This window comes from Gossypium arboreum, chromosome 10 (genome assembly GCF_025698485.1).
Source record: "Gossypium arboreum isolate Shixiya-1 chromosome 10, ASM2569848v2, whole genome shotgun sequence".
Taxonomy (NCBI): Eukaryota; Viridiplantae; Streptophyta; class Magnoliopsida; order Malvales; family Malvaceae; genus Gossypium; species Gossypium arboreum.
In genome coordinates, this window is record NC_069079.1 from 27,974,642 (window position 1) to 28,046,730 (window position 72,089).

General features: G+C 32.9%; 1 protein-coding gene across 2 annotated transcripts; it reads right to left on the bottom strand.

Moving 5' to 3' along the window:
* Positions 1–37,592: 37,592 nt before the first annotated feature.
* On the bottom strand, positions 37,593–40,278 carry LOC108469763 (protein trichome birefringence-like 39). 2 transcript variants are annotated; one of them, XM_053019628.1, is made up of 5 exons: positions 39,820–40,278; positions 39,572–39,743; positions 38,552–38,727; positions 38,207–38,330; positions 37,593–38,093 (listed from the first exon to the last, which is right to left on the bottom strand). In XM_053019628.1, exons 1-5 carry the CDS (start codon positions 40,122–40,124, stop codon positions 37,974–37,976), a joined length of 897 nt encoding a protein of 298 aa, XP_052875588.1. In that variant the 5' UTR covers positions 40,125–40,278; the 3' UTR covers positions 37,593–37,973. The 2 variants fall into 2 exon arrangements, with proteins under 2 accessions (XP_052875588.1, XP_017626276.1); XM_017770787.2 differs by having other exon boundaries at positions 38,172–38,330; positions 39,820–40,273.
* Between the last annotated feature and the right edge of the window lie 31,811 nt (positions 40,279–72,089).

Consider the following 72,089-nt stretch of genomic DNA (forward strand, 5'->3'; position numbering starts at 1 on the left):
CTAAGTCAAGAATTGATAATGTCGTTTAGGCTTATGATAAACATTGAGAATGGAATGGAAAGCAAGTAAATTGAAAGTTGTATAATCTTATAGAAAGGTTGATGATTATATATTACGTCCCATAAAATCCTATCATGTTATGAATGATAAATATATGCGACATTAATGAACTTACTCATTTGTGAGCCAGTGATCATATAGATTTATGAATCTTATGGCACTGGCATAGGTTTATGTTTATTCTATAAAGTTTATTATTGAAATGGGATTTTATCCTTAAAGTTTATACGAGCTTACTAACCATATATTGCCTACGTAGTTATTTTCCTCTACTTTACAGATTATCGGAAGCTCGATCGAGTTGGAAGCTCAATCGGGTTGGAAGCTAGTCGAAGATCTATCACACTATCCATCGATATTATCAATAGATTTTGATTCTTTGGTCATGGTTATAATGACATGTATAGGTGGACTTATGTCTAATGTTAAGTTAATGGTTTTTGCATGTAATGTTGCTTTGAATTTGTGAAACTTATATTATTTTGATGCCTTGACGGTTGGTGTGCTTTCGACAATTTGATGCTTAATGGTTGGTGTTTATGTGATCAAATTGATGCATAGTTTTATGGCCAAAGTGGTAAGTGTTGGCATGTTTGCAATGTGATCACTTAGAGCATGTTTTGATATGGAATTTAGTTAAGCATGTTAGCCGATGAATTAACCTCAACATGGTTAAGTTATGGTATGCTTTAGAAAGGTTTTGACAAAATGTGCATGTTGTAAATATGGTATATAAATGTTTGTTGTTTGGTACCATTTGGAAATTATATGGTTGATATGTATCAATTGTGATATGTTTTGGCATGGAAACAAATTATTTGATAAGTGGTAAATGTATAAAAATTTGGGTATGTTTGATTGTTGTGATTGAGGTGCCTTTTGGCATATTGGTTATATGGATAGATGCTATTTTGAATTAACCTTGTTATGCATATTTTAGTATGTTTGAAAGCTTGATTGTATGTGCAAATGTCTTATAGGTGTGAGCTTGAAATGGGTGAAAGGAATGGCTTGAAATTGGCCAATTTCTGGTCCACACGGCCTAAGACACGGGCGTGTGTCTCAGTTGTGTCTGACACACGGCCACACGACACGACCATGTGTCCCCTGTAGGTTTTAATGGCTGTTTTCTGAAGGTTACACGGCCTGGCACACGGATGTGTGGCTTGGCAGTGTGACCCAAGTCAGAGAGTTACATGAGCATGGACACGGGCTAGGACACGGTCGTGTGTCCCTACTTAGAATGTCCACACGGTTGAGATGCATGACACGCCTGAGACACGGGTATGTGTCTCAACCGTGTGAGTCACATGGCCGTGTAACCCTTGCAGTGTGAATTTTTCTATCTTTTTCCATTAAGTTTTTAAATGTTTTTGATTTAGTCCTAAATCATTACTAAAGTGTTTCTTAGGCATTGAGGGCTCGAATTAGAGACGTTATGCATGTGTTTGGTTGGATTTTTCAATGATTATGAAATGTTGGAAATGAAATATTTGAGTTAAGTATTCACGGTAATGCTCTGTAACCCTATTTCGGCGACAGATACGAGTTAGGGGTGTTACACCACCTCAAATAACAAAACTTACGAATTCATGCTGGATTAGCATCAACCATTCATGCCTTTACTAGAATCAAGCATACATGCCTCAAATAGCTACTTGACATAACAAAAATACAAGTACCTCAAGCTACCACATATGTGCTTAAGACCATCACAAAAAATCCACTATTACATTCCACATAATCCAACGTTATAGTCAAAGTCTACCAAAGATTCTCCGATAGTATGATTCTTCAAGTTGATCCGATCACTCGATTTCCACAAAAACGTAATCTACAAAGAAAAATGCAATGACACGAGTAAGCTTACATAAAGCTTAGTGAGGTCGTCAGTTAAACAATAAAGCTTTCTGAATTAAAATAATAATTCAATTAACAATGTTACTAATAGAGTTCATGTCAATCACAGCTCACAACAGGTGAGTAATGCTCAAACAATAATACAAATCAATTTCACAGTTCCTATCAACCACAGCTCACAATAGGTGAGTAAGCTCAAACAATAGTACAAATAAATTTCACAGTTCCTATCAATCAAAGTTCACAATAGGTGAGTAATGCTCAAATAATAGTACAAATCAATTTCACAATTCCTGTCAATCATAACTCACAACAGGTGAGTAATGCTCAAACAATAGTACAAATCAATTTCTCACATTTCAATAACATTCAATGATCAATAAAACATGGCCCGATGAATGATATATGGATACGAGTACATGGTTAACTATCTAGAACACACCAGATGCTCATATGAGTCAATCCAACCAATAACACACCTTGGTACTAAGTGCCTAGCCCATAGGTTATCATCCGTCCTCGTAACACACCAAAAAAACACTGTAATATAACATTATAGTCCGTAACATATGTAAGACCTCAACATATTCAGTTAATAGAGGATATACAGAAATCATCATCACATCTCATACCAATCTCGTACCATACAAAAAATAGCATATTGGCATGCCAATCGTACTCTATCCTACATTCATCGGCTCAAAATATTCTAATCAGTGTTAGATACCATATCTATTAACTATTTCCATTCCCAAATTCATGCATCAATATTATCCATCATTCTACAATTAAGTTCATATAATATACATTTAAAATGTATTAAAATTGAACTAAACGAACTTACCAAACTAAACTACAGTAATGACAAAGGTACATGTACTATTCAGAAACTTCTCTATGCCTCGATTTTCAACCCATTCTTGATGTAGAATAATAATTTCATTCAATTAACTAATTTCAACAGTATAGTTAACTCATTTTTTACAATTAAGTCCTTTTAGATATTTTTACAAAATTGCCCCTAATATTTTACTTTTATGCAATTTAGTCCCTAAGCTCAAACCTTACAATTTAACCAATTTTAACTAAAACTAAGGTCACCCAAATTGTATAGCACTCCACTACAACCAATATTTTCAGTTATTTCATATCAAGTTCTTGTTATTTTATCACTTTAATATTTTAGTCATTAAACATTAAAATTACTAAAAACTACTTTACAAACTAGTCCTATCTAACAACCAATCTCAACAATTTACCATAAAACCTTAGGAATATCCCAAAATCATCAATGGCATAATCCACAACATTTGACAATTTTAAAAATTAGTCCCCGGGTTAACTAGATCAAGTTAAAACAGACACAAAAACATAAAAATTACTAAAAATTGGCATCAAACACATACCATATATGAGATCCTAGCTAGGCCGAAGCTTGCTCTCCCCTTAGCAATGGTGTTTCAGCTTTTGAAAGAAAATTCAAGAAGATGATATCTTTTAGTTTTTTTTTATTTTTTTATTTACTTAATTTAGCAATTTACTAATTTAACCTTTAATATACATTAATAATTTACTAAATTAATGGCATCAAATGTCCAACACAATGAACAATGGGCTAATTTCCCTTTAAAACCCCCTTATTAACCTTCTTTAAACTAATAGCGATTGACTTTACAGTTTTTATGATTTAGCTCTTTTTCTTTAATTACTAGTTACTAAGGATCTAATAGCATTTAACCACAAAACTAGAGAATTCCCCATCATTCTTACCGTTTGGCAATTTAAGAAAAGTCCAATTGCACAATTGGACCTTCAATTATATTAAACTCCAATTAAACAAACTTTATTTCAATTTAACCTAAACAAATTAAGACTTAATAGGCAAAAGGCTCAAAAGCTAGAGAATTAATCATATCCACCACCGCATAGATTTTTTAACCATGGTTTTGTAACAGCCCGATTTTGGGGCTAGTCAGAATAGTGGTCTCGGGACTACAAATCTGAAGTTAGAGAAATTATTTTATTATTAAAATAGATTCAAAGAATGTCTATAATGGTGCATGAAAATTTTGGGGAGTTAATTTTGACGTTTGTGAGCCCAGTTGGTAAAAAAGACTAAATCGCATAAAATACAAAAGTCCTAAATTGATAGGTAAAGGTATCAAATAGTTACAGAACCAAATTGGCGGTATTTAAAAGGTAATTAAACCCCTAGAAATAGAGTGGCCGGCCATAGGAGACATATGTGGTCAAAATTTTCAAAATTTGTTGGGTTAGGTGACCAATTTTGACTAAAATAGAATAATAATAAAAAAGAAGGATGATATCATCCCTTACTCATCTATTTTCTCCACTGAATATTAGCCACTGAATGGGGTTTGAGAGCTTCAAAATTTTCAGCAACTTGAGGCACTCACAAGTAAGTGATTTCCATGTCTTTTGTTGATGATTTTTGTATTTTTGAGACCCTTGAAGCATGAGCTTTCAAATGAGGGGTATATCTTGCAAAATGGTTGAAGGTCTAGGGTTTTTCTATGAGAGCATTTAGAGTTTTTTCTAAAATTTTATGGAAGAATATGAGTCTTAGTTGTGTAATAGATAACTTTTGTGAAAGGTGTTACCATGAAAACACCTAAAGGGACTATTTTGCACAAGTTGTAAAATAGTTGATAAATGTGTGAAATATGATGAATTTTGAGTTTCTATAAGAGTAAAAAGTGTTCATATAAGCTTAAGATGCAAAGAAATTCGATAAAAATCAATTTTCGAGCATAGGGGTAAAATAGTTATTTTTGCCAAAGTTTAGGGGAAAAATGGTCATTTTACCGAAGATGTGAATTTTGATTTGCCTAATTGAATTTAGTGACAAAATGAGTGTATTTTGCTAATATAGATCAAGAATTGTCAAATCTAAACCTAGACCAGGGGAAAGCCAAGTAAATCGACTAAACCGACTAGTCGTATACGTTTTGTAATCAGAGGTAAGTTGTATGTAAATAATACAAATATGTTGTTAACATATGTATTGAATCATATTGAGTTAATATAGTATGAATTGTTTGGTTGTGAAATTGAGAATGTAAAATGATAACTGAGATAGTGGAAATTCTGTTGTAACCTTAAGAAGTAAATTGAATATTCATGCCATGACGTTTGGGTCATTTGTTTGTGAGCCAATGTAAGACATGTCTGGGACATGCATCGGCCACATTATGAGAGCCAGTGTAAGACCATGTCTGGGACATGGCACCGGCATTGAGATGAGAGCTAGTGTCAGACATGTTTGGGACATTCATCGGCCTCGAAACATAAGCCAGTGTAAGACATGTCTAGGACATGCATCGGTAATAAGATGATAGTCAGTGTAAGACAATGTATGGGACATGGCATCTACTTGAAATATGAGTCAGTGTAAGACCATGTCTGGGCCACGGCATCAGCACCTTACCCACATTAGAGGCTTAATGAATATCTGATAGTGTTTCAAATGGTTCAAAGGTGAACGTTATGTTCTTAAGCTAATGAGGAAAGTATAACCGTGTTGTGAATGGTACAAGTACCTAATTGGTATGTAAGAGATATGAGCTCTATATATATAACTTTTGATTTGTATGGACGGTAATAAGTATGTTATATGCCTACCTTGGTATTATGAGCATGTTGGTTATTGATATATTGTTGTTGTATATTTACTTATATGCAACTTACTAAGCTTTTATACTTACTCCCTTTCCTTTCCATTTCCTTACAGTGCCGCCTATTTAGCTCTAGGATTCACCGGAAGTCAGAGATATCGATCACACTGTCAACCGAAGCATTCGATATAGTTGGATTTATATTTTTTATTGTGGCATGTATAGGACTTATACTTTATATTCTGTGTTATTGAGGCTTGGCCATATGTGTTGGCTTGGGTTGGAAACCCTTCAATTTGTATTAAGCCTTGAGTGATGGCTAGCATTCATTTTGAATTTATAAAAAATGCATTCTCATGGTTGAATCAATGTCTATTGTGGCTGATTTAGTTATAGGAGTTATACTTGTTTCGATATTAGTTGGTATTTGAATAGAACTATATATGTAAGGGTGGCAATGAGGCTTGGTAAATAGCTTTATACTGTCCACACGGGTAGGCACACGGGTTTGTGTCTAGGCCGTGCCCCATGGGCGTGTAGTTTGACCGTGTGTCCCCTGACGTAAAAATTTCATGTCAGTATGCATGGTAATAAAAACACGAGCAAAGACACGACCATGTGTCTCAGCCGTATGAGGGACACAGCCCAGCACACGAGTGTGTGCCTTAACCCTGTGACATCTAGAGCATGCTGACGTCAGAAACAGAATGTTCATGTTTTTGCACACAGGCTAAGACACGGGCGTGTCGTGGCTGTGTGAGGGACACGGGCCATTGACACGGACGTGTGTCTGGCCGTGTGAAAACCCCTGCAGGTTTGAATTAGAAATTAATTCTACAAGGGCGTGTCCCAGGGTGCTTCGGTTGTGCGAGCAACATTGGCCATCAGCACAGCCATGTTGAAATGGTCACACGGGCATGTTATACTTCAACACGAGCATGTGCCCTATTTTAAAAGTAAATTTCTTAAGGTTAGTTTAACGACCCGAAATAGTTTCGAATAGTTTTCAACGGTTGATTTGAGGCTCGTAGGCCCATAATAAGAATATTAAAGTAGAAATTGAAAAAGTTTTAATTTGGACTGAGTCTCGGTAATTTGAGATGGGTTGTATGCATGAGATCAAGTTAGGGAATGCCTTGTACCCCGCCCCGAAATGGGTTACGGGTATAGGGTGTTACATTTAGTGGAATCAGAGCTATGGTTTAGTCGGTTTTAGGACTAACCTAGCGAGAGTACGAGTCTAGCTATACATGCCATAATTGTATATTGATAGTGTGACGATTTTTGACGATTATAAATTATGTTTTCATATAATAAATGGATCCTAATAGAGCCACGACGGATGATGTGAAAATTAATGCGTCGGCTCTCGTCGAAGGGACCATGCCAGTAGAGAGTGAGCCCGTACCTATGGGTCAAGGCGGAGGGCTAGAGAAGCCTACCTCCAGATGATGGATGCTTGGTATATGGAGTTTGTTCATGTAAACCCGAAAACTCCACCTCCCCCAACTCCTCCGATTCCTCAGTATGCCCCGGTAGCTTCACAAGGGGCAGACATGTTTAGAATAGAGAAACCTTTGGTAGACAAGATCCGGCAACAAGGGGCCAAGAAATTCCGGTCTAGCATAAATGATGACCCGGAAAGGGCAGAATTTTGGCTAGAAAATGCCATCAGGGTATTTGATGAATTGTTATGCACACCTGAAGAGTGCGTGAAGTGTGCAGTTTCGCTCTTGAAAGATTCAGCCTACCAGTGGTGGAACACTCTAGTGTCTGTGGTACCGAGAGAGAAGGTAACTTGGGAATTCTTCCAGGAAGAGTTCCGAAAGAAGTATATTAGTCAACAGTTTATAGACCAAAAGACAAAGGAATTCCTAGAGCTAAAGCAAAGCCGAATGTCAGTGACAAAATATGAGCGTGAATTTGTGAGGCTCAGTAAGTATGCGCGGGAGTGTATATCTACAGAGGCCAATATGTGTAAGAGATTTGAGGATAGGCTTAATGAAGACATCTGAGTGCTTGCTAGCATCCCAAAGCACGGGAATTTGTAGCACTTGTCAAAAGAGCCTGTAGAGCAGAGGAGTTGATTAAAGAAAGGAGAAAAGAAACTTTTGAGTCGCGAGATTCAAAGAAGAGACAGATGAGGAAATCACATTAATCTTCATCTAAAAGATCGAGAGAGTTCACTAGCCGATCGAATGCTTCGGTGGGGTATTTGAATAGGAACAAGAACCAACAGAACATAACTTCTAAAGCCCAGACCACGTCAGTCACAAGTGTTGGTAGCACTTGGCTAATTAGGCCGGAATGCTCGTAATGTGGTAGACGTCATTTTGGCGAGTACCGAGGGAATGAAAGAGGTTGTTTCAAGTGCGGATCATTGGAACATTTCATTCGTGATTGTCCTGAATTGGATGAGAGAGAGAGAAAACAAGATGTGAAAGTGAGTAGTGCCCCTTTGAGGGGTAAGCCACAGAAAAACCCCAGAAGTGGGGCTAGCAGTAAAAGCATGCCAAGAGATGCTGTGGTGAGGTCAGAGGGCAGAGCACCTGTAAGGACTTATGCTATACGAGCTCGGGAAGAGGCAGGGTCTCCCAACATGATAACAGGTACCTTTTCTATCCATAAAATATCTATTATTGCTTTAATTGACCCGGGATCTACCCAATCTTATGTTTGGATGAAATTGATACCTCGTATAAGTATGCTAGTAGAGTCCACTGAGTTTGTAATAAAAGTGTCCAATCCTTTAGGTAGACATGTACTAGTGGACCAAGTATGTAAGAATTGCCCTTTGACAATTAGAGGTCATTGTTTCCCGGCTAACTTGATGTTATTGCCATTTAATGAGTTTGATGTAATCCTTGGGATGGATTGGTTGGCTACTCATAGTGTTGTAGTGGACTGCAGGAAAAAGATAATTAAGTTGAAATGTGAAGACGGGAATGTTCTTCGAGTTGGATCAGATGAGTCAGATAATTTGCCTTTAGTAATATTGTCTTTGACTACTGAGAAATATTTGAAGAAAGGATATAAGCCTTACCTAGCTTTCGTGTTAAATACTCAAGTGTCTGAGTTGAAGATTGAATCGATACTAGTGGTTTGTGAGTTTATAGACGTGTTTTCGGAAGAATTACCCAGATTGCCTCCGGTGAGGGAAATAGAATTTGGAATTGAGTTAGTCCTCGGTACGACAACTATTTTTATTGCTCCATTAGAATGGCCCCGACAGAGTTGAAAGAGTTAAAGGCACATTTGCAAGAGCTAACAGAAAAGGGCTTTGCGAGACCTAGTTATTCATCGTGGGGCGCACCAGTGTTGTTTGTGAAAAAGAAAGACAGGTTGATGAGGTTATGTACCAACTATAGACAACTCAATAAGGTAACTGTGAAGAACAAGTATCCTTTACCAAGGATAGATGATTTATTCGATCATTTGAAGGGAGTCACTGTATTTTCCAAGATTGACCTGAGATCTGGATACTACCAATTAAGAGTGACAGAGCAAGATGTACCGGAGACTGCGTTTCGGACAAGATATGGGCATTATGAGTTCCTCGCCATGCCCTTTGGTTTGACTAATGCCCCAGCGGTGTTTATGGATTTGATGAATCGCATTTTTCGGCCGTATTTGGACAAGTTCGTAGTGGTTTTTATTGATGACATACTGATTTACTCACAAGATGAGAATGAGCACACGGAGCATTTGAGAACTGTGTTACAAACTTTGAGAGATAAGTAGCTTTACGCCAAGTTTAGTAAGAGTGAATTTTCGCTTAAAGAGGTCAAATTTTTAGGACACATTGTGTCGGGTGACGGGATTAGAGTTGACCCAAGCAAGATCTTGGCTATTGTTGAGTGGAAATCGCCAAGGAATGTAACTGAGGTTCGAAGCTTTTTGGGTTTAGCTGGATATTATAGACGGTTTGTAAATAGATTCTCTATGATAGCTAAGCTGATGACAAGGCTACTGCAAAAGGATGTCAAGTTTGAATGGACAGAAAAGTGCCAACAGAGTTTTGAGAAATTAAAGGCTTTGTTGACTGAAGCCCCAATGTTAGTACAACCAGAGTTGGGAAAGGATTTTGTAGTGTATAGCGACACCTATTTGAATAGTTTGGGATGTGTGCTTATGCAAGAAGGTAAGGTCAGAGCTTACGCTTCAATACAGTTAAATCCACATGAGAAAAATTACCCGACGCATGATTTAGAGTTGGCTGCCATAGTATTCACATTGAAAATTTGGAGACACCATCTATATAGCGAGAAGTGTCGGGTGTTCACTGATCATAAGAGCCTTAAGTACTTTATAACTCAAAAGGAGTTAAATCTAAGGCAACGTTAATGGTTAGAGCTAATAAAGGATTACGAGTTGATTATCGACTACCACTTGGGAACAGCGAACGTGGTTGCCAATGCATTGAGTAGAAAATCATCATTTGCACTGAGAGCAATAAATGTCAATATAGCTTTGTCTGATGATGGTTTAGTTCTAACAGAGTTGAGAGCTAGATCAACGTTTCTTCAAGAAATCCGAGAAGCTCAGAAATGTGATGAGAAATTGCAAGCCAAGAAAACTCAGTGTAAGTCGGGAGTTGAATCAGATTTTCGTATTAGTACTGATGGATGTATAATGTTCAAAGACAGAGTTTGTGTACCCAAAGACAATAAGCTTATTCAGAAGATTTTGAGAGAGGCACATAGTGGTTGTTTATCCATCCACCCGGGCAGTGTGAAAATGTACAAAGACCTTAAGAAAATGTATTGGTGGTCGGGTATGAAAAGAGACATTTTAGAGTTTGTGTCTAAATGCCTAGTGTATCAACAAGTGAATGCTGAACACCTAGTTCCTTCGGGTCTACTTCAGCCTATCATGGTCCCTGAATGGAAGTGGGATCAAATCACTATATATGTAATTTGTGACGAGTTTGCCAGTAACCCCGAAGAAAAAGGATGCAGTATGGGTTGTTGTGGATAGGCTAACTAAGTAGGCATATTTTATACCAGTACGTACCGATTACTCCCTTGAGAGATTAGCCGACTTGTACGTTTCCGAGATTATGAGAATTCATGCAGTGCCACTGTCGATTATCTCAGATCGAGACCTGAGATTTACCTTGAGGTTTTGGAAAAAGTTACAAGAGACATTGGGAACAAAGTTGAGTTTTAGCACAGCTTTCCATCTGCAAACCGACGGTCAGTCAGAGAGAGTAATACAGATATTAGAGGACATGTTACAGTGTTGCGGCCTTGAGTTCCAAGGCAATTGGGAAAAGTATCTACCGTTGGTTGAATTCACCTATAATAACAGTTATCAAACAAGTCTAAAAGTGGCACCTTATGAGGATTTGTATGGGCGACAGTGTCGAACGCTCTTATATTAGACTGGGCTCAGAGAGAGCCAGGTTCACGGGGTCGATTTAGTCAGAGAAACTGAAGAGAAAGTTAAAGTGATCCGTGATTGCTTGAAGGCCCCCTCAGATAGATAGAAATCCTACACGGGTTTGAAACGAAAGGAAATTGAATTTCAAGTCGGTGATAAGGTATTTCCAAAAGTTTCCCCGTGGAGGAAAGTCCTCAGATTTGGTAGAAAAGGCAAATTGAGTCCTCATTTTATAGGGCATTATGAGGTTACTGAGAGAGTAGGACCGGTTGCCTACTATTTAGATTTGCCATCGGAATTGAAAAAGATTCACGATGTGTTTCATGTGTCCATGCAACGTCGATATAGATCAGACCCTTCGCATGTGATTTCACCGTCAGAGGTTGAGATTCATCCGGACATGACTTATAGTGAAGAGCCGGTCAATATTTCACAAGTCAAACAGTTGAGAAATAAGAGTAGAGCACTTGTGAAAGTTTTGTGGCATAGACATGGATTCGAGGAAGCCACATGGGAACCCAAAGAGACTATGAGAGATCAGTACCCAAACTTGTTCACCGGTAAGATTTTCAAGGACGAAAATCCCTAATGGGGAGAAGTGTAACAGCCCGATTTTGGGGCTAGTCGGAATAGTGGTCTCAGGACCATAAATCCAAAGTTAGAGAAATTATTTTATTATTAAAATAGAGTCATAGCATGTCTATAATGGTGCATGAAAAATTTGGTGAGTCAATTTTGACGTTTGTGAGACCAATTGCAAAAAAGGACTAAATCGCATAAAATACAGAAGTCCTAAATTGATATCTAAAGGTATCAAATAGTTAGAGAACCAAATTGGGGGTCTCTAAAGGGCAATTAGACCCCTAGAAATAGAGTGGCCGGCCATAGGAGACATATGTGGTCAAAATTTTCAAAATTTGTTGGGTTAGGTGACCAATTTTGACTAAAATAGAATTAAAAAAATAAGGATGATATCATCCCTTACTCATCTCTTTTCTCCACTAAAAATTAGCCACTGAAGGGGTTTGAGAGCTTAAAAATTTTCAGCAACTTGAGGCACTCACAAGTAAGTGATTTCCATGTCCTTTGTTGAATATTTTTATATTTTTGAGACCCTTGAACCATGAGCTTTCAAATGAAGGGTATATCTTGCAAAATAGTTGAAGGTCTAGGGTTTTCCAATGAGAGAATTTAGGGTTTTCTAAAATTTTATGGAAGAATATGAATCTTAGTTGTGTAATAGACAACTTTTGTGAAAGGTGTTACCATGAAAACACTAAAGGGACTATTTTGCACAAGTAGTAAAATAGTTGATAAATGTGTGAAATATGATGAATTTGGAGTAGATATAAGATTAAAAATAGTTCATCTAAGCTTAATATGCAATTAAATTCGATAAAAAATAATTTTTGAGCATAGGGGTAAAATAGTCATTTTTACCAAAGTCTAGCGGCAAAATGGTCATTTTACTGAAGATGTGAATTTTCATTTGACTAATTGAATTTAGTGACTAAATGAGTGTATTTTTCTAATATAGATCAAGAATTGTCAAATCCGAACCTAGACCGAGGGAAAGCCAAGCAAATCGACTAAACCAACTAGTCTTATACGTTTTGTAATCCGAGGTAAGTTGTATGTAAATAATACAACTACATTGTTAACAAATGTATTGAATTGTATTGAGTTAATATAGTATGAATTGTTTGGTTGTGAAATTGAGAATGTATAATGATAAATGAAATAGTGGAAATTATGTTGTAACCTTAAGAAGTAAATTGAATATTCATGCCATGACGTTTGGGTCATTTGTTTGTGAGCCAATGTAAGACATGTCTGGGACATACATCAGCCACATTATGAGAGCCAGTGTAAGACCATGTCTGGGACATGGCACCAGCATTGAGACGAGAGCTAGTGTAAGACATGTTTGGGACATGCATCGGGCTCGAGACGTAAGCTAGTGTAAGACATGTCTGGGACATGCGTCAGCTATGAGATGATAGTCAGTGTAAGACCATGTCTGGGACATGGCTTTGACTTGAAATATGTGCCAGTGTAAGACCATGTCTGGGACATGGCATCGACACCTTACCCACATTCGAGGCTTAATGAATATCCGGTAGTGTTTCAAATGGTTTAACGGTGAACGTTATGTTCTTAAGCTAATGAGGAAAGTATAACCGTGTTGTGAATGGTACAGGTACCTAATTGGTACGTAAGAGATATGAGCTCTACATATATATAACTTGTGATTTGTATGGACGGTAATGAGTAAGTTATACTTATGCCTACCTTGGTATTATGATCATGTTGGTTATTGATATATTGTTGTTGTAGATTTACTTATATGCAACTTACTAAGCTTTTATGCTTACTCCCTTTCCTTTCCATTTCCTTACGGTGCCACCTATTTAGCTCTAGGATTCACCGGAAGTCAGAGATATCAATCACACTATCAACAGAAGCATTCAGTATAGTTGGATTTATATTTTTTATTTCGGCATGTATAGGACTTATACTTTATATTTTGTGTTATTAAGGCTTGGCCATATGTGTTGGCTTGGGTTGGAAACCCTTCAATTTGTATTAAGCCTTGAGTGATGGCTAACATTCATTTTGAATTTATAAAAGATACATCTCATGGTTGAATGAATGTCTATTGTGGCTGATTTAGTTATAGGAGTTATACTTGTTTCGATATTGGCTGGTATTTGAATGGAACTATATATGTAAAGGTGGCAATGAGGCTTGGTAAATAGCCCTATACTGTCCACACGGGGAGGCACACGGGCTTGTGTCTAGGCCATGTATGACACACGGTTTGCCCCATGAGAGTGTAGTCTGATCGTGTTTCTTCTGCACGTAAAAATTTCATGTCAGTATGCATGGTAATAAAAACACGGGTAGAGACACGGCCGTGTGTCTCAGCCGTGTGGTGGACACAGCTCAGCACACGGGTGTGTGCCTTGGCCGTCTGACATCTTGAGCATGCTGATGTCAGAAACAGAATGTCCATGTTTTTGTACACGGGCTAGGATACAGGCGTGTCGTGCTCGTGTGAGGGACACGGGCTATTGACACTGGTGTTTGTCTGGCCGTGTGAAATCCCCTGTAGGCGTGAATTAGAAATTAATTCTACACGGGTGTGGGACACGGGCGTGTCCCAAGGTGCTTAGGCCGTGCGAGCCACATGGGCCATCAGCACGACCATGTTGAAATGGTCATATGGGCGTGTACCCTGTTTTAAAAGCAAATTTCTTAAGGTTAGTTTAAGGACCCGAAATGGTTCCGAATAGTTTTCAATGGTCGATCTGAGGCTCGTAGGCCCATAATAAGAAGATTAAAGTAGAAATTGAAAAAGTTTTAATTTGGACTGAGTCTCGATAATTTGAGATGGGTTGTATGCATGAGATCAAGTTAGGTAATGCCTTGTACCCCGCCCCGATGTGGGTTACGGGTATCAGTTGTTACAGGTTTATTCACCATTTTTGTTCCTTTAGTATTTTCAATCTATAGCGATTAATTTTTACTTCTTTTACAATTTAATCTTTTTATCTTAGTTAAGCAATCAATCGTCAAAATTATCGAACCAAACTTCAATTCACCTATAACACGACTCTGTAAATATTTAATAAAAATATTTGTGGCATTAAATTATGGAAATGAGGTCTCAATATCCCATTTTCAAAAACCACTTGACTTTTAGACTAAACCACTTATACTTATTTATTGTTCAATTTATAAAAATTATTAAACCAAAATTTAATATAATATTGTAATCGACTCATCAATATTAAATAAAAATACGGGCTTACTCATCGGATTTTTGGTCCCAAAACCATTGTTTCCAATACTATTGAAAAATGGGTTGTTTTAAGTCAAACTGAGTAAATCTTAATTTATCCTAGTTGAGAAAGTGAAGTTGGGAGATAAGCGAGATACAAATTTTTTATTTTATTTATTTATTTTTTTAGCTCGTGTATGACCCAACGTTCTAGCACTCCAATTGAACCTTACCCAAGTTATGAGCAACTACTCAAACGTAACCGTCCAGGCATGAATATTGATCCACCCACGATAATTAATTTACCACGGGGAAATCCGTTATTTGAGGATCTATAAGAACAACAAGGTAATAACTGGGAAGAAGTCCCAACGGGGCAACGGATGTTGCGTGAGTATGCCCTTGTAACACTCCTAACCCGTATCTGTCGCCGGAATGGCGTTACAATGCATTACCATTAATATTACAATGCAGAACAGACTTTCATTACAAGGTAAATCATCTAATTTTTTTTTTAAACTAAACTACCCGTTTCGATACACTATTTAACTAATTATTCAAATCTGTTAATTCGACTCAATCAAATAAAAATAGAAATCTAATACTTAATTTATAATCCAAAACAATTCATTTCATATCCAAAGGAAGTATGCAAACTTAGCATTCAAAGCATACGAATGGTTTATATATATAAATGAATCTATCAACTTGCATTTTATATTCACCAACTTAAATTAATAAAGTCACACATATAAATAACATATATCTCAATGTCCATTTCATTTATCAAATATTACCTAACATTATAACATACATTACTTAACCACGCTTATTTTATTCCATAATTATAACATGAACATATAAGCAAATATATAATGACCTATTTTTATCACACTTGCCGAACCAAATAGGTAATACATGAATAAGTCGAATTAACATACTCAACTCGGCTCCACTTAATCAATTCATTACATTAATAATCAAGACATATGCGTATATATATGTGTACTCATACATTGCTTTTATAACCGAATTAAAACAGCTAATACCTACTCACAATTATTTGCATTTCATAATCATTTCATTTCAATGCTAACCAAAATTAGTATACCATTTTCAAATACAAAGTATAACATATAATACATATACCAAAATAAATCCTAGTTACATCAGAATATAGCCGAATATTTCCTAGTACCAAATCATGATATAAAATGTACTTTTCAAAGATAAATCTTTCACCGAATATAGATATATATGTATATCCAAGACACAAATTTCACGAACCATATGGAAAACCATACAAAATATATCCAAACATGTTCGGTCATTACCATACATCCTTTATTACCAAATCATTTATAATTCCTTAACCTAACATAATAATTGAAATTTGCATATATAACTTTACTTAGTATAAACCGCATCCAAATTGAGCAAACATGCTTATGTATATTTTATGACCAATTCATTCATACCACATCCGGATCACCAATCAACTTCAATACACAACAAAGCTCATATCACAAATATTATTCATTCATAGCATAAAATACCATAGCCAAAATAACTCAAACCATAAGCAAAGATAACCAAAATCAAACATGGAAATTAAGCCATTTTAGCATGGCTCAATTTATACAGAACTAAAATTTAACATTTCAAAAGATAATTCAGCCTATACATGCCATAAGTTTGATAGTTCACTTATAAAGGTACCGAAACAGTGGATAGCATGATAGACTTTGCTGACGATCCTTGAGCTTGTAACTTGAATCCAAAATCTATAAAACAGAAGCAATTATACACACAGTAAGCTAACTTAGCTTAGTAAGCCTTAAGCAAATTAAACAATTAATGCATAATAACATCTCAATTACTAAATCATTTCAATTAAATAAATCAACTTATGCATTTGTAATCATAAATAATTTCAAGCTCTTAATTCCATACATATATAACATATACTTTCATAGAAAAATTTCCCTTGGTCGAATATACATGTATACATCATCAATATTCTCAAATTTCAAAACCATATTGTCTTATATAATCGAATATACATATATATTTATAGACATATATTCATCACTCAAACTTTAACATTACATCCATATACAACTATAAGGCCAAATATATTTCTCATATTAACACATACAACAACTTCATGTATCATTTTTCATCACATATCAAGAAATCAATTCACCCTATTTTCAAATAGGTAATCAACTATCATGTACCTGATCATTTTAGCTCATTTAACGTATTCAATTACTACATCAGCATAAAGTCTTTTCGGCATAAACTTATAATAATTCACCGACCTAAAGGCTGCTAGGCCTAGGCCTGTATCACACACCAGCACAAGGCCTACTAGACTCAAAGTCTGATTTTATACACCGGAAATAAGCCTACTAGGCATAAGCCCTATTTAATTCACCAGCACAAGGCTTGCTAGGCTCAAAGCTCGAATATCTCTATTATAAAGCTGTCTCATAAACAATTCATATATCGAAAATTCCAGATATTTCATATAGTTCATACAGACTCTCAAATGTTATAACTCAGTCGAATTAAACTCAAATACATTATTTCCATGCTTAATCATATTCGACTAACTCTACTATAGATCTATGAATTCCAAATCATCATATTAAACTAATTTACATTCAAATCATCATATTTTGTTGTTATTTTACTTTAATTCGAAAATGGCACCACGAATACTTTTTTACAATGAGATATGGGATCAAGTTCGATCCCACCCTTGGAATAACTTTTTTATAACCTTGACCAAACCGGTGGTTGTTGCTATAGTTTACGAATTTTATGCATCCCTAAAAGAGAGGGAGAATCGCAAGCAAAGTGGTGAAACAGTCAACCACATTACTATCATAGGCAAAGAGGTGTCAAGTACACCTTGAGATATTTTTCGATACTATAATGCCCTGTATTATACCCGAGATTGTTTAGAGAACTTAAACATTTTTCACATTTGAGGATTTTGACATAGAAGGTACTATCAATTATTTTATGGAGGGGATTTCCTAGCGTCGACCCATAATGCCTTTGATATTACTGCTTATCTAGCGATTATGCCTTAATCTCTTTTGCAAAAAGATGAAACTTGTGTAGGTCACTGGATCTGCAAGGATCAAGTGCATATGACTTCAAACGAAAAGAATGTACTTCGCACATCTGATCACTACTCTATATCGCTGATCCGATGTCCCCAAGTTACTGATCGAGCCATTCACGAAACCCACAAGGAGCATGATTAGGGACAACTTGTACGACTAGTTCGTCAAGCTCCAACGCAAGTAAAATCAAGAGAATGATCAAAGAAAAAAGCATAGGAGCGACACTTAAGGGTTGATAAAGAGGATGGGCCTCACGAACATGTCGATATCGGAGTGGTTGACATGATTGACGCAAGACATGAGAGACATTTTGATACAAATTACGAAACAAAATAGGTGGCTCACACCAGCACCACTCTCGGATATGTTCGAGAGGTTCCCACCGTTAGGCAAGGAGGGTACCACTGATGATGAGGAGGAGACGCTGATCGGGCCACTGGACTATGAACGAGTAATTAGACCAGACCACTCATCAACGAAGGGCATGGAAACCCACAACCCGAGCCAGCACAGCACGGCCCAAACTTCGAGAAGGCAGGCTTTCAAAGCGTCTACGAGGCACGAGAGGGGCAAGACCCCGATGGAGCAGTTGGAATCTAAGTTCGGCTGATATTGAATATTTTTATTATTATTTTTGGAATTTGTACTCTATTTTTATTTTTAGGGATGATTTTTAATTTTTGTTTTAATTTTTAATTACCTAGGATTTATTATTTTCATAAATATTTGTGTGCTTTAATTTTTCGTTGTAGGAACCACACAATTTTTTACGTCACTACCATTGGGAGCCAAAATCAAAAGGAGCAATAGTCCCACCAATTGAGTTGCACGTATCACATCAATCTGGTAAACTTTTTCCTTTATATATTCTAATTGTACATTAGGGATAACGTGCGAAATAAAGTGTGGGGTGACCTAGGAAAATTTTTTAACTTTTTTTTTGTTTATTACTTTATTTTCTTTCTTTCGTTTCTAGTTTTTTTTAATTGCATGTTTAGTGTGCTTGAGCTTGTAGAAATACAAGTGATTGATTAGGAGCTTATACCTAGGTTGTTTGTTTAAATTGTAAATTTAGTCTGAAACTAAATAAGTTAGGCTGTTTATATTTAGACTAAATAATTTAGTTTATTATACTATAAATAGGAAAAATAGATTAAATATACCAAGTGGTAAAGGTAGCACGAATATGTTATTATATTTGTAGAAGTATAGGATGTTCGAATAAACGGTAAAGTCCATGGTTATTGAAATGGTAAAGTCCATGGTTCGAATAACCCTTACAAATAGTGCTCGAGAAAAAACTCAACCGTATTGGCACAAATAAAAAAAAAATCGTAAAAGGATTATATGGGGAAATATTATTGCATTAGAGTTCAAAACATGGATAAAAATAAACTAAGTAAGGAAAAGATATTTGAACTGACTATACCCTCCAAAAATAAATACTATATTCGTATACACATTTTGATGGAGATCTATACCTCGTTTTCTTTAACTTGTTTATTTTGTAATTTATTGAACTAATCTGTGTAGGTGTAAATAACTTTGAATTGTTTAAATTTCTAGCTAGAACTATACATTTAGGCAAGTCTTCCTAGTGTTGATGCTCCGATCCATTCTCGTGTATCAAGCTAGCTCAAGTACATTTTATTTTCTTTGCATGTTTATTTCTTGTTTTCAGTTTAGTTTTTATTTTGCTTCGCTTAGTTTTCTTGAGGACAAGCAAAGACTTAAATGTGGGGGTATTTGACCTATCGTCAAATGTAGTAGTCAATTCAAGTCAATTTCACACTTAAGGAGTTTATTTTTCTAAGCAATTTAGGATTTTAATTTACATTTTAGGTAATTAGGCCTTAGGAATAAATTTTAATAAAATAAGTGGTTTTTTAACATATTTTGTAAGTGTTGCGACCTAATAGGCCAGCACGGGCCTTAGGTAGTACTAATATGTTCAATTGAGCGTATAGCGACTTATTTTGTTAAAAAAACCACAGGCCGCGTCATAGACTTGTTATTTTTTTCCGTGCAATAAACTTTATAAGAAGACATAGGATGTGTTGAGGACCTAATTTGGGTTGCCAACACTTCTATAAATAAGACATTAAGGACTTGATGTAACTAAGTCATCCTAGACGCTTTAAAAAACCTTAGTAGTTTAAGAGTAGGATTAGATTATTTTCTTTCAGCTTTTTAATTACTCTTTTTGTTTTTCCTCTTGGAATCATTTTTGACCCAAAAGTTTATTTATTTAATTAAAGAATTTCAGTTTACTTGTTATTGCCTTCGATTTATTTTTTTATTCCAATTAATTGATTTGCTACTTCATTCCCTATTCGATATTCAATCCACGATTATTCAAATCTCTTTTCTCTTTCGAATCGATCATGTTCTTCACATGATTTATTCAATTGAAATTGAGATGATGAATAACATGAGTGCCTAAATCCCTTAAGCGAGATTAATGAGTGAATGGGGATGTGATTAACAGAGGATTTAGGATTTCCCGAAATGATTGGTTGGTATAAATGATGTGTGCTTAAACCACTAGGATTGACAACCCTAGGAAGTTATCATAGGCTAGACAAGTTCGGGAGATAATTCAAACCGAGTAAATCGTAATTTATCCTGGTTGAGAAAGTGAGGTCGAGAGATAAGCGAGAATGAACCAATCGATTAGTTAATTAGAGGCCTAGAAGTAATGATTGGTTAATCAGTAGCTAATCCACCCTAAAACCCTAATATGAAGTTAGTTACAAACCTTGAAGTGAGTTAATCTTCCTGATTGGTTTATTGATTTAGTTCGTTTCTTTATTTTTTCTTATTTATTGATTTCTTTTTATCTCATTAATCTATTTTATGGTTTATTGTAATATAGGAATTAATTAGTACTATTTAGACTTATTATTGTAAAAAAAAAAGTTTCCATAATTTATTTCATCCTCCCTCGGGTACGATCCTCGGAATACTTCCAAGTATTTCGTTGTACTAAATTATATTACAATTTGACCCGTTCACTTGTAGACACCGTTGTTCTCAATTCTTATATTTTTGGTATTATAATTTACTATAAACAATAACTCATTTATAGGCAGTCACCATGTAACAGCCCGATTTAAACCCTAGTCAAAATGGTGGTTTCAAGACCATGAATCTGATTCAGAAAAGTATTCAAAAATTATTTTCTATGTTTATTTTGTGTGAATTTATATCTGTGAAATTTCTGTGATTTAATTTTGTCGTTTGAGTGTCCAATTTAATAAAAAGACTAAATCGCGTAAATTGAAAACTTGATAGTTTAAAGCATAAGGGTCGAATTGTTAGTGGCTTTCTAAATTGAAGCATTTATGTTTTAAATAACCCTTTGGACTTAGTGATGGCCGGTTATACCCTTATTATGTATGTTTTAGTTATTAATTTTAAAAGGGCAAAATGGTAAAATAAAGAATAATTCATGTAATAATAAAACATAAAGAAATTATAATATGGTTTCATAATCTTCTTCTTGCCAAAATAAGAAATAAAATAAATCTAGGGTTTGACCTCATTCAAGCTTGATTAAGGTATGAGTTTAGCTCGGTTTTTGATAATTTTTACGTTTTTGAGATTGTTGCTAAGTTATCTTCAAGACCCATGCTTGAATTTTTTATTTTGATGAATATTTTGAGTTATGCCATTGATGAGAGCTTTTTATTTTTGTTGTTTAATGATGAAATATGAAAGATATGTTTTAGATTAACATGTTTTATATTGGAGTTTTTGATGATTTTGAGTAATTAGGACTAAATTGCAAAAATAATAATTTGAGGGACTAAAATATGAAATAAAAAAAATATATGGACTTGTATGAATATGGGTAAGATTCAGCCTAACATGGGTATAGGGAAATTTTGCATAAGGACTAAATTGTAAAAAGTGTAAATGTCAGAGGTAAAATGGTAATTTGTCCATTTATGTGTTTTTGACTAAATTGAATGAAAATATGTTTGAAAGAGCTTAATTTTAATATTTTTAGATCAAGAACCAAAGAAATCAGATTTGGACCGGGGAAAAATGAAAGTTGTCGACTAGTCGTCCCGTTCCGTTTTACATCGTCCTAGATTCTGGAGTTAAGCTACGAGCTCGGGGACTGTCAGCAAAGTTCATCACACTATCTACTATTTTGGTACCTTTATAAGTTAAACTTGAATTATGGCATGTATAGGCTGGTTTATATTTTGTAATGTTGGATTTTTTTTTGTTATGAGTAATCTAAGCCCTGCGAAAATGGATAAACTATTATGTTTGATTTCGGTTTGGTTTAGGTATGGTATATGTTAATCTTGGTTATATAGTTGCGAGCTATGAATGCATAATATATGTGGTAAGTACTATACGCTTCGGGATTGAGTGATGATTTTGAAAGAATTGTAGTTGATTCGGCTTTATTCATAGATGAAATGTACACATGAACTTAATAGTTATGTTTGCATAAGTTTATACATGTGATTTAGCATCATTGGATATATGATTAGGTTCGAATAAGGTAAAAGATCATTGTGATATATTTATTACTTGGTATATAAGAGTTGTGTGTGAATAAACGTATTTGAGATTAGTTAGATGATTAATATAAGTGATGGATTTTGATTAGATGTATTTCGACATTTATGTTCATGAAATAGGAAGAATGGTTTATATATGATTTATTGAGCATAAGTGGTAGCACATAAAATGGATATGCCATGCGTTTAGAATTTGATTAAAGTCTTAGTTATGAGCTTGTATTTAAATATGGTTGATATCGAGAAGGTGAAATACACATGAACTTGCTAAAATATGCTATAATATCTGACCATATATAAGAAAATGTATGTTCAGGACCTTCACAGGTTTAATTATATATATTGTGTCTTATATGTGACTTGATATAATGATATGTGCAAATGTGCGTAGGTATTCATGTGTGGTATGGTTAGTAATTTACTTATGAAATAGATGCTTACTAATATAAATATATGAGGCATGTTAGTTCATTATTTAAACATGTGAATATTATGATTACTCGGCTATATGATTCGGTTTTTGGAATAATAATGTGTAAGTATTTTGATATGATGTTTATTAGCTGGTTCGAATAAGTGACTAAACAAATTATGATTAAATTTCTTATGTATGTGATTGTGTTTTAAATATTTGAACAGATGATTGTTAATTGAGTTTATATTTATTATAGATAAGTTGATATAATTTTTATGCATGTTTAAAAAATGAGTAATTAAATCAAACTATGTTATGACCGGTAATACCTTATAACCCCAATTTGGCGACAGGTTCGGGTTAAGGGTGTTACACACCATCCAATTAGTACATGAACCTAAATCCTTAGGCATTCACACGTACTAATAACCGTGTAGCGTTTGGCCATCATTCTAACTTAAGTAGAACTCCGTGGGGAGTTACTTAACTAGAAGATATTGAGTGTATAACCATCAACTTAACACCTATCGCATCATGTAATACAAATGAGTCGTCATGGGACACTCTCCTCGAGTAGCATGCTTTGACTAGTTGTCCTCTTTTGAAAACAAAATTTCTTGACCTATCGCATGATAATGCCTACCACAAACCACAAGTGTCGTTCCAATTATCATTTGATCACAAGAGAATTCTTCTTCTTTTTAGGAAATCTCCTTAGTGAAATCCATATAGCAATCCTACCGTGGGGCAGTGCACTTGCCATGCCATCACAAGAGACCATTAATAGAATACGTAGGTCTTGTTTAACGACCTTCTCCCACTCAATATTTTAAAAACATGCAAGGTTTTTAATTTTCGGTTTTAATCATGAATAATTAATATATGCATGACAAGTACATGTGACATTCTTTCCTAAACTATATTGCATGCTTATCTCATATATGTATGACATACTATGGCAATTTTATAGTATTCATGTTCATTTATTTATAAAATCAATAATTTTGATTCTTCACAGTTTTTCTTTTAAAAGAAAATATCGAATAAGTGAATGTGAATCGTACAATAGATGGGGTCCTAAGAAAGGGAGGTGAGTTGTATTTGACCACTTAAAAATCAAGTCTTTCCTTGTCAGATCCAATTCTAGACATGCACATTTTCATTACCATACTTTTCACAGTAATCGAATAATATAAAAAAGTGAATGGAACAATACAACATATGTAATTTCTTATTACCACACTTCTTATCTTTAATAGATCAACTATAGATCATCTCATAAATATACATGACAATTGTATCATAAATAATTATGAAACCGATATATAAAGATATGGGTAATAAAATAAAATTATCAGTCAAGATTTTCATGGTTTTATTTCTAGAAAATAAATGAAAACCCAAAAAATTACATAATTTTTTGCCACAATACATTCCTTGGGTCTTTGATCGCCATCACTGCATCTTCTGATCATCATGGACTCCTTTTCAGAAAAATTACATTTATGTCCTATGTCCTTTTTTTAGCTCACAAGAATTCTATAAATAAAAAATAATTCTACATAGATATGATAGTCCACAGTCTATTTCCTAATAACCACAACCTTGACAAAAAAATAATACTTACTTAAAAATATAGAATATTACATTCATTCACATATATTCCCCTAAACATGTGAATAATTACAAGAATGTCACATTGTGAAAAATAAAATAAAATAAAATAAAAAAACACACAGATTTTTACGTGGAAACCCTTTCGGGAAAAAACCACAGGCAGAGGAGAAGAAAATTCACTATGTCAAATTCGAATAATTACAAGAGGAATAGACTATGTCCATTTATAGGCTTGTAAAGCCATATTCTAGTAAGACTGAAACACCTTATTCTAATCAATATCAAATAGATAGAATTTAATAAAGTTTAAAAAACCTTATTCTAAAATAAAATAAAAGAAGTGTAATTCTATATGGATTCTTCTTTTATTTTATTTTACCACCGTATTTTATTTAAATAAGGATTCAGGTCACTTAATTCTAACAATCTCCACCTTGACACGAATTCTTAATGAACAAGTTCTTTATCGCGAACTCTCAACGAACAAGTTCTCCACCTCTTCCATTAAACCCCTTAAGGGTTTAACTTCAACAGTGAACACCAACCAAGTCTAAATAATGCTCAAACTTGGTTATAGGAAGTGACTTAGTCATCATATCTGCAGGATTTTCATGAGTACTAATTTTGCTCACAACAATATCACCACGAGCAATAATATCACGAACAAAATGTTACCGAACATCAATGTGTTTTGTTCTCTCATGAAACATTTGATCTTTTGTAAGAAAGATGGCACTCTGACTGTCACAAAATACTGTGCTGATTTGAAGGTCTTCATTGAGTTCACTAAAGAGCCCCTTCAACCAAATAGCTTCTTTACAAACCTCAGTAATCGCCATGTACTCAGCTTCAGTGGTAGACAAAGCAACTGTAGTTTGAAAAGTGACTTTCCAACTAATTGCACAACCTCCGATTGTAAAGACATAACCTGTGAGAGATCTTCTTCTATTAAGGTCTCCAGCAAAATCAGCATCAACATACCCAATGACTCCATCTCTAGTTCTTCCGAACTGTAAACAAATATCAGTAGTACCTCGTAAGTATCTTAAAATCCATTGAACTACTTTCCAATGTTCTTTACCGGGATTCGCCATATATCTGCTAACTGCACTAACTACATATGATAAATCTAGACGTGAACAAACCATAGCATACATGAGAGATCCCACTGCACTAGAGTATGAAACATGTGACATGTACTCAATCTCATCATCTGATTGTGGAGACAAAGCCGATGAAAGTCTGAAATGGGCTGCTAAAGGAGTACTAACAGGCTTAACACTCTGTATATTGAACCTGCAAAGAACTTTCTCAATGTACCCCTACTGACTTTGGTACAATTTACTTGCTTTTCTATCTCCGAGAATCTCCATACCAAGTATCTTCTTTGCTGGTCCCAAATATTTCATCTCAAATTCTTCACTTAATTGGGCTTTGATCTTTCTTATCTCTCCTTTATCTTTTGCTGCTATCAACATGTCATCAACATAAAGAAGTAGATACACAAAATAACCATCACTGTTTTTCTTAAAGTAAACACAACTGTCAAAACTACTTCTTTTGAAATCATGAGAAGTCATAAAGGAATCAAACCTCTTGTACCACTGCCTTGGTGACTATTTCAAATTGTAAAGGGACTTTTTCAGCAAGCAAACATAGTCCTTTTTTTCTGAGACTGTAAAACCCTCTGGTTGTTGCATGTAAATATCCTCTTCAAGTTCTCTATGCAAAAATGCAATTTTTACATCTAACTGCTAAGCTCCAAATCATGCATGGCCACAATACCAAGCAAAGCTCGAATCGAACTATGCTTCACAACTGGAGAGAACACATCTGTGAAGTCCACTCTTGGAATTTGACTGTAACCCTTTGCAACAAGTCTTGCTTTATATCTGGGTTCTTCAACTCCTGGAGTCCCTTCTTTCTTTTTAAACACCCATTTACAACGAACAATCTTCTTACCTTTAGGAAGTTTCACAAGATCCCATATTTTGTTTTTGTAAAGTGATTCCATCTCCTCTTGTATAGCAAACATCCATTTTTCTGAGTCTTCACAGCTAACCGCCTCAGAATAATTAGATGGCTCTTGGTTTGCATCTATATCTTTAGCCACATTTAAAGCATAAGCAACTAAATCAGCTTCGACATACTTCTTTGGAGGTTTAATTTCTCTTCTAGTTCTGTTTTTGGCGATAGAGTATTGTGGTGAAGAAGCAACTCTATTCTCAATTTTTGTACTGGCTTGAAGAGTTGACTCTGTATTAATCTAATGCTCCACCTGCTTTTGATTTTCTTTATTGGAAGAGACTTTAAGAGATAAGTTAGGTAGCATAGCAGTTTCATCAAAAAACAACATCTCTGCTAATCACAACTTTTCTATTTTCAGGACACCATAACTTATACCCTTTTACACCAACTTTATAACCAAGAAAAACACATTTAATGGATCTCGGTTCCAATTCTCCATTATCAACATGAGCATACCAGGACATCTAAAAATCTTTAAATCAGAATAATTAGCAGGATTATCATACCATACCTCTTGTGGAGTCTTTTTCTCAATGGCAACGGATGGAGATCGATTGATCAAAAAAATGCAGTAGAGGCTGCTTCTGCCCAAAACGACTTTGGTAAGTTGGCATTTGACAACATACATCGAACCTTCTCCATGATCGTTCTGTTCATTCATTCTGCAACACCATTTTGCTGTGGAGTATGGCGAACTGTCAAGTGTCTCACGATCCCTTTTGACTTGCACAATCTATTAAACTCATTAGAACAGAACTCTAAGCCATTATCTGTGTGGAGGTATTTTATTTGTTTTTCCTCTGTTTTTCAATCATAATTTTCCAAGACTTAAATGCGAAAAACACATCGCTTTTCTGCTTCAAAAAGAACGCTCAAACTTTTCTGGAAAAATCATCAATAAAAGTTAGCATATAATTAGCTCCACCTCTCGAAGGCACTCTGGATGGCCCCCACAGATCAGAATGAATATACTCCAATGTTCCCTTCGTGTTATGGATTCCTCTGGTGAATCAAACTCTCTTTTGCTTCCCAAAAACACAGTGCTCAAAAAAATTCAGTTTGCAAATTCCTTGCCCATCAAGAAGTCCTCTTTTGCTCAATTCTGTCATGCCATTCTCACTCATATACCCTAGGCCTATATGCCAAAGTTTAGTAATATCATCATCTGACAAGGAAGAGGAAGCGGCAACTGTATCACTAGTAACAGTAGAACCCTACAAAACATATAACTTGGCAATCTTTCTCTGCCCTTTCATCACAACAAGGGAACCTTTGGAAATCTTTAAAACCCCACTTTCAACTGTGTATCTGTACCCTTTTGAATCAAGAGTACTCAACGAAATTAACTTTTTTTTCAATTCTGGAACATGTCGTATGTCATTAAGTGTTTTGACAACTCTATTAAACATCTTAACTTTAATTGTTCCAACATTTGCGATTTTACACGAAGCATTATTTCCCATCAAAACAACACCTTCAGACACTGTTTTGTAAGTTGTAAACCAATCTCGATTGGGACTCATGTGGAAGGTACAACTTGAATCAAGTATCCACTCCTCGCTTACTTTAGAATCATTGACAGAAGCGACTAGAAGTTCACCATCGCTGCAGTCTTCTACAACATCAGCTTTACTGAAATTTTCTGGTTGTTTTCCCTTTTGATTCGCAGCCTCCCTTTTAATCTTATTCTGTAGCTTGTAGCACTCAGATTTAATGTGCCCTTTCTTTTTACAGAAGTTGCAAGTTTTACCTCTGTTTGAAGACTTTGATCTACAAAAGGATGGTCCCCTATGCATTTCATTCTTTCTGAAAAGGAAAAAATAAAAAAGTACCCCCATCATGGTGAACCTCTCCTTGTGGTCGGCCCTTAGATTTACGCGAGGATTCCGTTCCTGTGTCCTTCCACGATCATCATCAGCATTCCGATCTTATATCCCACGAACAATGAGACCCTTTCTTTGAGAGTCGAGTTTAACTACAAGATGCTTCATCTTATCATACGAGGTCAAAGAATCATAAACCTCATCAACTGTGAGAGACTCGTGGCTATATAAAATCGTGTCTCTAAAGGTTGAATAAGACGGGGGCAACAAACAAAGTAGAATCAACCTTAGATCTTTCTTATCATACTGAACCTCCATGGCCTCTAAGTTTGAGAGAATTTCTTTAAACACTGTTAAGTGTTCGTGTACAGACGCACCTTTCTCCAAACGATGAGCATAAAAACATTACTTCATATGCAACTTGCTTGTTAGAGTTTTCAACATACATAATTGTTCTAGCCTCTTCCATAATGCAGCGGCGGTCTTCTCTTTCATCACATCCTGCAAAATTTCATTGGACAAATGCAGATGTAATTGTGTTAATGTCTTTCGATCCTTACGCTTCTTCTCTTCATCTGTTAATGTCGAAGGCATCTTATCTATCCCTAGTAGGGCATCCTCCAGATCCATCTACACAAGAACTACTTGCATCTTAATCTGCCACAACGCAAATCTGGTGTTACGATCCAACAGCAGAATTTCATACTTTAAAGACGCCATTACCGTGATCGAGATGAACAAACCGGAAGCTCTGATACTAATTTGTGAAAAATAAAATAAAATAAAATAACACTGATTTTTACGTGGAAACCCTTTCGAAAAAAAACCACGGGCAAAAGAGAAGAAAATTCACTATGTCGAATTCGAATAATTACAAGAGGAATAGACTATGTCTATTTATAGGCTTGTAAAGCCATATTCTAGTAAGACTGAAATACCTCATTCTAATCAATATCAAATAGATAGAATTTAATAAGGTTTAAAAACTTTATTCTAAAATAAAAGAAAAGAAGTGTAATTCTATATGGATTCTTCTTTTATTTTATTTTACCACTGTATTTTACTTAAATAAGGATTCGAGTTACTTAATTCTAACACACATCTTATCAAATATTAATTAAATAAGGTTAAGAGAAAGATTCGTTCAAGGTTTACACCATAAACATAGCACAACCTAGCTCTGATACCAATTGTCTAAAAAAATCTGATTTGAAAACAGTTTTCTTGCACAGCAGAAAATTAAAATTTTGAAAACTGACCCCGGTTTGTGATATTTGTAGCAATAAATCTTAACTAAATTCTTACCTGTGTTTTTGGCTTAGTGAGCGTTCGTTTTTCCCGACTTTCAACCAAATAATTTTCTTTGTTATTCTCGTACCACAAACTTTTTCAAGTGTGGACTCGAACCAATTGAATTAAAATATAGAACTAGAAAAAGTTCTCTCTTTTATTCGAGGTGAAAATAAAAGTTCTCTCTTCTTCAATAGAAATTAGTAGAATTGTTATTTTTGAATATATATATTTAATAGTTGAGAGTAAATTCTCTCTATTTTTTGGCAAAGTAACAATCTCTCCAAATTCTGTTTTATCCCCTACCAGTTCCATCTATTTATAAGAAGAGAAAGTAGAACCCTTGTTGAGTTGTAGCGGTTTATTTCAAATAGAAAAAAGGCTTTCAACTTAGAGTAAGAGTAGGATGAATGGCATACCCTAGTATTCCTACTAAGGTTGCCGCCCCCTTCATGTTATATGGGGGTTTGGGGTCTCTCTCACATTGGATCCAATTACGAGTACTTTTTAGGCCTTTTGACCTAATACTCTATAATATCATCTAACCCTATTCAATTTTTTTATTTCTCAAAATAAACTTTAATATTATATATTTAACAATTTTCTCATCCCTATTTTACCTACGATAAAATTTTGACCATTTTACCCTAATAAAGTTTCGAGAAAATATGTTTAATATTTCACAACTCAACATGCTCACTTTGGTTGAATGGTTTATTTTCATTTTTGGGCTTCAAAACAGCTTAAAAACATAAACTCATTCTTCCAATCATTTTTAAGTAATTAACGTAGAATTGCAAATAAATCATTTCCATTTCCATTTTGGAAACCTATATTCATTTCCAAATGATTCCATTTTTCCATTTTAGAAAAGACCATAATCTTTCCTGAATGTTTCTCATTTCTCTTTTCCTATTCATTCCGTTCATTTCTATTCAAACACTCAATTCATTTTTGGTTTCAACGAGCTAGCAAAGGGACATATTAGAGATATGTAATTAGGGCTCAAATGATTTATAATTAAGTTCCAGATTTTCGCCTATTAATTACAAACTCATTTAGTCACAAAGTTATTCCACTATAGTATCATGATTGAGCTCTCCCTAACAACATACCATTACAAAATGCAACTACTTAGTACTCGTCCAATGATATTGTTATAAGTGTGTTACCCTCATATGATATCATTGATCTTTTTGGGATAATATTCGTTCGCCCAATATGATCATATTTTATCTTATGGTAATCATTATATCTTCCTTCATAAAAAGTCAATTACTATCGAATAGTAATTAAGCCATTTATCACAAATAACGAAAGACTTATATGGTCATGTTTGCTTTTCATTAACCATGTAATGCCAATGAAAGGATATCATTTATCCATGCCTCAAGCTATGAATTCCATTGTTATGAATGACCCTACAAATTGTAGAAGTTATACACCAAACGTACCAGCTTTCAGTTTCTTATCTATTTGAACTCAAGCTTTTACTTATATCAAATTGTACGAGTCATGCATACATAGTCTGTCATCCACTCAGTATTTAGGTATGCCACACTATGAATGTCACAAGCGAATAGATCCATAAATGAATTCAGGATCTATTCTACTTGGATCTAGTTGATGTACTGTCAATCCAGTCAATCACATCTATGTCTCTATCTTCTAGGAGTCATCCGCTCCGATGCCTAAGACAAAACATTTCTCCAGTTGGACTTGAAAGATGGCGTATTAGTCTTCCAATCAATTTTCTCATTTCCAATTAGACTAAGGACATGTTTAGGTTCATTTACTAATACAAGCTGTTCTTTTTGTATTACGATCTGACCACATAATACCGCTAAATATTAGTTAAACAATAGACAACCAGTAAACAACATTTGCTTCCATTTTACTTTGTGTGCAAAAACCATGTGAGGACAATATAGAAAGTATTAATGTAATTCATAAATAGTTTTATTAACCAATCTATTCAAAAAATTACAAGTGTATTTGAACGCAAATACTACACTTAGGGTACCAAATCCAACAGAATCTAGGCCAAAAACTTTCCTAAGATAATGTGATCCTTCCAAGATACTAAGTAAGCCACAACACAACAACAGATTCTTCATCTCTTAATAGGTGGTAGAGCACTAGCAGGCAAGGTTGACAGCAGACTCGTCCCTCTCTGTCTCAAACTTCGTTGCAGCAGCCCTATCAAACTTTATTGATGTTGTCTTCTCGCTCTTCATTGCCTCTCTCGGTAGAGCATCACCAATATGGTCACCACCTCTACCCTAATTTTTCCAGACTGTTCATCTCCCCTAGCCATTTTTCAGTAAAAGTGCAAGAAACAGCTCTAATAATAACAAAAATGAAGCACTACAAGGTGAATTGAAATAAACAAGCCATTAATGCAAAAATTGCTGTAGAAAATCAATAAAAGCAAGAAAGCAACCAGTAGTAGTTGCATTAATTTCAAAAGAAAAAGTAGGCAAAATAATCTAAAAGAAGAAAACTCAAAGAATATATAGATCTACCTCCCAAAACGCATCATTTTGAATAACAAACGATGTCTAATGACAACTCACTACTTGTTCCAAAGGGTTGTTGATCATCACTATCATGAGTTCTCAAAAACACAGTCCTCAAAGTACATTTATGCCAGAATCTCAAGGGTTTTGATATATTGTTTCACCATAAAACAAAGCCACCATCCAGGCAACCTATAAAAGAGAAAGTAAGCAAGTCAAAGTGTCTCAAACAGAGTCATTTTATAATCCTCCTCTTGACATGAAGGGGGAATATTCTTATACCCCCATCTGCGTCAAAACACGTGGCAAGCCAAAAAAGTGCCTGAACAGTAAGCCTACCATTAACAAATCGAAAGGTCACCTACAAGCACACCCTTTTGGGATAACCATCTGGACAAAAGATGACCTAATCTTCATCGTAAACATGAAGTTTTTGGTCACCAAACATCACGTAGGCTCAATTGCTTTATCCTATCAAGTCAGAATGAATGAAAAAACATGTCCTGTTATAAACATCCTCATCCCATGGAAGACATCCCCTCATGCACTCCGTAATAATGGCTAGATAACAAGTCCAACACGTAATACCATCTTCCATGGGACCCTAGCCTATAAATACCTCCAGGAATAATGACAAAAGGATCGATTCTCCAAAAATACTAAGCCTACACTCAGTCAACCTTCATTTTTCTCTTAGTCTTTACATTATTTTTACCTCCACTCTTCATAATCTTTGGTTCTCCGTCCTAACTATAACACCCTATACCCAGCCTGGTCGCCAAGCCCAAATACGGGATGCCACACCACTATCTCACCTCACTCACAACAAGTAGAAAGCCTATTCTAAGCAAAATGTCATTTATTATAATATGGTTGTAGGTTTTAGGCCACTTAATTGGTTAATTATCATTATTACATGCAAAGCATACCATAAACAATCCCCTAAACGAGTGTTAACATGCACAAGGTCAATTTAGCAAAATTCTCAAAATATGTATGTAGGTATCGATATTGACACTAGGGTATCAATATTTTCTTAAAGTGGTATAGATGCCACTTGGAAAAACGATACCAAACTTGCATTCTATTTCTCGACTAAATCCCAAAGTTTCGAAAATTATTAGTACCTGTTATGAAATACCGATAAATTTACCCCGAGTATCGATACTCGAGAAAATGTATCGATACCAAATCTCTACTCTGACTTCCTGCACGTTTCAAAACACAGAGGTATTGATTTTAAAACCCGATTATCGATACCTCTGCTCCAAACCTCAAAAAAGCAGCATACATATGTAATTAATCCATTCCAATTTAGTTTCTAAACATCATACATCAATACTTCGACAAATAATCATTCAACAGCCTAATTAACAGTTTAATATCTCAAAACCGTGTTCAAGCAAGTAACGTCAATCCATTCTCATGTTCATAAACTCAAGCATAATAATAACATGTAATCTTGATAAACTGGACCAAAAACCAACAAAATGTCTAAAAGTTAACATGGCTATAAACAAGTCATCAAGCATTAACGAAACAACCATATAGCCTAGAACAACTACCATGCAAACTGTTCATCAAGCATTAATGAAACAACCATATAGCTTAACCTTAACAGTTTCAAATTTAGTGTCATAATATACTTACTCGTGCATTATTATTAGTTCTTTTACATGGTAAACATATTCACTTTTAACCATATATCTTATTACACATATAATCATCTAACATTCAAGCATATATCACAATATTCAAAAATAGGTTTAGTGATGAATTGCATAATGGTCACACCTTATATAAACACATATCACAATACACACATATTCATAAGTTAAGATAATTTGCATAAAAACCACATACTCATTTAGGCATATATCATATATACATTTTAAGATAATTTGGCACTTAAGCTATAAAACATAATAATGAGTTCTATCATCACTCATTGGATACACGAATCTCCAACAGACCAAACATAGACTCATAAAGTCAAACATGTCCCAAAAGTGAAGCATAAAGCTACCACTCTCCTTATTTCCCCTCACATGTCCCGTTGAATAGAGCTTAGCTTATATTCCTTTATCCCTCCAACATGTCCCAGGGCTTCAATGCCTAAAATCACTATACATATAGGTGAGTACTCACAATCCTATGGCATGCCAACTATATCCAACGATTTCAAGATCACAAGGCCAAAATATCTGAAGTCAAACACATATCACTTGTCGATTATCCGTGCACAGTAACTACATATTTGCATCTTTAGCAAAACATTGTCACTAACATTTAACATTTATATAATATGTACATATTTACACTTTCACAACAGTTATCATAACTACGTATCACATGTTATAGCATCTCATCCCAATTCACATATTCACAAACACATAAGCACATTTTTCACAAGATAACATAGGTATGAGAAAGCTTACACTCAGAATTTAAAGTATGGATTTAGGCTACTACTAAATTCTGAAATAATGCATTGAATCATACCCACAAGTAATTATTTCAAACACTCACCAATTACGCTTTCACTTAAAAGTCGAAAGCTCAAACTAGATTTTCCTTACCTTTATCTCTACTCGTAGAAGGTTCTATCGAATTTGAAACTTCAACATAGCAAATTCACACAACAATACATCCAAAAATCAGTCAAGGACTCATTACAAGCATACAAAACATAAGTCTAAACTAAGTTCTCATGTAACCGAAACTTATAACATAGCAAACTTTAAATTCGAATATCTCAATCTATACTAAATCTTTTCACCTAAAACCAATTTCGTTCATCTTATAATTCACCTATGACTAATTCTAAACCTTTAAACTACACAAAACTACTCGATTTAATATATTGACTTTTTGACATGTTTTATCGCTATTTTTCGAAAATTCATTAAAACTCAAGAAATCTTTAAAAAAAAACTTCAAAGTAAGTTTAGAAAAATTCTAATCATGTTAAAACAAGTTGAAAAACACTTTAAAATCAAGTATTTATCCACAAACTTGAAATCCACCATTAATGACCAAAATTTCGACTTTTAGCTAAAACATGTGTTTTAAAGGCTAGAAATTCGATTTGAAAGTCTAGATAACATTTAAAACTAATAGAAAGATGATTGGTTATCTTGAATGCAAGAAAAATGAACTTTGGTGAAATTCCAAAAAATCCACTCTTAAAAAAGATGATGAAATTAATGAATTTTTGGGTGTTTTCTTAGTTTCAATGGAGATTTATAGTTCAAAGGATGATGGAAATCAAAAGGGATTAGGAATTGGAGATCAAAAGCGATTGGGAGAGTTGGGAGAGCAAAAGGGATAGTACAATTAACAAAGAAGAAAGAAATAACGTGAACATGCTATAAAAACCCCCAGTTTTGACTATTTTATAATTCAGTCTTATTTTCAAAATCAAGGATATTTAAAACTCAATTTCAAAAATTGACTTGATTTTATGAAAACTATTGTCGAAAACATTATCGATTACCAAACTTATGAAATTCCGAGTTCATATAGGCCAAAATTCCTAAAATACCCCTAAAACTCCTAAGCCCTATTTTGGGGGGTGTGACACGACTGAGTGAATCGACCTTCATAGTAACCACCCTTTTTTCCTCTATACTCCTCCCTTTTTGTACACCGTATTAACAAACTTCAAAAGATGTAAGAATGTCCACTCCAAAATCCAAATGTTAATATTGTTTCTCGCTTGGTGAACGACGAAAAGGCTATTAAAAGAACGATCGACTTTAATCCATAGCTATTGAATTTGAAAATAATCTATAGCAACTACTATTAGAAGGAGAAAATACTACTATTGATGAGTTGACTATCCCCTATATAGGGAAAAATGAAAGGTAGGGTTCTATCTTATCGAAGGATTGCAAATTTTAATAGCGCTAGAATTTATTTTGATCAATTAGGAGTTTTAGTTGAGATGAATGTGAACCATGCGAAAAAAAAGCACAACACACTAGCATGGCTGTAGTTGGTGGACTTTGATTCTCATTTGAACTAATGAAACTGCACTTCATCTTTATAAAATAAATCCTATTTAAACTATAATTCAAATTATATTATCAAAGATAATAGAATGTTTTTCGGTTCAAAGACGATAAGCATAGATTAAATCCATGGGCCAAAAACAATGCATGGGCCGAACGACATATAAGATGTTTTAACATCTAAAAATGCTAGATTTATAATTAATTTTTTTGAATTATAAAATTTTAAATCATATAACAATAAACTAGAAATTTTAGAAACAATATATTTAGAATATACAAGTGTATAAATAATATAATTTATTGTCTAAAATTAATTAATAATAACACAAAATATTTACGATATTAGAATGAAAAAATTAGATTAAATGGTGAGTAAAATAAATTTTAAACACATAAATACATCAAATTAAGAATACCAAATAAATACATCGATCCTAAGTTGGTGTCCAATCAGCAACATTATTAATATATAATTGATGGAGTTAATAAAGTGTGCATAATAAAAATTAAAATGTATAAAAATATTTAAATAGAACTTTGGTTAAGTGATAAGTTTATGGTTTTATCAATGCAATTGATATGGGTTCAAATTTTACAATATTCATATTTTTTTATAAATAAAAGATTAAAGAATCCTCAAATAATATAATTATTTTAAATACAAAAAATATTTTTATAATTACATTAATTGAATTAGTGTCTAGTTAACTTGCGCTACCAACTCAATCAAAAATTTAAATAGTAATATAAATTATATTTTAACTTTTAAAATTATAATTCAGTTTTGAAGTAAACTTGAAAACTGAAACAACGAGAAAAAAAAACCTTAAAATGAGCATTTTATTTTATTCTTAACTTCTGTTTTTGAGAAAAAATTTAAAAGTTGGTAAATGGATCTGAAAATTTTTATTAACAAGTAGAATAAAATATAATATCAGTATTTATTAAACTTGAAACTTAAAATGAGCACTTTTATTTTTATTTTTATTTTTTGGAGAAAAAATTTAAAATTTGGTATATGGATTTGGAAAAAAATATTAATAAGTAGGATAAAATATGACATCATTTCTTGTACTCTTAATAAATTTAGAATTTAGTTCATATATTTTTATTTTTAGAATTTAGTTATTCTATTATTAAGATGGATATAAATTTTTGTTAAATTTATTGGTGTGATATTTTAAAATAAAAAAATTCACTTAATTAGAATTTAATAAAATATTAAGAATTAAAGGGAAAATGGTATAAAATTAAATTGAAAGTATGGTATTTTAACTTAACAAGTAATTTATATTTTGAAGTAAGAGTGATATGTGAGTGCATCGATTGTGGGAGAATAGAATGGTTGTTGCAATAATGTAGGAACGCATACCATATATTATAAAATATATTAATTTTATAGCATTATTCTAGATATTTTATCCCATAGAGGAGACTAATTGATGAGTTTGAGATTTGAAGGAATGACAGGTAAAGCACGAATGAGAGAAAAGGTTACCTTACATTTATTTCTAAAAATGACGCACAAGAATAAGAAAATTACAATAGTTGGAATGAGCAAATCAAATTTGTTCAAACAAATTAAAATTTACAGTTGAATTATGATATCATTATTTTCTCTTATTGCTCATCACAGAAAAAGGAGTTGGTTAGGGTGGAAAACAAATGGTTTTCCATCTTCCTGCCTAAATTCACTAAAAAACAGCTGCATAGAGTAAACTGTTCCAAGTATCTGGCACACCTGGAAGGCACCAATGGCTACAGTCAGTCCCGCCGTCCATGCCTCTGTATGCCGACGGGTGTGCATCTTTTCGGTACTGAGAGAGTCCGGTAACGTCGAGCAAAAACACCGGTTTCTTAATCCTACTCAGGACCTTCTTCACAACAACCCAAGCCATGGGTGTGCCTCCTGGGTATCTCATCCCAAAGAATGGTTGTGTCTGTCCGGAGCAGGACTCTGTTGGCTTGTTCCAATCCTTTCCCCTGCAATTCACATGTTTCATTTTTATTTAAAGATGTATACATTGATAAAAGATATAGAAAGTGATGTTGGTTGCCTACTCATAATGGGTTGGAGAAATGCCCTGGAAAAAAACCTTGGTTTTCAAAGGATCCACATTGCGGTTCACCCATCTAGCCCACGTTGTTAATCCTTTGTAAAAAGCAACCATACGGTTCATGTCTTTCCACGTTTTCCCACCGTCTTCTATGTAATCAAATCTGCACCAAATCCGCATCACATTATTTACCATTATCTTTTATAATCTTCTATCATTTTAGTTACTAAACTAGATTTCAGGCGTTACTATCATAAATAAAATAATGGCAACACAACGACAGGGTTGGTGTTTTATTCCCGTCCCTTATAGACAATGCACATGTGTTATTTTATCAACATCAGTCTTTTTTTATTCTGGTTGAAAGGAAAAAAGGGATCCTACGGTTGGGTTCTTCCAGTGTGGGTCCACCAGTGCCACGTGTTAAAGATCAGCATGTCCACTCCTTTCCATGAATCACCGCCCCTGATTGAGTCCAGCTTCAACACTCTTCCATACTTCTGGTTCACTATGTCAACCAGGTACGGCGTTCTATACAGCATTATATTCACATCATAATCCTGACCATAATTCAAATTTCAGTTTTATTATTTAGAAAATTAAAAATAACATTTTTATGTAATTATTTCATTGGTGATATTAAATTTGACTATTATAACTATCAAATTCAGTTGTATACATGTACATTATCATTTAAATATAGCAACTAAAATTCTAATTTTTCGAAATATAGGCACTAATAACAAAAGAAAAAAAAAAAACGTCATCCGGAAATCGAAATGTTAAAATAAAGGAAGGGTGCAGTAAACTTAAGATCTTGACATGTGATGTCCCGGTCTAAAGTAAGGGCGTCCACCAATCACGCTCCACTTTTAATGCACACTTACCTATCTCCGTTATTAGTTTTCAACAACAAAACAGCTACTCCTCAGATTTGCCTTTTCCTAAAGCTAATATATTAATCCTCTACTAAAACATTTATGTTCAACCATTTTTAACATTCAGAGTGAAAATCTATATAATTTTGAAGCCTCCAAAATAGAGTCGTAGCAAACTTTGACAACTGTAGCACCAAGTTTATGGGAAGTACTCTTTTGTCCTAATTCATGTTTATAAAAATCTACTTCAATTTTACTTTCAATATATTTATTCTTAAAAGTTTTTAAGTAGTCAAAATTTTACTGCCCATTTTAAACCAAGGATTATAATTACTATTCCTTTCCACCCATGCACCGAAAAAAGGATTTGAAATCCAAGAAAATCAAAAGGCAACAAGATTGAAAAAGATAAAGGAGATGACAGACATGAATGCATGCCACAGCCCAGATTCAAAGCAATCATTGTAACTAAAAAATATATATATTCTAAGTGTACAAGAAGCATAGCAAGAAATCAAAAACTGACCAGAAAGGTAACTGAAGTAAGACCATCTCGTTTGATGTATGAAATCTGGGAATTTGGAACCCAGGCCTGAATCATACATGTCAAAGACTGGAATTGATTCAAGCTGAGTGAGTCACCCACGAACATGATCTTCTTTCCTCTCCATTTCCTCAAGAAATACAGCCCATTGAACCTAATATTCCAAACTTTATACTCCTATATACATATAGGGTGTAATTGTAATTATAATGAATGGTAAGCAAGCTGACCTGGGGAGACTGCAGGAGAAGGGTTGCCATCGGTATTTCAGATACGTGTTATCAGGTCGACCATATTTTTGGCAGTCGAATTCACCCTCGATGAAGGGGCACTTGTAGGGGTCGTAGAGAGGATAGGAAGGGTCATAAACCCACTTGCCTCTGAACCAGTTGCAGTTAGAAGCTAAGCTTCTGGTTCTGCCACTGGCATTGGTATTATTTATGGCATTGAAATCCTCACCTTTTGTTGGTGAGTGCTGTAAAAGAAAAAACAATAAGACTAAGAGAGAGAAGCGGAAGAGGAGCAGTAAACCCATACCCAGAGGTTGGGTTTTGTTGGGTTAATTCGCTGCCTCAAACTGTTAAGGAGAAAGGGACGAGTGGTGAAGGAAAAGTTGTCTGCCCATCACACCTTATATAAAGAGGGAAAGAGAGAGAAAGAAAGTAATGAAAAAAAAAGAAAAAAGCTTCACATGGAACAGTACTCAAACTCCATGTCATATGTGCCAGAAGTTTTTTTTTTAGTTTTTAGTTTATTTATTTATTTATTTTTGGATTATCGTGGATATTTTCTTTTAGGTAAATCTTTGATACTTAGGTACATTACCACTTCACTTTTTTTTTTAATTCTATAAATCTAATTAAAATTATTGCATATTATATTTTAAATTGTCCGGTATTCACATTAATAATTTAAATTTAAATCATAGTTATACCAAAAATTATTATTATATATCCTAGTTGTTTATATATGATTTCCTAAATCTGAAATGAGTAAATGAATTTATTTTTAAAAATTTTAGATGAAATAGATTTATATGTATCAATAAATATTTAATGTAATTATAAGATGAATTATATTTTAAGGAAAAATATAAATTTAAACTTTAAAGATAATATTATTATTTAGAATAGATACAAATTGTAAACATAAAAGATACTAAAAAAATTACTTATCAAATAATTTTATTTTGTTTCAATAAAAATCTATTTATCTTCAAAACAAGAATAGTGAAATGTTTGGATGGATTGTGCTCCCTTGCGCCAGGTGGGGATAGATCCAAACACTTTGAAAAATTAGGAGGTATGGCATTATGAGATTTTTTTTATTTTTTATTTTGTTATTATTAAAAATAATGGAATCACACTTTTCCCTATCAGAGGAGACAAAAGTATAACAATACAAAATTAAGCCCTCTGCTTTCAAAGGTTTCTTTTTTTCCAAGTTGATGATACAAAGTCACTTTTCTTATTCTCTTCCATTTTCTTATAATTTGTTCTTTACAAACAATCAAAATCTAAAAACACCTCAACAAAATAAAATAAGATATATGAAAAACCATCATTACTACATCCTATTATGGTTTTCTACTTGCATACGTCCCATTGTTAATTGTTCATTTAACGGAAAAAAAACTTGTTTGGTAAAATATGCCAAAGTGCAATTCATATAATGTAAGAGCTGTATCACTTTTATCCTCGTTAAGACACCATTGATTGTGTCTTCATATCAACTCCATCATGATTAATTGTTAGTTTTTGTTCACCAGAAAAGGGAAAATGTTAGTTACAATGTTCATATATATTCACAAAGGCCCAACCAGAAAAGGCATTAATTACTTTCACAAATTTATTATGTTACTTTCTATTATCGATCCAAAATTTGAATATAACTTGAATTGTCGACCCGCGACTTGAGTCTGCGCCCTACAAGGTGGATACATTAAGGACTCGCGAGGAGGGCTCGCAAGCCAAGTTCCTATGTTCTTGGGTGTTTGCGTTTGCAAACAGAGGATGCGAAGTCAAGTGAGTTGACTGACAGACACGTATTAAGTCTAGGATAATATACGTGTTAGTGTGCATGGAGCATACTTAAGACGTCATTTCAATGAACAGTAATTGTATCTTACAAATACTCGATTCTCCCCATCATGAGGACACACCACAAAAACACTCAACAATTTGTTGTGATGAACTTGAACAGACTTCTAATCATCAAATTTTCTTTCAGTTTGTAATAACTACAATGGCTTTCCCAGACAAAAATTTTCTTGTCAACTTTTCATCAGGACAAGCTAGAGCTTCGAGGGCAAGTGGCCAACCCACCAAAGCAAACTTGTTTGTCAGTTGGTTTGCTGACCAATCGAAAAATTTGGGTGCCTCAAACTCCTTTGATTTGAATTTTCCTTTAGGCTAGGGGTTACCATTCTCTTCTGGTTAAAAAACATCATCGCAGCAATTTCTCGCTCTTCAGGAGAAAATGGCCCTACAAAACGTGAGGTTCGAGTAGCAGCAAACGTTTCATCAAGAACTCTTAAAGCAGAATGAAGAGCTCATAAGAAAGGTACAATCTGACAACTCTGATATTCATGACAATGTAGCCATGCAGGAGGAAGGTACTTCCGTGCATGCAAATGAGTGGTAGAGTGAGATGGATGCTCTACGATAGGACGTAACTATTTTGTAATAACCTGTTTTTCAGTCGTTTCAGGGCCACAAGTCCAACAGTAAGTTCGTATAATTAGTATTTAAGTTATACAAGTCAATAGTAATTTTATAATAAATTTTGATATAAGGAATTTTATCCAATAGAATTAGAAGTTAGTATAAGTGGTTCGATTCAAAAGTTAAGTGATTATTAAAAATGATGTATTAGGACCTCGTTTCCGTAATTTAAGGTCGTAAATATTTTTATTAAATATTTACAAAGTCGTATTATATATGAATTAAGGTTTGGTCTAATAATTTTGATGATTTATTTGCTTAATTGCGGTAAAAAGATTAAATTGTAAGAGAGGTCAAAGTTAATTACTTTTGATTTAAAATAGTAAAGGGACCAAAATGGTAATTAAACCATGGTCAAAAAGTCCTTACAGTGGATATGATTAAATCCACTAACTTTTGGGCTATTTCTCATTTAGTCCTAATTAGTTATGATTAAATTGAAAATTAAGTTTGTTTAGTTGGAATTTAATAAAATTGAAGGACCAATTGTGCAATTAAACTCTCCTTGAATGGTAAATATACCATTAGAAGGGATAGAGGACGGTATTAGGCTTATAAATGTTGAAAATTATGAGTAATTAGGAAGGACAAATTAGTAAATTGGTAATTAAATGAAATATAATAAAGAAAACAAGTTAAAATCATTTTTAACTTATCATCTTCTTCATAATTTTGAACTGAAACCTAAGAAGTCATAGGAGGGAGTTTGGTTAACTTTGGTTCTCATATCGGGTAAGCAAATGTCGTCCGTTTTTAGTAATTTTTATGTTTTTAAGCTCGTATTAGCTTAACTTAGCTAACTCGAGGAATAATTTGTATAATTGTCAAATGTTGAGGATTATGCCATTAATGAAATTGAGATGTTTATGAAGTTTTATGTTAGATTATTAAGCTTGGTTGTTAGATAGGACTATTTTGTAAAGTGATTTTAGATGATTTTAACGTTTAAGGACTAAATTGTTAAAGTGGTAAAAAACATGTACTATATGTGAAATAATTGCAAATATGGACTGTTGGGAGTCATAGATGGTTCGGCTGAATTGGATTTTAAGAAAAAATGGTTAAATTGCATGTTTGGGGCTTAAGGAGTAAATTGAATAAAAGTGAAATATAGGGGGCAATTTCATAAAATATTAAAAAGAAATTAATTGCATAGAATAAGTTAATTTTAGTGTTGAAATTATTTAATTGAATGAAAACATTATTTTAGATCAAGAATGAGTGGAAAATCGAAGAAAAGAGAAAATTATCGAATAGTTTCTGTACATTTGTCATTGCTGCAATTTAGTCAAGTAAGTTCGTTCGTTTTAATTTTAGTACATTTTTAAGTTTAATATATGAACCTAATTGCATAATGTTAGATTATATTGATGTGTGTAATTGAAAATGAAAATAATGAACTGATATTACGTCGATCACTGATTGAAATACCCTAAGCCATTACTACAAATTAGTCCTGTAAGTTCATTTAATATGACCTCAATTATATTTCTAATTTTTTATGAATATTAGAGTTTAAATGATGTAAAATTAGAAATATTAATTTGATTTTTTGATAGAATAGGAATTGTAAAAAGTTACAAAAATGATAATTTCCTAATATCAATGGAGACAGGCTGCATTCGCACGTAAAACCATAGCAAGGCTATGGCGATTATTCAAACATAACACCATGGTTGGACCATGGCAGTGTTTATATGTAAGAATACAACTAGGCTATGGCATTCTAATGATAAGATCATAACAGGGTTATGAAACTATTGTAACACGCTCAACTCGTATCCCTCCCCGGAACTGGGTTACGGAGCATTACCGGAGTTTACCAATCAAACAGACATAAATTTTAAACATTTCATATTATATAATATTCAAGTCATAAACCAATCAAACTCATATATATTATCCCTTATTCAAACCCTCGAGGCCCAAAATACGTGTTAGAAACAAATTGGGACTAATTAGGAAACTCAGAGGAATTTTCAAAAAATATTAAAAAATTTTAAAGCTGCAGGATTCACATAGCCGTATGCTAACCGCGTGTCTCACACGGCTGAGTAACACGCCCGTGTGTCTGGCCGCATGGACTCAAAATGTACCTTAAACAAGAAGTTTCCAATTCCATGCAAGTTTGGACATTAAGTAACTTAAGAACCATTCGTTTAACCAGTTCAGAACACAATCAAGCACATTCCAAACATGTCAAAACAATCATCCTAAGTGCCTAACCAATGTACCCTCATTGGTACCACAACTATATCATCAACACAAATCATCAAAGCATCAATTTAAATTCAAATTATAAACATACCTAATTTCATCCATTTTACCTAGTTTATAAATATTTAAACATCAATTTAACATGCCATAATAAAACTTCAAAAACAAACAAATGTTTATATGTATATACCAAACCAATATTAAACTTATAACTTCATTTACAATCAAACCACAAAATAGCTATTATTTAAACACCCTAGGTACATGCCGAAACAAAAGATAGACATCACCAAATTTGAGTTCGGGATCGTTGTTGGATGCTGAATTGGAGATCAAAATTAAGTACCTAACCTGTGCACGAACAACAAAACCGCATGCTGAGTAAAACTCAGTGGTATTTCTATAATCCGAATATTTAAAGATAAAACAATATAATAAGCACAATTAAATTTTAAGCACAATTGAATATTTAAAACCATATTTATTTATAAAATAACATTAACCATTCAATACTTAAAACAAAAATACATCTTTTATAACACATTCAATTTTCATCACTTGCTATATAATAGCTTGTCACAATTTGATCCACATATCATTTAAACAATAGCATTATCAATTTCATATTCAATTCATAAGTATATAACTCATATATTCCATGTATTTACAACATATTTCACATTCCATTTTCAATTTACTATATCACTTCCATTTCTCATACCATGTCATTTCAATATCAATTATAGAACTTTATTATTTATTTACCCCTATAGGACTCGGACGGATACACGGATCCAACCATACACACCAGTTTGGCACCCAGTGCCGCACCGGATAATTTGAAGTACTAAAATTAACACCCAATGTCTCATCGATTAAACCGAAGTAAATTGGCACTCAGTGCCTCATCGAATAAATCCTAAGTAATAAATTGACACCCAATGTCTCATCGACTCGAAGTTGAAGAAATCACTGAACACTTCCAATCCTATGGCATGCTATCTATATTTAACTCAACTCGATACAGTTAATAGGGTTTCAATTCACATTTCAAATACAACCAATATTCACTTCAATTCAAATAATCAATATATTCAATATATATACCAATTCAATCCATTCAATCAACTTAAATTCAATTCAGTGACAAAGGTCAAATACTCACCTTAACACTTACCATATGCATTAAATTAAAAATACAACAATTAATAACTAGTTCAGATTATAGAAATACAAACCAGAAATTCCGAGCTATTCCTCATCGACTTTATCTTTCCCATTTTCAGTCGAGGATTCCGGTACAACATTAGCTACGGAATTAAAACAATTAAAATTCATCAATACAACACAATTTAATCTCATATTGAAAATTTTAATTTTTACTCAATATTTGCCTAAATTCTAATTTAGTCCCTAAAACAAGACTAATTTTATTTCTTCACAATTAATCTTATATTTTTATAAAATTCCACTTTAAACTAAATTTAAATCCTATTTTCACTTAAATACCTAAATTTCAAAATTTTCACAATTTAGTCCCTATTACTCAAAATTTACAATTTATTCTACAATTAAATCCTTTTTCATTTCTAACTTAAAAATCTATCAATTTAATCCCTAATACTAAAATTATTCAACATTAACAACACTTAAAAACTCAATAATTTCTAAAATTTCAACATAGGTCGCATAGTATTTAACATCGAGATTCCAACACATAAAACTTACAAGAAAAAAGGACTAAATTGACTAACCAATTGAACTTGAAAACTTTGAACCCTAGCCTTGTCTTTCTCCTTTCTTTCTTTCCCTTTTTTTCTTTTCTTTCCTTTTTGTTTTAGCTTCTTTCTTTCTCTTTTTCTTATTTTGTTTTATTATAATTTTATAATATATATATATATATATATATTTAATTCTTAAGCTTTTATAATATATATATATATATATATTTAATTCTTAAGCTTTTATAATATATATATATATATTTAATTCTTAAGCTTTTATATTATAATATATATTTTAACTTAAATTTTATAATACTATTACACCTTTATGCCGCCTCATTTAAAGGACAATAGCATAATTGCTTCTTTAATCCCTTTAATTTTTCTTTAATCTATAATTCAACTTTCACACTATTTGCAATTTAATCCTTATACCTAATTATTCTTAATTCATGCAAATTCACTTAACCAAAATCTAATATTTATTAAAAATATTACGAGTTCGAATTACGAAAATGGAATCCCAAAAATACATTTTCTAACACCCGCGACTATCGAGTCGTTATAACTATAGACGTAAGACCATGGTTGGATAGTGGCAATGTTTATATGTAAGACCATAGTTGGCCTATGGCATTCTGACGAGAAGAACACAACCGGGTTATGGCACTATGGACGTAAAACCATGGTAGGGCCATGGCAATACATATGTAAGACCATAGTTAGACTATGACACAGTACGAAACGTGTACCAAGGTTTCAATCACCTTTACAGTATTCATTGGATGGAAACAAATGAGGATATAAATGTGATGTGTGAAACGGTAAGTGGTTTTTAATAGTATATATGTGTAAAAGTGGTAAATGTTGTATTATTATATGTTAAAAAGATTATCATTGTGATAGTAAGAAATGGGAATGTTATTGAAATGTGAAAATTTGATTTGAACTAATGTTTGAGCATTACTCACATGTTGGGAGCTGTGATTGACAGGAATTTTGATAATAACCTCGTTGACAGAAAATTTGTTTATTAATCTTTTATTTGAATTATTATTATGTTAATTCGGTAAGCTTTACTGTTCAATCAACAAACTTACTAAGCTTTATGAAAGCTTACTCATATTATTTGTTTTATTTCTTGTAGATACATTTTGTGGATCGTGAGGTTGAATCAGCTCGAAAAATCACACTATCCTGGAATTTTTAGTAGACTTAGATTTTGGTTTGGTATATATGGCATGTAATAAGACCCCTTTTAGATATGATGCATAAGTATTTGGTTTGTGTAAATTATATCTTTAACTTGTGTTTTGTGTTTGGATAACCTATGTAGGTATGTATGTTTTACTAAGGTAGAATTTGTTGATAAAGAACGAACTACAATGACATTATGATGACTAATGATATAAAATGATATAGATGTAAGATTTTGATGTGTTGGTTGTGCTTTTTAAATGAAAATATGGAAGTGAATTGTAATGAAATATTGAGGTGTCTATGATGACATATTGGTTAGGCTTAGGATTGATTATATTACATGAGTAGATTAATATTGAAGGAGTCAAATGACATATTTGATTGTATGTTTGAGTATGTTTAGTTATGTCTGCATATGGGAGAAGAAAAGAGCATGTTTTGGGCCAATTTTGGATACACACGGGCTGTCACACGGTCATGTGTCACACATGGGCAACCCACACAAGCGTATGCCCTGAGCATGTTTAAGCGCAGTATCCACATGGTCTGAGACACGACCGTGTGAGGGTATTTCAATTGTTACATGGGCTAGCACATGGCCTGCAACACGACCATCTGATTTTAAGGTACCCAAGGATATGTTTGAAGGAAAGAGGGACTCACAAGCTCACCTTATGCAGTATAATAACTACATGAATGTGTTTGGGGCTTCTGATTTCCCGAAGTGTAGCTTTCTCTACGATGCTCAAGGGGAATGTGAAATATTGGTATTTGTCTCTTCTCCAAGGGTCCATTCGAAGTTTCTCTTAGTTAGGTCATATGTTCTTAAGATAGTTTAGGGCACACCGGACAATTATGAGCACTGCCATGGGTCTAATGTCTGTGAAGTAGAGGAAAGGAGAGTCTTTACAAGATTATGTGAAGTGTTTACACGAGCAATATTGAACACTAAGAACCTTCAAGATCAATGGGCTATTGATACCTTTTTTATAGGAGTACAGAATGAGTATGTATAGTATTCCTTCACTAATAATAGGCCTCAAAGTTTGGAAGATTTATATAAAAGGGCCCACAAGTTCGCTGGAGCTAAAGAAATAAAAAGAGTAGTGCATGGCACATTCCAGAGGGATGAAAGGTAGTTCAAAAGTAAAGATAGGGGCCAACTCATCAGTCTTTACGTGTACAGAATGAGAGACAATAGAGAGCACAACCACAAAATGTAACGCCTCAAAATTTAAATTTTTGTTTTTGCGAATGTGTGACACAAATATGTATCTGCTTCAGTGGTTAAGTGTTCTGGGTATGTGTAGGAGGTCCCAAGTTCAAGCCATGACTTGGGAAAATTTTAGTATTTTTATGATAAAAACCCAATATTTGGTCAATAGGCTTTTACTTAATTGTTGATAAGCTTATATCAGAATGAGCTTACTGGTCTGGTGGTTAAGTAGTGTGTTGGTATGCTGGTGGTCTTGAGTTCGAATCCCTGTACGTACAAGAGAGTTATTTTTTCTATTTGTGTCATGCAGGAGTTTGAACTGACCTAAAATGCCGAATAGTGGATGTGTAGTAGGAAGTGTGGAGAGCGAATTAAGGGATTGGGTTAGTGTTTCAGTTTAACCATTATTCTATTTTCAAATTCGGTTTTTATTTTGCGTCTTTCCTGTACAACGATTTTCTTCCCATTTTCGGTAAGTTTCTGTTGATTGAGTTTCTATTTGTTGCTTTTAAGTTGGTGATTAATGGGAGTTCGTTAATGTCTATTTCGGGAAGATTTAAGGACTCATAATCGATTACTGGAGATTTTGGATTCGTGAGAATCGTGGTGGTTCGATCGAAGGTAAGTTTAAACCGCTCGATAGATGTGTATTTTGATTTCAGTTCGGTAAGTCTCCCTCGTCTCTTCCGTTATGGTTGATAGTGATTACTTAGTAATGCATTTATTCTTCTGTTAATGGCGTAGAAGGAGGTTGTGGGTGATAAATCGCATATATCGTGTCTTGGTATCATTTTCGGGGAGCTATTGTTAGTGGTAAGCTGAGTTCTATTCATATCTAATTATCGAGTTCGCTTAAAAATTGCTAAAATTGATATTGGTATTTCGATTTTAAGCCTTGGAGTACTTGGGAGTGGCTTTTGCGTCAAAAACGATACAGGTGTGTATTCGATTGCACAAAAAATAAAGTTTCAGTGAAATCCAAAAACCTCACTGTCGGCACCACACGGGCGTGTGGTCACTCGTGTGGTAGGCCGTGTGATGGAACACGGACGTGTGTTCGACAAGGCAAGGCCGCGCGCGCATGACACGGCCATAAAATGGCCAAGCAAGCCGTGTGTGACACACGGGCTGGACTGACTTGGGTCATGTGGGCCACATGGGTGTGTGGGATTTTGGGCTAAGCCGTGTGATCCACACGACAAAGGTAAATTTAGGCCGTGTGGGCTCACATGGGCGTGTAAGCCCATTTTTATTGAAATGCTTGTTAAGGTTGCACGGGTCACTCAAGTCGACTGTGAACCTTCCATAGGGTCGATAAGCACTACTTAGAACCTTATCTATGTGAAATTGATAATGTGAATTATGTACTGAACATGTTATATATATAAGCATATGTACTGAACTTTATGTTTATCTGATAGATCTGTGATAGTATGACATTCTATTGTATGTTGCATTGCATAGGGTTGGGTTGGGTTGATTTTATTTGGAAGAAGTATACTGAAAGGCTCCTAAGCCTAACATACTAGCAGCTCAGCTGCAAACCACTATTTAGTGTCGCATTTGGTACTACCTAGAGTGTGATACGATCCACCTTGGGTGAGTCGAGTCGTATTAGTAATTGCCCGATCGTCAACAAGAAGTTACGTTAGGTTTAGTTGAGTTGAAGGAATGGCCGAAGAAGAAAGAGGGGTACGAACGAAATGGTAGGAATGAAATGGTATGAACGAAAGGATATGAACGAATTGGTCGGTTTAGGTTCGATTTGGTAAAGAAGAAATGGGTTTAAAAAAAATATGGATTGAACAAAAAGTGCAAACAAGAACCAATACCGATATGGTATTGACCCGTTGTTTATAGGCCCTTTGAGTTTGGTTTAGGTTTGGTGAAGGAAACCTCGACCCACTATCTAACAAGATAGGAACCTCGGTATTGTTCGAACGCCACACTATAGGTAGTGATAAGTTCAGGTTCGACAAAGGAAACGGTTGACGCAGCTAGATCGCTAGGAAAGCCAATCGAATCTTTGAACAAAATGGAGAAAAAGTTGCCTCACAATTTTGGCAGCATAACATTAACAAAGAGTCAAAAGTTTTTAAACAAAGAAATGAACTAGCTATTTATAGCATTTAGAAGGCTAGCCGAATAGCCAACTTAAGCTAGCTGAACAACCTTTTTTTTCAGCCTAATTAAGTTAGAAAATTCCAAAATATATTTAGGAAAATTCTTTGAAACATGTCAGCCATGGAAAACGTCAATGGATAGCCTCTTGAAGCTTCTAGTAGCTGAACAATTATAGAAGAGCTGAAATGAGATGAATGGGCAAGCTTGAATTCGGCCAAGGGGGTGTACTTCATTAATTGGACAGCCTTAGTTAGCTAAAAAGTGTTGAGCTAATTAAAGGCAACTTGGAGCCCCTCAATAGACCTTTAAGTGTGAAACCGAATGTGAGCAGCCTCCCTTATATGAACACACTAAACCAAACAGCCTATAGGTGTGAAAGGAATGTTCAGCAAATGTGAAAACATTTAAATTGATTTGGAGAGCTGACCGGACACTTTGAAAAGAACAAACAGCAGGTTGAGGTGGCTGTTGCAATAACCGAACAATCATGCCTCTTGGAGAAGAGAAAACAGCAGCTATCTAGCTTTAATGTCATCCCCACAATGTACCTGCACCTATATTAATTCATCTCATTAATTCAACTTAGACACATTAATTCCAGTAGCTCAAAGACACATTTAAATCATGTAATAAGCTAGGACAAATTAAAAACATGCTGGAACTAAGACACATTAAATTCAGTTGCACTAAATAACAAGAAATATATTCGTCCTAATTTAGACACTTTAAATTGCTGTAGCATAACACATTAATTTCATGTTCTGATTTTGGACAAATTAAATACTTTAATATTTTTTGAGCTAAAAGTAACGTGCAATTTATTTAATTAATTAAAAATGCAAAGCTAGAAAAATAAAATGAGCTCAATTGAGCTGAAACGAGATATAGGTGCATGAGCTAGTAACGAGCTAGGGGTGAGCTAGTAACGAGCTAGGGGTAAGCTCGTGAGCTAAATTCGAGCTAGGTTCGGACTCGTAAGCTGGACTCGAGCTGGAAAGCTGGACATGAGCTGAATCTGAACTAGTAACAAATTGCGAGGTGAACTAGAAGAGTTAATATAAGCTTCCTCACTGCGGCTGGGCTGAGTTTCATCCCAAATTCGAGCTACAAGAGCTGAAATAGAATCTTTGAAAGCCTTAGCTCGAGCTTGGGTGATAGGGCCTTGTGGTAGCGTCAGATGATCTTTACTCGAACTAGCTGAACCGTTGGGCGCGCTCGCATCAGAGTGTAGGGATGGGTAGGTTGATTTAATACCCACATGGAGTGTAGGGTTGGACGGAGATGGTGTATAGAGGCTGGTTGGGTAGGACTCTGTTTATTGATTACTATTTGCATTACTATCACTGTGATGGGCTAAAGCCCTAATGCATATCTGATACTAAACTGAAAGGGGCTAAGGCCCGAACTGCTACTGAGACTGAAATGGGCTTAGGCCCAGACTGCATTTGATTGTTTGATTGTGATTGACTGCATGTATGTTATCTGTGGAGATTACACACTGAGTTTACGTAAACTCACCCTTTCTATTTTAACTATACAGGTAATCCCCAGACCTGGCGGTTTGGTGCAGCGAAGGACTCGACGGTGGCCACACATATTTAAATTGCTTTACTTTTGTTTATGGTTTTATTGATTATGGGGTATTTTTATGTAGTTGGACTTTATGGACTGTTTTGCTTTAACTTTGGAAATATAATTGCTTTTACGGGCTTACAACTTCAGACTTAACAAAATACGGATTTTTCTAATAACCAAGGTTTTCCATGAAATAAACTATTTTACTTAGAATAAATTATTTGTAAAGCTTCCGCAACGAATTGTGTTTTAAAACAATCAACTAGATAAGTAAATGGTTTCCAAAACTAATAGGAGTAATAAACGAATATAGTTTTATCGTAATAAATTAGTTTTCAAAATTCCATTCCATGTGACATCGCCAGATTCGACCATAACGTCTAGGCCGGGTTTGGGGTGTTACCAAAATAAGTCACCTAAGGCATCTCCAAGAGCCTAACTAGAGCGCATGAAGAGGTACATCCCCTAGGGTAAGTTTGAAGCTTATCCTCTTTTGAATTTTACTTGTACTTATATTCTGAATCAAGTAAAAAGCCTGGGTATCTTGCCTGCTCCTTCCCCTATGAGGCACAAACTAAGAAGGTTAGATTTGAGAGAAAAGTGTGCTTTCTACAATGATAGGGGGCACAAGACTGAAGATTGTTTCTTTTTAAAAGATGCTATTGAAGAAGCGATGAGGAATGACGAGCTCACAGACTTTATGGCTCAAAGTGTCACTCAACAAGGCCAAAGTTCGCATACTGAGGATAAGGGCAAGCAAAAGGTAAGAAGGACCATACATGTAATTGTTGGTACAGATGAAGATTAGGCAGCCTCTAGTGTAAAGAGAAAAGGTCACCTAAGGAGTGTAATGTTGGTGAATTCGTCTAAAAGATTGTGTCAGTAAGGGAAATGGAGAGTCGAATTTAGCAACGAAGATGATGACCCTTATTGATATTAGATCCTACATAATTGAATAGAGTTGCATGTAATTCTAGAAATAGAATGACATAAATCTATCGAATTAGATTCAAATCTAATAGGGGGATCTATAGAGCAAATTAATGCAATAGTATGTGTTTTAATTTGGAAAAAAATTTAATTAATCAACCTAGAGTTAGTTGCTCTTATGCTCAAAAGAGATATTAGCATAAATTAGAGATTTCTACGGATTAAAAAGCTAAGAACAGAAATTGCATAAATTAGATTGAGAACTATAGATGAAATCTAAGCAGATTCTTACCTAGGTATTTTTTTTCACTTGGTTAATATTTGATTTTTTTTGTGTGTGTGTTTTATTCTTCTGTGCATTCATTAGCTAATTTAGATAGTTTGATTTAATTTTAATTAAGCTCTTGAATTATTAGGTTAAATAGTAGAAATATGATAATTACCAGTAATTGTAGTCCTCGAGGGAACGATATTTATGCTCTCCATAGCTATACTATTAATTGATAGGTGCACTTGGCTTAGTCAATTTATTAGTTAATTTGGTAGACATCAAGAAGTTGATTAAGTATATGATCTCAACTATTACAAATACACTATTTAATTAGCCACCATCTCTAGAAGTGCTTCGCGTTGAAAGAGAAGATCATACAACTCTATGAAGAAGGGAAAATCAGGTTTGAAAATGTAACATAATCAAGCTTGGCATTAGCCGGTATGATTTCTTAAACCAATATGATGAATAGAACCATAAAATTCTACTCTTTTGATTTTATTGCACTGATTCCAAGCACAATCAAGATGATGGATTGCTAAGGGACTGGGGGCAATTTTTTGTTTCCAAGATATCAAAATAAATAAATAATCATGGTTGGGCATTAGTTACATCCAATAAAAAAGCAACACTCCTAGCCACAAGATTAAACTATTATATTTCTCCTAAACACAAGATTAAATGGTTCATCTCAAAGAAAACAAATGATGATGCTCCTAAGCACGAGCTTAACTGTTCATCTAAAAAATGATTCTCGAGCTTAAATTGTTTATCAAAAACATGACCCTCAGAAGCACGAGTTTAAACTGTTAAATCTAAAATATGATGCTCCTAAGCACAAGCTTAAATTGTTTATCCAAAAAAAAAACGATGCTCTTAACCACAAGATTAAATTACCATCCAAAAAACCTTTGAATTACGTCATAACTTGCTCTTTCAAAATACGAGGGTATATAGGTTGCATGGTTTCATTGCCAAATTCAATCTAACTAAAAAGAAAATATTATTGATGGCATCATTAGAATATTGTAGATCTTGACAATTAGCTTCAAAGATGAATTTTGACATCGAAAGCAAATCAAATTTCTAGAATTGCCTACTTTCTACACTTAACAAAAGTTATGTTTGAGACTAAGTCTTAAGGGGGAACTTATAAAAGGAGAAAATTTGACCAATCAGAATTCATCTTGTGTCATTATTGTTGATCTCAAATTAATAATGAAAGGAAAAATCAAGAAATCAAATAATTTTAACACTTTTATAAAGAAATCATATTCTTTAAAAATGATTTTATTTCTAATTAATTTAAATTAATAAATGATAAATAATAAATAAAAGAGTTTAAACCTTGTAGATCACTCAAATGAAGAGTCTGTATATTCCACAATTTTTTTTTTTTACTTGATTGACTAACACTATAGAAATGGGTCGTTTCTAAGCCATTTAACAAAGCTTCTAAACTTCACAAGTTTAGAATTGAAGCCTAAAGAGAAGATTTTGAAGACTAGAAAGTTTCTCTAAAATCTCAAGAAATCTCTTAAGAAATGAAAAAAATAAAAAAATAAAAACTTCTAAAGAGTGCCACCCTAGTTTTGAAGAAAGTTGTTATTCATTCCCATTTAACAAACATAAAGGAGGTTAAACTCGTTTTTCAAGGTCAAGCTTAAAAGGCCCTTGAAGTGGAGTCATCCATCCAATATCAAGTTTAAACAACCCTTAGGTCAAAGCTCTCCCCAACTTGGTTCATAAACACAAAGAAGATAAACTCATTCGTCATGATCAAGTCTAGAAAACCTTTGAAGTGGAACAATCCATTTAAGGTCAAGTCCTGTAGATCTTTGGATTCAAATTCTCCTTAAACTTACTTTTAAGATCAAGTCTCAACAACTCTTGAAGTATATTTTGATTCAAAATCAAGTTCTAAAGACCTTTAAATCTAAATAAAATCTTCAAAAATGTATCTCTTCAAATTTATCTAAGATCAAGTCTAAACAATCATTATATTAAAGCTCCATTAAGGAAAGAACCAAATGATTTATTTAGAGATTGTAACTCAAATTTTATAAAATAAAATTGATTTGATTTGTTCTAAATTTTCAGCAGGGGTATAGATAAGAGCAGGCAATGGACTTGGCTGAATGGTATTATCATAAATTTTTATTGCCTCCAAAATGTAATTTGTTGAATTTAATGTTTTTAACTTTCTTTTAAATGGAACAATTGCGATTCTAGCGTTCTAAAAAGTTTAAAATTTTCAATTTAAGTCATGTTAATATAACTTGTTAGTCCTTTTTTTAGTTTTATGTCGACCCGTATCACATAAATTTGAACTTGGGTTTTATTTTGACTTGAAGTTTGTGTATTGTAAGTCTTCAAAATTTGAACTTATGCTGGAGTGTAATGACATTTTATTGATAATTAATACTTATTATTAAATTGAGTGATAATTATTGTATATTTCAATCTAGAAAAGCAAAGAAAAAGAAATTGGCGTAATGCCCCCCTAATACGACTGTGGCAGCTATGTTTTCGGCATAATTTTAGTTTTATTAGTTAACATGTGAACATATTGACTTCACCTTTATACCACATATTTCTATGATTTATTTTGTATAAAATTTCTCAAAATTTATTTCTACTCTTTACCCAGAATTTAATGGAAGAAATAAATTAACATAATCGAATTATAATCATTTTATGTGTATTTTTTTCATTTATAATTATTCACTTTACACCCCATAATAAGTTTTTTTATTAAAAAATAACTAATTGAAGCTTTATGGGCATAGTTAAAATACTAAGAAGTGACACAATAGATAAACGGGTAAGTTATTTGCAATATAAACTTCACCCAAATTTTTATAAAACCTCCTACCTTTTTCTATTTATTAATTTAATTCCACAGTTCTATAATTATTTTAATTCAAAATAACTTAATAAATTTATTTTCAATTACTTACGAAATATTTCGTCTTATTTTTCGTAAAATTATGAAATTAGTATAAACATTTTGATCTTCAATTAATTAATTTATAAATTTTATTATTATATTTAAATATTAAAAATAATTATTTTAATTTTAACTAAACATATACTAAATTAATTTTAAATAATACATATTAAAAGATATATTTTGTAATTTTAAATAATTTGTTTAAGTAGTTTTCTAACACATAATATTCAATAAATAATATAATTTTAACATTTAATATTTACACAACCTTATTCAAAATTATACATTTATAATAACACAAGAATAAATTAAGTATTACTATATATAATCCATAAATGAATAACATTAGCATTTTTAATGTTTATTTAAAATTTTAGCATCAAATTTATTAATTTTAAATTAACATTATACTTTCATATAATATTTTTAATAATCAACTGCTATTCTCTTTGAAAAAATTAATAATATATCATTATTCTTTGACTTTAAATATATTATCAAAAATAGTAATTAATTCAACTTTATTTTAAATACTATTTTTAGCTTATATTGATGATATTATAAATTATAAAGATTTAACATTAATATTATTTTGTTTTTATTTTCTAGTATTTCTACTTTTAAAAATTAAATATATTATAATTTAATTGATACGTACTTTCATATTTGTGTATCATATGTAGACTCGATTACGGGTCAAGTGGGTTGGGTTTGGTAGAATCGATTTAAAATTTTAGGCCCATTTTCCAATGTTTGGGTTGAAAATGAGCCTAAAATTCTGCTTAGGCCAGACCGAGATTAAAAATGTCAAACCTGAGCCTTACCTAGCTCACTCGTATTAATTTTCTTAGATTATTTTTTTATACAAAACAATTTAAAACATATAATGCGTCAATACACTAAAAACATTAAAATAAATGTTTACAAAAATTAAAAATACATTAAATAATAGGTTTTTTTACCCAAATAAAATAAAAAATAATTAATTACGAAAAATTTATAGTAAACAGAATAATTATGAAAATAGTAATTTGTTATAGTGTTCTGACAGTGCCAGGTGCCTAACATATTGGCGGCACCAAACTAAAATGTGATGATCTAAAAACTCCTGGGAACTTATATGCAAATTTTCCTTTTAATTGGCAATGAAAAAGCATACGAAGGTGCCGCGACACTATGGCGTCACCAAAGTTTAAAAGGTAAATTTCGCCTAAACCTCTTATTTATTATTAATTTTATTCTCTTTTAACACCAAAAATAGATTGACCTTCAATCAATTCGTCTAAAATATTTTTCTACCAAAAGTATTTTTATAAGTAAGCCAATTCCAACTCAAAATAAATTTTATTTATTTTTCAAAAATATTTTATTATTCAAATTTTGTTTGACATAACAGTTAACGGTATTTATAGTAGTTTTCTTTTGCTCTCATTATATTTGAAAACTATAAATTTAACTAATAATTATAATTTATACATAATAAGATTTTTTAAAGCTTTTATAATTATAATTTATATCGAGTCCGTAAATCAAATTGATAATAAAATTACAAATATTTTTAAAATTATTTTAGTTGGAATATACTTACTTACAAAAATACTTTTGGTAGAAAACTTTTAGATTAATTGATAAGAGGAAAATCTTAAAAGATGATAAAAATAATAATAAATAAGAGGGGTTTAGGGTGCAATTTATTCTTTTAAAGTTTGGTGCCGCCATACTGTCAAGCACCCTTTTTTTTTTGGTGAAAAAAGAACAAAGCAAAATAAAATTACATGGGATATTCAAGAGGAACAAAAATCCTCTCTTTGTCAGACTTAAGGAAATCTAGCACTTCATCTGGAGGGGACTCAAACAAATCTAAATCCTCATCTCTTCCAAAAGCCAATTTGGCAATGTCGTCTGCACTATGGTTCTCCTCCCTGGGAATGTATCTTAAAATCCAATGACTTTCTTGGGACAAGATTCGGTGTATTCTCCTGATCAAAGCAAAAGTTGAGCTCTTCGAAACGTTATCATGAATAGCTTTGACAACTTCCAAGCTATTTGAATGAATAATCACGTTGCTATGGCCTCTGCGTTGGATGAGTTTTAAACCATCCAAAATGCCCCAGAGTTCTGCATTGAAAATCAAGCAATTTCCTAGGAATCTGTTATAACCCATCACCCAGTTACTAGTGCCATCCCGTACCGCTCCTTCAACAACTGCTCTTCCTGATATTTTTTGAACAACACCATCAGTATTGAGAAAGATCCAATCCTTTGAAGAAAGCTCCTCATGGGATAAAGCTATATTATCACTCAAGACTTCTCTAGAAGTCAAAGACGAATGTCTAGCTCAGCACATTGAAACTTTAATGATCTCAATAGAGCTCCATGATTTCCTTTAAAAAGTAAAGAGATTGCGATTCTTCCATAGTCTCCAAGCTAATAATCCGAATAGACAAGCCCAACTGATCTCCCCATCAGAAAGTATCAAAGTATCCTGTAAATTGAAAGAAATCCAATCGTGCAAAGAGTTAGAAAAAAATGGTGTTGATGGTTTCTCGGAACAACCTGTTTCTAGACTTTCTTAGCCACTATGCAGTCTCGAAGAATGTGTAAAATATCTTCAGAAGCATGTCCACATAACGAACAAGAGGAGTCAACAGCTAAGCCATGCCTAACTCTTTCCACATTGGTGAGGAGTCTTTGTTGAAGAATTTTCCAAAAAAAGAGGCGAACTTTTTGTGGACCCGGAGTTTTCCACACTCTCTTCCATAACTCATCTCTAGAACTCCAAGAATCGTCCTTTAGCACTTTGTATGTGCTTTTAACAGAGAAAGCTCCGGTTGAAGTGTGTCACCAAGACAGCCTATCAGGTCTTTCATCTGGATAAGGAGGAGGAATTCTCATAATGTGAGCAATAACCTCCTCTGGTAGCCAATCCTGCAAAAAATTAAAGTTCCAATTGCCATCTCCTGTGACCAAGTCACTAAGCAAACAGTTAGTATTAACATTAGCACAAGGAAGTAAATAATTAATCAAAGGTCCAACAGTAGGAATCCACTAATCTTTTCAACACCGAATTTTATTACCATCACCGACAGACCATAACAGATTATCATGTAGAAGGTTCCAAACTTTTGAAAGTGACTTCCAAAGGAAAAAGCTTTTTGCCTTTGCTATACTAACTGGAAAGGGATCATTCACCCTATACTTAGACCTGAGAACACGAACCCAGAGAGCTTCGTCATCTGAAACTAATTTATAACCAAGTTTCAGCAGGAAAACGATGTTCTGATCCAGGAATTGTCTCATGCCAAGTCCTCCACACCACTTTGGTTGGCAGATAGAGTCCCAACCGACTAACAATGTCTTTTTCTTACCATCCGAGGTTCTCCATATGAAACGCCTTACCAGACATTCAATCTCGTCACAAATCTTCCTAGGAATCATCATGGACTGCATGAAATAACTGGGAATGGCTAGAAGAACTGATTGCGCAAGAGTAGCTCGACCAGCAAAAGATGACTGACGAGCATCCCAACTTTGTAACTTCATACGAACTTTCTCGATTACAAAATGAATAGTGCTATTAGTGACTTTTTTATGGAATAGAGGAATTCCAATATAATGACCAAGATCATCCACCTTCTGGAAGCCAAGTAAATTATTGAGGAAGTCAGTCATGAGCTCCTCAACTCCTTTGGAAAAGAAGATATTAGTTTTCCTAGAACTAACCTTGTGACCTGAAAACTCGCAAAAGTTATTCAGAATAATTTTTAAAAGCCTTTCATGCTATTCATCCGCTATGCAAAGTATAACAAGATCATCAACGAAGAAAAGGTGCGAAAAAACCGGCCCAGAATGAGATAAACGTATAGGTTTCCAAACCCCTTTGGACAAAGCTGATCTAATAAAATGCCCTAACCATTCCATACAAAGTACAGAAAGGTAAGGGGATAAGGGACAACCTTGCTTAATTCCTCTAGCAGGTCTAAATTTAGCCATTGGAACTCCATTCCACAAAACCTGTATAGTAGAGATAGAAATAGTAGAAATAATAACTTTTCTGAGATAATTAAGGATACTTGTAGCTTGAAGAGACGCATCAATAAAATCCCATCGCACCTGATCATAGGCTTTTTCCAAATTTATTTTAATCGTCATCTACTTCCTGCTCTTACAGCTCTTCATAGAATGGATAACCTCTTGCGCAATGATAATATTATCAGTAATATTACGCCCAGTAATAAAGCCTGCCTGTTCCTGTGCAATAATTTTTGGAAAAAAAATCTTAAACCGGTCAGCTATTACCTTCATCACCAACTTGTAAAGAATAGAGCAAAGGCTTATGGGGCGAAACTGAGAAAACTCCTTAAGATTCATAACATTGGGAATAAGAACAATCAAGGTATTATTAAGCCCAGGGTCACTATCGCCTTTACTGAAGACCATTTTCACCCAATTACAAACATCCGGGCCTACCGTATCCCACTACTTCTGAAAGAAAAGAGCATGAAAACCATCACTACCTGGAGCTTTCAAGGGAGCCATGTCAAACATAGCTTTTTTAATCTCATCAGTGACCACTCTTCCTAAAAAATCAATATCAGTAGAATTAAGTTGAGGGAACCCATTAGGAGGCAAAGATATCATGGGCCCAGAATCTTCCTCATACAATTTTTGGAAAAAAATTGGATGCTTCCAACTCAATGGCTTCAGGATCAAACAACCAATCACTCAGAGAGTTACAAATAGCAGAAATATGGTTATTTTTTTGCCGTTGCATAGTACGAGTATGAAAAAACTTAGTATTGCTATCCCCCAAATATAACCAATCACATCTAGCCTTTTGCTTCCAGAGAAGTTCCTCATGATGTAACACATTTTCTAATTCATGTCTTATCTCCATTTCAATTGGAGCCAAATGATTAGTATCTAATAGATCCATTTTCTTTTGTATGGTCAACAACTTATGGATCAGGTTTCTCTTACGGGTAGTAATATGACCGTAGGTGTTCTTATTCCAATCTTTAAGATTTCTAGTGATCTTATCTAAAGAAGCTGACATGTTTCTTTGAAAGTCCCATTGATCTTTCACGAAATTATCAAAATCAGGGTGTTCGGCCCATCCTACTAAAAATCGGAATGGTCTTCCCCTAGGCAAAGCAAGAGCCTGGTTTAGATTTAAGAGAAGAGGTCTGTGATCAGACTTAATCCTCGGAAGATGAGTAATTAGACTATTTGGAAAATAATTAACCCAAGCCTCATTTCCCAAAGCTCGATCCAATCTTTCAAACAGATTACCCCTGTGCTAAGAAAAAGGAGGTCCCCTAAACCCCAAATCATGAAGATTAGCCAAATCCACAAAATCACCAAAGTAAGGACATCTCCTTCCATCCGAGAGACCACCTGTTTTCTCATTAGGGGAAAGAATAACATTAAAGTCTCCAATCGCCATCCAAGGAATTTGACCACTAGGAATAGAAGCTCTTAGATCCTGCCAAAGAACTTTTCACTTTTAACGATTTGGGCTCCCATACACAAAGGCAATCCAAATCGGGTTTGAGGAAGAATTAGGCCAAACCCGCGTAAAGATAAATTGAGGGTGATTTCGTATAACTTTAACTCGAACAGAATTTTTCCAACCAATCCAAATTCCCCCAGCATAACCAACAGCTTCCACACGATACGAAAATTGAAAACCCAATTTTGCGATAATTTTAGTAGCTTTGGACCCACTAACTCTAGTTTCCAGTAGGCTAATGATATATGGTCTGTGTTCCATATTATACTAAAAAAAAATGCGAGGAAATCTAGCATTGGCGCAACCCTGACAGTTTCAAGAAAAAATTGAGAGATTCATAAATAATAAAATTATATAAAAAGAAACGTACCACTACTATCAAGAATCATTCAAATCACTAGGGTCAGATTCAACTAGAGCTCCTGTTCCGACTTCTTTCGATAAATCAGAGGAAATAAGCTTTGCCACCTCTTCCATAAAATCCGCTAAAGAAACTCGTGAATTGGTAGAAGCTTTAAAGCGACTCCCTCGTCCCCTTAGAACATTACTATTCTTGTGTCCTCCTCTAGCAGCGCCAAATTTCCCATTAAATTTTTGGTCCTGAGTTCCTGCACTACCTGCGCTCATAGACTCAATAGTACGACCTTTAGACTGATCAGGAGAATTAGAAAATTTTTTAAAAATAACAGTAAAATACTTCCCCTTATCTAAAATACTATCGGTCAACTAAACTGCAACCTCAAATGGACCTTCAAAAGCCAGGTTGAAATGTGCCTTGATTTCATCCAGATTTTTAGCTTGCAAATTTGAGTCAACACCATTCACAAAATTATCAATATTTAGCAAAGCATTTTCAATTTTAAAATTAGTACAATTTAAATCAAAATTAAGAGGGACCTGAGAATTATCGGCATTGGACATCGCATGAAATTGTTGCTGGTAATTTATGGGCCTGGATAGAATCAAAGTAGTATTTTGCTTCCCCACCATCCTATTTTCGTGGTTATCTACAGCCCTCAAATTCAAAGAAGCGCAAGAAGCAAACGGACCATCATTTGTTGGACAAACATATGGACCAAGACCAATTGGGCTTGTCTTAGAGTGTGACCCAACCAAAGATCCATCCGACCCAGCATCATTTTTACTCTTTTTTCCCAGGCTTTTCAGCCTTAAACTGTTCATTTCTTGGACCGATAGGGCTCCTTTCCCCATGCACACAGTAACAGCATTACCTATCCTTTTTTGGGCTTCGGAATCTATCCCCATGTTTTCCATAGACCCATTATGTGAATTAGGCATGATTTTAAAAATTCCCTTATCCCTAGAATCAGGGATATTCATTTCAATTTCCACTGACTGAGTAATCAAACCCCTATTATATTCATTCGTCCTTCCTTTTTCACCACCGCTCGTCTTACCCTCATTAATAAGGGTATCAAATCTGGAGCGCAATCTTTCTTTTCCAGCTATCTTGCTACCAGATTCTCGCAAATCTCTCAATCTCCACCGGGATCTATGCTCCACCAGCATCCAAGGTCTGAACGCCGATTCGGTTTCCTTCCCAAGTTCATCATTATTTTTGCTTAACTCACCGTCGGCCACTGGTTTTTCTCCCTCATTACCAAATGTTTCTTTTGACAATGAGCACATCTCCCTCACATGTCCGTATTTGCTACAAGCAAAACAAACCGTTGGTAAGCCTTAGTACTCCACCCTTTGAATATCGCTATTAACACGAATCTAAGAGACAAGAGGTTTGTCCAGATTAATTAACACAGCCATCCTGGCAAATCTCCCTCTGGTTCTATTATCAGTCTTGAAATCAAACTTTGCAACCTTACCCATTGTGCTACCAATCACCTCAAGAATCTTCCTCTTATACATAAATCCAGGTAATCCAGGTAGCCTAATCCAAGCCATGACCACACTTGGGTAAGGTTGGAAAGGGGAAAAGTCTTTTGTCCATGGTTGAACTGTCAAATATTGCCCAAAAATTATCCATAGTCCTTGGGTTAGAACCTTTTCATAATCGTTGTTATTCTGAAATTTAGCCAAATAATATCCATTTTCAATATCCATTAATTGAAAAGGTTGTATAGGTTTCCAAAGATTACTAACTCGATTAAACAGAACACCATAGCTAATATTTCGGCCTAGTAACTTCAAAACTACTGTCATCTCCATCTCTTTATATAATAATTGTTTGACCCGATCAGAAAAGTCAATTGCCGGGATTCCATTAACGGTGGATCTGATAACATCATCTTCTAACAGAATGAAATCTCCATCACTACCCTCATCAAAACCTGCAATTGCCTGGTCAGCCCCAATAAAACCAGACCCTAATAGTTTGTCCTTCCAAGGCACTATCATGCTCGAAGATGGAATAGAGTCCACAGCCATATCAACAGCGACCCTGTCAGATCCATCTTTAAACCTTACTTTCTTGGTATTGCGATCTTCAGACACTCGCAAGTCACCGTCACCTTCGACCACTTTTGGAGAATTCTCCATCGCTGATAACATTGTCTTTTAATTCAATAAAATTGTGTACTGTTACTATCAAGCACCCTTTGAAGTGCTTTTCTAGCACCTAATTAAAACGGGAAATTTACATATAAGGTCTTTGGAGTTTTTAGATCATTACATTTTAGTCTGGTGACACCAATATGTCAGCGGCACAATTAGAACAATATAGCAAATGCCTATTTTTGTTACCTTTTTCATAATTAATTAATTATTTTTATATTATTTTGAGTAAAAAACCCTTAAATAACATTAGGTTGTAACTTAGTAAGCAAATGCCTCTAAAATAGTAGTAGAATTAACAATAAAATAAAAGTTATACAATATTCAAATAAGAACAACAAAATAGTAGCAAAACAGTAACGAAACAACAACAAAATAGTTAATTTGGCCTGAGCCAAAAAATCTTACCCGATGCCTGATCTATATAGAAAACAGGTCTTATTTTTTGTTCAAATCTATTTTTAGACCGATATTATTGTCCAAATCCTTCTACTTTTCAAACGGATTTTCAAACCTAAACAAGTAAATTGTAATAATTTGAGAATAAAATTAGTTTTATATATTATATGGATAATTATTTATTAATTTCAGTTGTGGCTATGGGTAAACTGAAAAGGAATGTAAAAGTGTCCCACCTTTGTATTGTTAGGTCAATTAAGACGGCTAAAACCACTCAAATGTGTATCTGAATTTGCTTTGTTGATTTTTTTAGATTGAATGCGATGTATGAAATTTGATTTTATGTAAATCATTCTATATGATATATTTAAATAATAATAAAAGTCAGTGGTGTCAAGAAAATTAAAATTATTTTTAACTTTTCATTTTCATAAATTAAAAAAATGAAAATTTCATTTTCTAAATTTTCCATATATTTTTATTTTCAAATTTAAATTTTTTTTAAAAATTTCAAACAAGCCAGTTGAAGAGAAAATGAAACTGACTTCTCTTTTTTAAGACCAAACAGAGGCTAGTTTTCTCTTCGCTCATTGTTTAGTAAAGTTTTATTTTATTTTTTTAAAATAATCTTTAGGTTCGGATTATATATATATATTAGATATAATATCTAAAATTAATTATAACATCTCTAACTCATAATTAAGAGTATAATATATTTCAACATACTTAAATTATGTCTTACGATAATTGAGTTGAAACTCAACTTATAAATAATATTTTATTTTGAAATTAAACAAAAATCTAAAAATATAATGTGTAACTTATATATTTCCTCTTTTGTCAGAATTTGTTTTTCTTAGGCTGATAATCAAACAAAGATGACAATATAAAAATACTGGTGTAAAGAGGGGACCAGAGTTTTAATGGGTTTTGTCATTATCTTATTTTGGAATCAGTTTATATCACAAATTGTTGTAAAATAACATAGGCTTTACATGTTGAGTTGTCATCCACTCGTATGAGTTAACTCAGATTCGATAAATAATTCAATCTGCACAATTCTTTCAAATATATAATTACAAATTTAAATATGCAACGATTTATGAGTGGATGTGGGAATTTACTTTTTTTTCTTTTTTAATAATTTATTTTTAAATTTCAAATTGAATCATTTTTATTTAAATTCCTTTTATAAACTTTATCACACTGAGGTGTGAATATTATTTTAAAATAATGAGAAAATATTTTATATATTATTAATAAATTTTTACATTTCACGATTAAGGTAATGAGGTTGACAAATATTCTATATAAATATAATGAAATATTTTAAAAAATTATTTAAAACTATTTATAAAATCTAAAATCTTCAGAGAAATTGTTCACCTAAAAAATTATAATAATAAATCTATTAACAATATTTTTTTTTGGAGGGTATAGCTCTATAATACTTTAAACACTAACAAACATTTAATTCTCTCTTCTCTTTTGAGTAAACTACTAGTATTTATCAAATTATATATTTTCTTTTAATTATAAAAATTTATAAAACGGTCACTTAATTATTAATATATTTTTTATCATTTAATTATGAAAAATTATAAAATGATTACTTAATTATCAGTATTTTTTTTTTTGTCATCTTGGATTTTAGAGTATTTTTATTTTTATGTTAGCCAACCGGTGACAAAAATGATAGTTAAGTATCTAACTTGTAACTTTTCACTTGTAACTTTTCATAGTTAGATGATAAAAAAAAAATTACCAATAATCGAATGATCATTTTGCAACTTTTGATAATTGGATGACTAAAAAAGAAAAATATCCACAATTGGCTGACTTCAACAGGAATTTGTCCTATTTTGTATTCATTGTTTCCCGCCCGAGAAAGAAGCGAAGAAAAGGCAGGTGTCAACTGTTAATGATGGAAAACTATATTATAAATGATTAAAATTAGAAATCTATTAGATGTGGTTTTCCAAAAATTATGAATTGGGTATTTTATTTTTTTTAAAGTAATAGAATGGAAGTCGTAGGTTGTGTTGATCCACAGAGGTTGTGGGATGAGCTAAGCACGTGGCCGGGGATGAGTTTGTAACATCACAAACCACATGCTGTCCCCCATATTCTGTTTGCACATGCTTCGCCTTTATATACAAAATCAAATCCATTTCATTGCTTCTCCTAAACTTATATTAAATGCAACTCACAACATTTAATTTCTAATCTAATCTCATTTCCATATGCCTTAGCTTTGAAATCTATAACACGTGGTTTTTCAAATTTAATATGCAATCATAAATGTTTTTCTTTTTTTAAAAAAATTAATTTATTGTTATTAGGTTATTAAAATGAGACTATTTATCTAAAACTTATCAAATCACTCCAAATCCAAATTATATCACCAATTACTAAATTAGTACAAAAATCTAGCCAAATTTGCCTTAACCCCATCAATACATTTTGACAAATATATAAATAAAAGATTAAATTTCACTATTAATTCTGAAAGTTGTGGATCCATGTATATTGATTTGATTAAGTTTAGTCTCCTACTTTTTAAAAATTTAAAATTTTAGTCCGATCTAAATAGTAACAATTAAATCTATTTAATTAAATTTAATTACTAGTCATGCACTATGCATAAAGTGATAGATTCAATCCATATTATTCAATTTGATTATTCTAAGCCCTATATTTTTTTTTCAAATTTTGAAATTTCAATTTTAATTAGATTTTAGTGAGTAATATAATAATATGTTTGTGATATCATATTTTAGAAATAGTAGAACTTAACTTAATAAATTTAACTGTTAGTCTTCGGAAAGATTAAAATTTTAAAATTTAAAAACTATAAAGACTAAAAATAATTAAATTAAAATATAAAAATTAAATTTAAACTTTTGCGACTGCTAGTAGAATTTAACCTAAAGAAAAATATAATGCTACGTTTCAATGGCAAACTTAACCTTGTTAACTCTTCTTTATTTTTCATCCATAATCTTATATTGTTTTCCGGACATGGAGAGGTGAGGTGAATAAATAAATAAATAAATAAATAAAAATGAGGATGTGCGCGGAACTTAAATTTGAAAGTAGAGATTGGTATTCAAATGGTTTAAATGCCGAAAGGTTTTTGTATTATTTCAAAATTTAAAATTTAATCCCTTGGACAGAATCATTATACTCTTTTCTATTTAAAAAATTTGGTCTCTTTCTCAATTTTGCCATTACACTTGTAGACGTGGCTGTTATAAAAAATATAATATAACTTTTTTTATTCTTTAACATTTCCACTTTCATTTTATCCTTACTCTTTAAAACTACATAAATAATTGTAAAATATATTTTTAAAATTAATTTTTTTCTATTTCCAATAAAAATATACAAAAAAACCTGTGAAAATTTAACAATTCTTTAAAAATAAAATAAAAATTTTCATAAATTCAAACAATATGTTTTTAGTCCATGAATGGTAAAAGGTCTTTCCAAACTTTGAGTCATTTCTTTGATTTATATTAAATCAATTTTGAACAATTTTTCTTAAATCAGATTAATTATATATAAAAATTTTATGTAAATTTAATTATAAAGTATATAAAATATTAATATAAAATAATTTTTAAATAATGATACAAACTTTCCATTCATATTAAATTTAATATCATTTTTGGTTTAAAATACACTATATTTTAATTTAATTCGAGTCGATTTAGAGTTTGTATCATTATTTAAAATAATTTTTCAACTAATAATTTAAAAAATTTTAAAGGCATTGACATTGTTGTCTATGTAGGAGGATGTGGGTTCAAGCGCATTAAACTACATTTATCCTCCTATTGAAGGGTTAGGGAGGGACTATAGGCAGTTATAGGCATTTGCATAAAAAGTTTTAAATGATTTTTAAATATATATTAATTTTATAGATTTTTATTTATTTTATTAATTTCTTTTAGATTATAAATTATAATTTTTTATTTTTATTTAAAATATGAAAATTAATAAATTTTAAGTTTTTATGTAGTTTTAAAGAATAAGGACTAAATTAATAAAACATGTAAATATTGGAGCTAAAAATTATTTTGCCACTGCTACATCAATAACTTTAACTACAAGTTAGATGAAAGGATTAAGATTTTATTTTTAAAATAGAAGAACCTTTAAAATTTCAAAAATTCGAGTACCTCTATGATATTAAAACCTATTCAAATTAATGAATTAATAAAATTAAGAATATCTTTATTATTTTCAAATCCATATATTTATAGTGTAATGGTAAAGTTGATATTTGGAAAGTTTAAAATTTGGGTTGGATTTTTATCATAAATTATTAATTTAAATTTTAGAGTTAGTTGTATAAGGTATCTTTAAACTATATTTTTATTTTAAATTAATCCATAAACTTCAAAATATTTTAATAACATTTTTAAGTTATCGATATTATATTAATCAAGTCCTTTCATTATTAAAATTGTTATTTGATCATTAAATGACACGTCAAATTTTATGTAACATAATTTAAAATAAAATTTTTAAAGAAAAATAAAATGTTTTCACATAACTTTTAAAAGTAAAAACTAAAAAAATAAATTAAAATAGAAATATATATCCATGTTCGATAAAAGCTTCGTAAAAATTTGAAAACCTCAAAATCAATATTTTTACATCTTCCATATTTAAAATATTCATTTTCTTTAAAATTTTATTTTAAATTATGCCACCTAAGATCTGACGTCTCATTTAACAGTTAAAATAACAATTTTAATAATGTAAGGACCTTATTGATATAACTCGATAGTTTGAAGATGTAATTAGAATGCTTTAAAGTTTAGGGACCAATTTAAAATGAAAGTCATAGTTTAGGAATCTATGGTGCAATTAACTCCAAATTTTATTATGGTTTAAATCACATCATGTGTAAAACTTTGATCGTTGTTACACAGATATATTGTTTATAATAATAATAATTACGTTTGATTATATTGATTGATTCTAATTTGCAGTTATACAAATGTATATGTAATTATAATTTTAAATTTTAACTCGATTGGTATTAATATTGTTATCAATGTAGAAAAATATAAATTCAAGCATATTGAAATGATTTATTTTTCCTATTTAAATATCAAAAGAAATTATAATTAGTTTTGATATAAAAAAAAAACACATTTGTGAGCATAAAAATTGCATGGACAAATTGGATCGAGCTTCAACTTCATTTATATTTATCTAATAACGAATTCAAATTACGAATTCGCGAGCTTTAACAATGTTAGGTTAAGGGTGAGTTTGGATTAGCGATACGGTGTGGTACAGTACGATATATTTAGCTTATTTTTTGTCTCACATTATAATATCATTACAATATTTAATATCATAGACACCGTTATTTTTTCATAATCACAAGTAAATCCACCATTTATCCAAATACACCTTAAATGCTTATAAAACAAATACTAATTTCGTGTAAAGATGTGACATGGATGCGATGTGACATCATGGATGTTGGAGAGGACTTTAACTGGAAAAACCATATACATATAAAATTGACTTTAGAAGACATGCTAATATTGGTTAAACAACCCATATGATTACGTCAATATGATTAATTAGTGGCACAGAATTTGAAAGTTCAACACCCAAATTGTACATTTCATTTCTTATTTTTACTTTTCCTGAAAATTCAGCGGAATGATCTCAATTGGAATTTCTCGGCATATTCCTAATATGTACATGAATCTTAACTTATTACCTTTTAGATTATACTTCTTTTTCTTTTTGGGAAAGAAGGTAAGGTTGCAATCAATTGAATACAAATTTGTATATCATACTATATAAATATTTTATCGTTAAGTTAACACCTCGTTAATTAATTAACATGTTGAGATGACTGAGGATAACGAAACAATTGATTGAAATAAAAGAACAATTGATTAATCAAAGAGAATAATCCATTAAAATAGTAAAACAATTTATTCAAGAGTAAAAGAATTTTTTAATCGATTTAATCCAATAAGCTTACAATAGTTAAATTACACACACCATTCTACTAATAGTTTACTAAACAAACTTAATAACTACTAAACAAGCTTAATAACTACCTAACTATATTTACAACTTCTACACTCCCCCTCAAGTTTGTTAATAAGAGTGAAATAAATCTTTCATACCCAACTTGCCAATTAAGTGTTCATGTTGCAGAATTCCAAGTCCTTTTGTTAGAATATCTGCAAATTGATATTTTGTTGACAAATACTCAGTCTAAACTAGCCCTCTTTGTATTTTTTCTCTCACAAAGTGACAATCAATTTTTATATGTTTTGTTCTCTCGTGAAGGACAAGATTATTTACTATTTGAATTGTTGTTTTATTATCACAAAATAACGTTGTTGGTTCCGTGTCTTTAACACCAAGCTCGTTTAATAAGCCTCTCAACCATACAATTTCAGATACTGTCAAGGCCATGCTTCTGTATTCAGCCTCAGCTGATGACCTTGAGATGATGTTTTTTTTCTTTTTTTTCCACGGGATCAATGAATCTCTTAATTTCACATGATATCCTTTTATTGACTTTCTCGATATTGGACAAGATGCCCAATCTGAGCCACAATATGCTATTAATTTTGTGGACCCATTTTCCAGAAAAAACAACCCACTCCCGAGATCTTTCTTCACATATCTTACTATTCGTAATGTTGTCTCATAGTGTGACTTTTTTGGTCTTAGCATGAACTAACTTAAGTGTTAAACTGCAAAAGCAATATTCAACCTTGTGTGAGTCAAGTACAATCTTCTAATAAGTCGGTGATACATTCGCACATCTGATAACATTTCATCACTATGATTGACTTGTATTGTTTCATCATATTCAATGGAAGTTAACTTCTGATTTTGTTCTAAAGGAGTAACAACTACTTTCCCTCCAATAAGCCCAATATCTAAAATCAATTGAAGGACATACTTTCTTTGATTCAATACAACCCCATTCCTAAACTGAAGAATTTCAACACCAAAAAAATATTTAAGCTCTCCCAAATCTTATAAATACCAACATACCCAATTTATTAAATGTAACAAACTCTTACAAATAAAATACTGCATTAAATGTATGTTTTGTTTAGTCGATT

Coding starts and splice junctions, on each gene's coding strand:
- LOC108469763 (XM_017770787.2), bottom strand. CDS start 40,124: ATGGGTTTACTGCTCCTCTTCCGCTTCTCTCTCTTAGTCTTATTGTTT. Junction 38,331..38,551: donor CACACTGGAAGAACCCAACC/GTAGGATCCCTT, acceptor GATTTGGTGCAG/ATTTGATTACATAGAAGACG. Junction 38,094..38,171: donor ATTTCTCCAACCCATTATGA/GTAGGCAACCAA, acceptor TGTGAATTGCAG/GGGAAAGGATTGGAACAAGC.